Source organism: Hibiscus syriacus, unplaced genomic scaffold (assembly GCF_006381635.1).
Source record: "Hibiscus syriacus cultivar Baekdansim isolate YM2019G1 unplaced genomic scaffold, ASM638163v2 tig00110187_pilon, whole genome shotgun sequence".
Lineage (NCBI taxonomy): Eukaryota > Viridiplantae > Streptophyta > Magnoliopsida > Malvales > Malvaceae > Hibiscus > Hibiscus syriacus.
In genome coordinates, this window is record NW_024062618.1 from 31,677 (window position 1) to 92,311 (window position 60,635).

Below are 60,635 nucleotides of genomic sequence, written 5' to 3' on the forward strand. Positions count from 1 at the left end.
TATATATATATTAGTCCAAAGGGGGAATCATAACGAACTTTGCTATTGGCTATCACCCAAAAAAACTATTGAAACACTGTTGTATGATAATGGCTGTCCATGAAAGTGAAGCATGATAAATGACCGGTCCTTGGTACCCCAAGATTGCTTCTTCATGGTGGAGAATGCACTCCAATTAAACTAAAACCTAAAGTGCTAACTATGTTTTGTCCAACAATTTCCAACCCTAAATTTTATCCTGTGTTAGAGAGAGAGAGAGCCAAGAAATCAGTTTAAGGGAGCAAAGTGTAACTAATAATAAAAAATAATAGAGAAAAATTAAAGTAAACTAAAATTGGGAGGTCTTAATATGTATATATTCATATATATTTTGTAATAAAAAATTTGGAGAGACAGTGGCCCAGGACAAAGCATAACTTCATCCCTATATATATGATTCACTTATAAAATTTATTAATTTTATACATAATTATAATCATTACACGAATATAAATGGATGAAAATAAATTATTAAAATAAAAAAAATATCTATTTTCGATAAGAATTAAAATCAAAATTAGTAATATTAATATAAAAAAATTTAGTCTCAACCATTTATTTAAATTCATCTAGTTATTTTATTTCTATAATATGTATATATATATATATATATATATTTGTATAACCAATTCATAATGTATATATAATTGACCTTTCTATTTTTCTAAAAATATCTTAAACATTGTTATTTGAAGATATTTTTTATATATTGTTTATTTTATGATGCGTAGATTTTTTTCAAATGATAAATATATATTTTAATACATGGATTTAATTTTTAAGGTTCAATTTAATATATTTTCTTAGATTTTATTGTATAATTAATTGTATGTTAATTTTTTTAGATACTGTAGAAAGGTAATTTATACAATCTTTAATATATGGACACTTTACTTTATGATAGGCTAAATATATTTTAATATAATTGACCAATTCATAATGTATTTAAATTCATCATACAGTATATATAATTGACCTTTCTATTTTTAATACATGGACACTTTACTTTATGATAGGCTAAATATTGATTTTTTTTTGGTATAACAACCAGTATTCGATCTATTAATCGATTAATCCAAATTAGATATTGTAGAAATAAGGGCGATTCTCGCAATCCAATTTGCTCCGTTCGCAAAAGTCAGGATTCAAACTCCTGATCTTAAGGGATTTAATGTTTTATCTCACTAGACCAACTAATTGCTGGTAATACCGAAAATAATTTAAACAATAATCTTATTTATTAGATCGTGTGTGTCTATATATGATTTCATAAAGTGATTATAATATATAACTCGTTTTTCGATAAATCTTCTCCTAAAAGTTTTGACTCGTGTATAATTAGTTTTAAACAAAGAATTATGAGATGGTAAATATATAAACACGACACGAATACATAAATTATGGAGTAAAGAATTTTGTTTACCCTTGTGGATAGTGGACTTATTTAGATTGGATCCAACAACACTGCTCTATTATCTCCTTCAACCTTCAAAACTTTGCTCATTTTCCATTGAGCAGGTGAAGTTCTGGCCCAACAACTTCTTCATTTTGTTCGGATTGAAACCATCTGGGAGAAACTGACTAAAGTGTGTGTGCATGTCTGTATATTATATATATTTAAATTATTTTGGATCACGTGAGATATTACACATTGTTTTTTTAAGTGATGTATATGTCATGTCAGCAAGTATTAACTACCAATCAATTAATAAATTTTCTCCAATAGAAGTATTTTGATTAAAAATTAAAATATTGAGGGTTAGAATGCTCTAAGAAAAAAGAATATAAACTAAATAACTATTTATACAAATGTTTGAGATAATTTTATTATTATGTCTTATATTTTTTAAAAGGATTAAAAAATGAAAACTTATCACCGTTGATTAATTGCATAATTCAAATTTAGGAGGGTTTAAATGCAAATTTTACCATTAAACAAGGGGATGGACTTATAAAGAAAGGACAAACAAAAATCTCCATCACAAGTTAGATTTGTAGGTAACACCAGCGTCTGAGATCCACTTATCACCGTTGATGAGCTCTTTAACAGTAAATCTCTTAGCTTCTTTGTCACTAATTTTCCTCAAACCTTTACATTTAACTCTGTTTTTCGTCGAAGAACCGACGCCGATGTTCTTATATTCCGAGTAATATATGGTGTTCGGAGCACTGTTCCCCGTCCACGGCAGCCACCCCGCTGGATGCACGAGGCTCCCGATGTTCGACTGCATGAACACGGTGGTTGAGTAATCCTTCCAAGGCCGGCCGAGGAAAGTTCTCAACGAAGAACTCAAGTTCCCGTACGATGAAACGGTGCAATTGTGGATCGATATCCCGGTGTTCTGGTTCGGATCGACTTTTCCTTGTGCGGTGATGGTGTTCTGTTGGTTGGCCATCGGTTGTCGGGGGCGGATGTTGCAGTTTTGAAAGACGACGGCCGAGTTTCCGAAGATGAAATCAACGGTCCCGATGATGTCGCATTCGCGGTAGAATTGGCGGTTCGAGTGCGTGTAGAGGGTGTCTTGGAAACCGTCGAATCGGCATCGATAGAAGATCGATTGGTTGCGGTCCGGCGGTGTTGACGAACGCCAGGTCTCTAGCAACGAAGCCTTTCCTGTTGACGAAAACGGGTAAAGAAAACGAAAGAACACGAGAATTTTACGAGGTTCGGCAATGTGCTTACGTCCTCGGTGCCTAGGCGGCGCTAGAATTTTATTCAATAATATTTTAGGTCTAGGTTACATCTCTATTTATAATAGAAAACCCTGGTACATAATTACAAAATTAACCCTGTACCGTACCGCGGGGGCTACGCCCCCCGCACCCCCAACCCACATAATTTGTAACCCCACAACGAGACTTTCTTTGTAAGGACAGTTGATGTTCGCTTCGCTCACTCCGCTCCATCTCCTGTCCTCTTTACTGGTATATTTATGAGTCATACCTAACAAATCTCCACCTTGGCGAATATCCTGCCCCTTGGAAACTTCAATGTGGGTTGGGTTACCTTGCTTCTTTAACAACTCGAAACATTCAACAAGTCCAAGCAATGCTTGAACTTGTCTGTCGTAACTGGCTTGGTGAACATATCAACGGCATTCTCATCAGTATGTACCTTCTGAAACAAAACCTCTCCAGATGCAACCAACTCTCTGATCTTGTGGAACCTTACATCAATATGTTTAGTTCTAGCACGATACACCTGATTCTTAGCCAAGTGAATAGCACTTTGATTATCACAAAGCAACTGAACTCCACCTTGTTGAACACCCAACTCTTTCACTAAACCAGTAAGCCATAAAGCTTCTTTTGCAGCTTCAGCCGCTGCCATGTATTCAGCTTCAGTTGTAGATAGTGCCACGACAGATTGAACAGTAGACTTCCAGCAAATAGGCCCTCCACCAAGAGTAAACACATACCCTGTCGTAGATCTTCTATTATCCAAGTCACCTGCATAATCTAAATCCACATATCCTACAACCAAAGGATTATCCCGCTGACTCCCAAAAACAATTCCATGTCCCACAGTACCCTTTAAGTACCGAAAGATCCACTTGACTGCATCCCAATGTTGCTTACCAGGTTTAGACATGTACTTACAAACTTGACTAACAGCATGAGCTAAATCAGGACGAGTACATACCATCGCATACATCAAGCAGCCAACAGCATTAGAATACGGAACCTTTGCCATATTTTCAGCTTCCTTATCTGTCTTAGGGCACTGTTCTGATGAGAGCTTAAAGTGATTCGCCAATGGAGTGCTAACTGGTTTCGCGCTGCTCATCGCAAACCTTTCTAGCATTTTCTCAACATAACCCCGTTGAGATAGCCGCAGTTTCCTTGAGTCTCTGTCCCTGCAAATTTCCATTCCAAGAATTTTCGTTGCAGCACCTAAATCTTTCATATCAAATTCCTGACTCAATAAAGTTTTCAAACCGATAACATCATCCATGTTCTTCGCAGCAATCAACATATCATCAACATACAGTAATAGAAAAATAAAAGAACCATCATCAAGGCTCTTAACATAGACACAACAATCATACTCACATCGGTTGTAGCCAATCTTGATCATATAGGAGTCAAACCGTTTATACCACTGTCTCGGAGACTGTTTTAACCCGTACAAAGATTTCTTCAATCTGCAAACTAAATGCTCGTTTCCAGGTTGACTGAAACCTTCAGGTTGCCGCATGTAGATCTGCTCCTCTAAATCACCATGCAAAAAAGCAGTTTTAACATCCATCTGCTCTAAATGCAAATCCCAACTAGCCACCAATGCAAGTACTGCTCGGATTGAAGTGTGCCTGACCACAGGAGAAAAGATTTCTTCATAATCAACTCCTTTCTGCTGTGAAAAACCCTTCGCTACCAAACGAGCCTTGAACTTCTCCCCCTCTTTTTCTGTTACTGCTGGTTTCTTCTTATACACCCATTTGCAACCAATCGGCTTCTTACCCTCAGGAAGGGGAACTAACTCCCATGTGCGATTGTGATTCAAAGACTCCATCTCCTCAACCATGGCTGCCATCCACTTGTCGTTTTCCTGACTAGTAACGGCATCATGAAAAGTAACCGGATCATCACTGCTAACAATAAGTGCAAAAGATACCAAGTCTTCAAAACCCAATCTGTTCGGAGGCTTTATATTCGTCCGTCTCACCCTGTCTCTGGCGAGACTATAATCCTGCAAATCATCCGTAGTGAAACCACCAGAAGTCGGTTGAGAAGTTTCTGGTTTCTCAACTGGAAATTGCTCGAAATCCACCACTGTCGTGTCTTGCTTCTGCTGCAACATGGATTGTTCATCAAAAACGACATCTCTACTAATCACAACTTTCTTCGCAACTGGATCCCAGAACTTGAATCCTTTGACACCTTTCTTGTAACCCAGAAAAATGCACTCCTTCGATTTTGCATCAAGTTTGGATCTCTCATCAGCAGGTACATGCACATAAGCAGGACAACCAAAAATCCGTAAGTTATCAAAACTAACATCATGACCAGTCCATACCTCTTCTGCAACTTTCCCAGCCAGCGATGCCCTTGGCGATCTATTGATAAGGTAACACACCATGTTAACAGCCTCAGCCCAGAAGTGTTTGGGAAGCCCCGCATTCAACCGCAAACATCTTGCTCTTTCATTCAACGACCTGTTCATTCGTTCCGCAACACCATTCTGTTGTGGTGTCTTGCGCACTATAAAATGCCTCTGAATCCCATGCTCCTTACAGAATTGTAGGAACTGTGAATCTGTGTACTCCGTACCATTGTCAGACCGCAAACACTTGATTTTTCGTCCTGTTTGGTTTTCTACCTCAGCTTTCCACAGCTTGAACTTCTCAAAAACTTCAGATTTCTGTTTCAAAAAATACACCCAAACTTTCCGTGAAAAATCATCAATAAAAGTAACATAGTACCTAGATCCACCCAAAGACGATGTCGTGGAAGGCCCCCATACATCAGAATGCACATAATCAAGAATCCCTTGAGTTGTGTGCTTCGCAGTCTTGAAACGGACTTTAGTCTGTTTACCAAGAACACAATACTTGCAAAAATCGAGCTTACAGCTTTTGACACCATGCAACAAGTTTCTCTTGTGTAATTCTGCCATACCACGTTCACTAAGATGAGCAAGGCGCATATGCCACAATTTTGTCGTATCATCACATGACTCAACAGAGTGAACTCCACCTACAACGGTACTCCCTAACAATCTGTAGATATTCCCTGCAGTCATCTTGCCTTTCATCACAGTCAATGCTCCTTTAACAATCCGAATGGTTTCCCTATCCTCGTCAGCCTTAGGGATAAAACCATTCTTGTGCAAAGTGCCCAAGGAAATCAAATTCTTCTTCAAGTCTGGGATATGTCGAACACCACTCAACGTCCGAACGGAGCCATCGTGCATCTTAATTCTGACATCACCAATACCAACAATATTGCAACATCGATCATCACCCAAATAAACCGAACCAGAATTAACCGGCCTGTATGTCGAAAACCATTCCCTATTTGGCGTGATGTGATAAGAACATCCAGAATCAAGAATCCAAGCATCCGTCAATTGTGTCGTTGAAATAGAAAGCATATCACCCTCACTGCAATCAGAAGTATCATCCTCGACCACGTTCACAGACTTGGATGAGCCATCACGCTTCTCATCAGTCTGCTTTTTCAACTTCGGACAGTCTCGCTTCATATGTCCCGCCTCCTTGCACTTGTAACAGTGAATCGTCTTCTTATCCCTGGATTTGGATCTGGAATTCCGCTTCCCGGACCCTGCCTTCTCTGGCTTCCGTCCACGATCTCGATTACCCTTGACATATAAGCTATCGGCTTGAGAGCTTTCCCCTGCATTCTGCTTCCGCTGGTTGTGAGCCAACAAGGCTGCAGTAATCTCCTCAACGTTGATAGTCTCTTTCCCATATGTAAGAGTAGTCACCATGTGTTCGTAAGAGGAAGGCAACGAACACAACATAATCATCGCTCTGTCTTCATCCTCAATTTTCACATCAAGCCGAGCCAGATCAGAAACGATTTGATTGAATACATTCACGTGTTGCGCCAAATCGTGATCGTCCTGCATCTTCAGCCCATACAGCCGCTGCTTCAGATATAGTTTTGTCGTTAAGGATTTGGACATAAACTGACTTTCCAACTTCCTCCAAATTTCGTCTGGAGACGATAGATGCATGACGTGATACATGACCTCGTCCGCCAAGCATAAGCGTATGGTTCCTGCCGCTCGCTGTTGCAATTCTTCCCAATCTTCCTCATCCATCGACGCCGGCTTTGTAGGTCGCAAAGCCTTCAAGATCCCTTGCTGCGCCAATAGATCCTTCACCCTCGTTTGCCATAATCCGAAGTTACCCTGACCATCGAATTTCGCGACTTCGAATTTTGCTCCTGACATCTGATACCAATTGTTGACGAAAACGGGTAAAGAAAACGAAAGAACACGAGAATTTTACGAGGTTCGACAATATGCTTACGTCCTCGGTGCCTAGGCGGCGCTAGAATTTTATTCAATAATATTTTAGGTCTAGGTTACATCTCTATTTATAATAGAAAACCCTGGTACATAATTACAAAATTAACCCTGTACCGTACCGCGAGAGCTACGCCCCCGCACCCCCAACCCACATAATTTGTAACCCCCACAACGAGACTTTCTTTGTAAGGACAGTTGATGTTCGCTTCGCTCACTCCGCTCCATCTCATGTCCTCTTTACTGGTATATTTATGAGCCATACCTAACATTTCCCTAATACAGCTGCAGGGAAGGAGCAAGTTAGCACTTAATAGAGAGACGAGAACATTCGAATCGAGTTGATCGATCCATATTGGATTCAATTTTATAATAATAACATTTAACCATAATCTAATTTCAGTTTAAAAATAGTTTATGTGGCTCTAATTTAGTTCAAAAATTTAATTAAAATTATAATTCTAACTCGACCTAATTTAAGATATTTTTAAAATTTTTGTATAGTATTTTTAATTTAATATAAAAATAATTGACGAAAATATTTCATTATTTGATTTAATAACATAAAATTAAGAGCTATGATGTACTGACGTCTGACATTTTTTTAAGATTATTGGATGAGCGCGAATGGATGATTGAAATTATCTCATTATATTTTTTATTAGATATTTTCTATTTTTTACTGTTAATCTCAGCTGTTTATTTTTACTCGTCCAATGATCTTCGCGAAGTGTAAAACTAAATTTTTTTTTGCTCAAATCTTACCTCTAAAATTAAAATAGAATTTAATTTAATATCGTAATTCCTACCTTATACTCTAGTCTTTCTGTATAATAATATGTAAAATATAAGAAGGTACTCAAACAAACTTTTAAAAAACTAAATATCAATTTTATTTAAATAAAACATGATATTATAAGATCATATCAAACTAAGGGGCTGTTTGTTTACTTCAAAATGATTAAGTGCTGAATGATTCAAATGCTGAATAATTCAGGAACTCTGTATGAATTAGCTTTGAATGTGATATGTTGTTTTATTATGGCTCTAAATGATTCAGAATGTACTTTGATGTTGAATCATTCAATATTATTTTGTTAAATCAATCAGCACTGAATCATTCAGATGTGAGAAACAAACATGCTGAATGCTGAACGGTTTAACATTCATAGCCAAACAAACAACCCCTAAAACATAATGAGTACAAATTTTTTAACAACCTAAAGTTGAATTTGGTCATAGCTTTACTTATAAATTATTCGAATGAAGCGAATATATAGTTGAAGAATACTTACCAAATGTTGCAGTTGAGAATGTGGGAGTCCCATCAACAACATTAAGATTCCAAGTAACAATGGTTGAATTCATCCCATCATCAATCATAGTAACATTCCATTTGTTCTTCTCAAACCTAACGTTCTCTTTATAAACTACCTTCTTCACATATATCACTGTCCTCTTTTTCTTGCTTTTCTCCGGCACTGCTTTCATGGCTTCCGTTATCATTTTGTACTGACCCGATCCATCTTTCGCTACGATTATATCGGCTTTCTTCTTCAACTTATCCGAGCTTTCGGCCAACACCCTTTCAACGTGCAACGGCCATTGATGCTCCAAGATCATCAACCTTCGACGGTTTAGGTTAAACGCTGAAGTAACCTTCGAAATCCATGTGATAATGGCTAGACTGTTGCTTGTTAACTCGAAAGAGAGTTTTAGACGGTTATCGACGGATTCATCGTCGATCTCTTTGAACCCGTCGATGCATGTTTGCTGATACGTTCCTGCGGAACTCAGCCATGTTCGGAGATCGTCGACGGAGGTTTCTATAAAAGTCGCCATTGACGATGTCGATAATGAGTCGTTGAGATGATCGATGGCTAAACTTAACAGCTCACGAAAATTCTCCATGGCGGAAACCGTCATGTTGTCGCCTTTAGAAGCTCCGTTGTCGTCAGAGAAATATCGAGACGCTTTCTATATCTCGGAAACCGCAACTTCCATCGATAACCCAAAGATATCTTGGGGTTTAAGTTCGGTGGAGTTCGCCATTGGAGAAAGGCTGTTGTAACATGAATCTTTATACAAAGTGACATCGCAAACGGCTTTGATGGAGGTGGAGATGGGCGGAGATAGGCTGTTTCCGCCGTTTTTAGTGGTGGTAGTGTCTCCTTTAGAGTTTCGAGTGGTTCCCAGAACAGCTCCGACGATGATGGCGGTAAGAACTAGGAAAGAAACGAAAATAATGGCGATTCTTTTCCTGGTGTTTTTACGCTCAGCTTCGAGCATTGCTTTATCGAATTCATTGACTTTGCCATAAGATCGAAAAGTTGACATGATTGAAATTCAATTTTTCGATTTGAAATTAAAATTTTCTCGCTTTTGGAATTATGATTTAGAATATATATATATATATATATATATATATATATATATATGTGTGTGATTATTTAGGGAATGCCAAAGGAGTTGAATATGTTACAATTATGGTAACGTGCTGCCCACCTAAATATGTATATGTTATGCTACTCATGTTTGGTGACAATATAGTAGCTAAGTTCAGGGTACCAACTGTTGAAGGTCTATTTTTCTTCGACAAATTTGATGTGATAATATGTTGGAAAAATAATAGTTTGTATGGGGCTCTGCTGAAATTATTATTATTTAAGTAAGATGAAATGAACGATATGTTGATTTTTTGGTAAATTTTGAATATCACATTGATTTTGTATAAAGAGGAGGAAAAATTCTTTTGTTATAAATAGAGCACTCATCTTTAGTTTAGCATCCCACAAATATAAGTATTATTATATATTAAAGGCTATTTGTACTCTTTCTCTCTCTTTGTAATATTTCCTCTATTAGTGAAATATTATTTTAGTAATGTTCGAGGACGTAGGCATAATTTTGGCCTAACCTCGTTAAATTTTGATGTTCTTTTTTATGTCTATTTAATGGCTATTGTCGGGTATAGTTGTTGTTAATTATTGTCCTATTAAAATTACTTGTCTTGGTAATTTTGTCTAAGGAATGTGAGTTTTAAGAGGAACCATTGTGACCTCTCCACTTTTCCTGGGAATCTACCTTGGGGTGATTTTTAGTACAATCGTTTTCACACTAGTCACCTAGATAATAATTTTTAAGTTGAATTTGTTATAATTTATGGAAATTAACGAATTCCACAACACGATAGATGAGAGAAAATATTCGGATTATTTGGTATTTTTAAAAATGCTACAACAGCTTATCGTTTTGGTTGAGGGCGTTCATCTTGCCATGACACTTTCAGCCGATGTTGTTATTGTAGCGACTCCATGAATCTGGTTCGACAGTTTCACCCTCGTCGTATCGTACCGATTTACCCGTGGCTCGTTTCTATTTCATTGCTGCTCGTGATCTCCTGGATGCGCATCCCTTTGTCTGAGTTCATTTTGTTCGACGTACTGCCAACCAGAATTTCAAATCACGATCCGAAAACGTAATAGCACCCACGAAATAATGGTTTTGCCGTCGTTCGAGTTACGCACTATACTCGTAATAACGCCCACGACAACCACAATTACGATAAACTCGAAATGATCGAAAATGCCACCGCAATTTGAAACAATGCTGCCAACAATGTTGCCCATGTCCTCGGGCAGTGGTCGTCTTCTTTCAATCAATCTATCTACTTTGATTATGAATGTCCTGGTTTCTTAATTGTTATATATATATATATATAACTAATGACTCAGGATAAAAAAAAATTAACCAAAAATTCAATATTATAATTATGAAGTTTTTAGAATTCAACGATAAAAAATAATTGAAGTTAATGTAGTTTAACTTTTGGAAAAAGTATACAAATGATTCATTGACTATAATATATTATTTTGTTGAGTTCATCGATTATTAAAAGTTACAAAATGGTCAATTGACTATAAGATGTTGCTTTGTTGAGTCATTGACTATCAAAAGTTACAAAATGATTACTCAACTATTCATATGTTATGTTAATAAGTTTTCGTTAAATAATGGTCAATGATGTCTACTGGTTAGGATATGATAAAATCATATTTCAACGATGTCTATTGGTATCGTCGTTGCTTTCAAGTACTAGTTCGATGTCATACTGTTTCAAGCACTAGCTCAACGACATAATGTAAATAAAGAATTGATCCGCAAAATAAAGCTATAACAGATATGGGATCAAATTTGATCATATCTCAGTCAACATATTAACATCAAACTCATAAAACCGTCAAATTTTTAACGAAAAAATACGAGTTTCGAACATATGGTAGTCAGCTGACCATTTTGTAACTTTTAATAGTTGAGGGACTCAATAAAATAATATCATATAGTCGGAGATCATTTCATAACTTTTAATAATTGAAGGACTCAATAAAATAACATATATAATTGAGGTAACATTTATGTTCTTTACCCTTAACCTTTTTACGGTATTCAAAGTAAAAGGACCCCTCGAACCAATAATTTGGAGCCTCCATATGAAAGATTGTTATACACTTATTTACGTTCAACCGACATTAAATATTTAATTAATATCAAAAATTTTAGCTGACCCTTATTTCCATATGTAATGGAGTAAGGGGAGGTAAGATAGTAGGATGCCCTCAAAATACTAAGTTGAGAGCAGTTTTCGTAGGAAATCTCCGAATTATGAAATGCCCTCCGTGAGACTCGATCCTACGACTCCAAGGTTAAGAACCTTGTGCTCTACCAACTGAGCTGAATGATAATTTCTATTCAATTAATATCAATTTTCATTTAATTTTAGACCATAATTTTATCCTACATTGTTTTTATATTATGTAAAATGTACCATATATCATTAAATTATGTTCAAATAATTATTTTAACATTTATATTTTAAAAATTATAAAATAATCATTATTTTAACCAAACTGTTATAAAATACTTTGTAAGAGTAGATCAAACTTAATGATCATTTTATAACTATTTAAAAAATTTAAAATTATTTTATAACTTTTAAAAGTTACGTGACTAAAATGATAATTTGAGTATAGTTTAGTGACATCTAGTGTACTTTAACCTATTAAATATCGAATATTAGCTCTGTTGATAACTTAATTGTAACAATTTAACGATCATTGTATAAATTTGAAAAATGTGTTGACCATTTTACATCTTTTGAAAATTTAGTGATCAAAATGATACTTGAAACATAATTTAATTACCATAAGTGTGATGTACCCTATAAATATCCAGTATTTGCTCTGTTGTGAACCTATGGAGGCTGTGAATTTAAATGCGCTTTTAAGAGTTTTCAGAAGTTATAGTTAATTTAGGAATTATATATAAACAAAACACCCGTGCAGTGCAATTCTCTGCATGATCTTCTCTGTCATTTGACTCTCCAGATCTTTGTGTGTTTTCACTTCTCCGGTGCTTCTGCTCTCATTTCTTTTAGGTAGGGAGAGGAAGAGGGGAAGATTGTAGGAAATCATGGAAGGAATTTTTATTTGAAAGAAAATCATTAGTCTGGCTGCATTTTGCTCTTCCCTTCTCCCCACCCATTACACATTCTCGTTTGATCAGTCATTTCTGGCTCGTACATTGAGAACCCATTTGGCTTCCTCTCTTTTATTTTATGGGGTTTTAGGGTTTTAAGTGTTTCAAAATCTTAGTCTCAGAAAATTCAGAAGGAAACAAAGACATTTCAGGTAATTTATTGAAAGTCTTATGAGCACAATTTACGATTTCATTTTATTTTTATTAATGTTTGGGTATTTTGGAAATTGAACTAAAGATATGAGGAAAATGGAGAGAAAAAAGATGACATTTTCTTAAAGTTCTCGGTATTCTTTTCCCTAAGTTGTTGAAATTTGCTTTTTTTTTATTACAATTTTTGAGTTGAGTTTTTATTTGTTTTTTTTTTGGCTTGTTACTGGATATGTTACGGTGTTTCTTTCTTCATTCTATGGGGAACCAAGAAAAGGTTTGACTTCTCTTAAAAACCCATTTGCCGGGTTTCTTTGCTTTTTCAGGTTATTTCATTGAGGTAGACTAAGAGGAAGAAGAATTTGGAGGTATTGGCTTTTTACCCTTTTCCTTCTGCTCCTTGTTTAACCCTTTCTTCCTCATGTAATCTTTGGTGAGAAAGTTGATTTGAAACACAAAGAGATGTGCAAGGGATTTGAGCCATTTTTGTTTTGTTAGTCAACTTCCGTTTGGTTATTAGTTTTGCTTATGAGTCATGCATGTCTTTTATCTTGCTTTTTCTTTGTGTATCTTCCTACTGGAGTAGAGAGTGCTTTGTTGACCTTACTCGGTGCGAGTCTTTTCCTATTCCTGATATAATAGGGAAAAAATCTCCCTTAATCTCTTTGCTGCTTACTTTGCATTATGATTTTGTGAAGTTAGCTAGTTAAAATTTCTTGTTTTTGGCTATTGATTTTCATCATGTTGTCTCAGCCTACTATTTTGTTTAATGGAAAAACCAAATATATATTTTCGACATAAATGTAGCTACTGTTTTGCGGATATTCATGATTATGTTACTTGGGCTCAAGTGTGACTGTTGGTTACGTATATACTTATGTGCTTGGAGGGTCATACTCTTGTATCCTTGTCTGGAACTGTGTTAGACATGGCTGATGGAGACATGTATTTTAAGCAAAATAAAGAGATGGACCAAGATAAGTCCATGCTTCCTGGGTTTGAAAGAGTAATTTTTTGATCCCCTTAAAATTAAGATTGTCTATATAATTAGATGAATCATAGTCAGGTGGGCGAATGATCCTATTGCAGCCCCTATGATGTTTAGAAGTATGATTAAGCAGATTAAACATGTTGGAATGAGCTTAATTGGTTGAAAGATCCATTTCATCCCCAGGGATAAAAATCAGATCTTGATAAGTTAGCTGACGGAATCTACAAAGCAATGATTTGTTTTCTGTGTGCTGGAATTTATAGACTTCTCTTATAGACTTCTCTGTCACTTGTGTAATTATTCATGGAGAACTTGCAGACTCAAGTTTAGCACATTAGCTTTGCTCTGATCTATTGAGTTGATATAGTTGTTTGCGATTGAATAGGCTCAGGTCATGTTACTTCAGCTGTTTCTATTTTCCTTGAAGTACCGTGTATGAAACATATCAAGAAATGGGTATGGAGGAATGATCTTCAAAATACATGAGAAAACACAGGAAAAATTGAATGCGTCTCAAACGCATACACATACATATATCTGTCACTGAGTCTGAGTAACATAGGGCTTTAGCTGTACAACCCTAGACTGAGGTGGATTTGTAAAACAATTAATTTTGTCCTTATCATTAGTCCCTAAGATGATCATATGATACCATGTGGGTTCTGGCATTTGTAAAGCTTTTGAATGTAGTTATAGGGAGAAAGCTTCTGATGGTTTTAAACTTTTAATGTCATCAGCATTGGCTTTTTTGTCCATCTTGTGTATTTTTTTAAAGATATTTTTCTCCTTATCGTTATACTTCTTAGATTGTTTCTTTGCACAGTTTTGTCTTATAGTTTGAAGTGAGAGATATGGAGGAAAATTCTTCGTCAACTATTTTAGATGGTGAGATAACTGGTATAAAGTTCTGCTTGGCAACTCCTAAAGAAATTGTAAGTTGAATCTGTCCTTTTCATTTATTTGTTCATTAGCTTGTTTCCATATAGCAATACTCTTCCCCTTTGGTTTGTTGTCATTTTGTTGATCGTGTCACATGATTTTTGGACACTTCTTATTTTACTGTTCCCTTCCCCTCCTATTTGATTCCTTTTTTTTTTATAGGAATAGGAGGTCTCATTAAAAACCTCCCTCATAGTTGACTCTTGATAAGTGGTAACTAATTGAGGGAGGAAAAGAGTACCTCAATTTATTAATAGACCAGAATTACATAATATACACAATACATTCTAACCCTGAATAACATAAGATAGACATAACACTCTAACCCTCGATAATAAAACATAACATTAATACAAATAGCGATGGGAAACAAAGACCCCTCAGCCTAACCCATCCTCAGCTAGTTCATTAGACTCAACAGAAAGCCTGCAACACTCAACCGATCCCCTGCTTAGCTAACCTGTCAGCCTCCATATTGCAACTCCTAGGAACCCATCTAAGAACGACGCCCTTAGCAGTAACAAGAACTCCAATTTCCTCCACCAAATCACTGAAAAAAGTAGGAGCAGGTTGTAGCTTTAAAATCCATTCCACTGCACATTTGCTATCACTTTCCAAAATAAGTCTACCCTTGTTAGCCCAATTGGAAGAAAAGAAAAAGACCAATCCATTCTTAATAGCTTTTAGTTCAGTCACTATAGGGAGACCTGACCCTACTGCAGAAGAAAAATTAGCTAAAGAGCAACTAAAGGAGTCTCTCAAAACACCACCAATACCACCTTGCATCCCATCTCCAGTCACTGCCCCATTAACATTAAGTTTGAACATATCCGATGGTGGAGGAGTCCAGCCAATAACCTTTTTAGTATTCGAACTAGGGAGGAGTTTATCAGCCCGCGTAGGATCCCCTACTAGAAGGTCAGTCTGAATCCGAACCCCAGGGTATTTAGCTAAAAACCATTTCGTCAATCTAAATCTAGTGATAAAGAACAGAACATTAGAGTCACACTTGCCGTTTTCAAAAACAACCAAATTTCTTGCCTTTCAAATAGACCAGAAGATGACAGCTGGAATAAACCTCCAAATAAGTGAATTATGCCTTAGGTTCGACCACGAGCACATAATAGCATAAGGGTCTTGAGGCAACACCGAAGAGATATTCCATAACCTTAGGAATTTGCTCCACAAATCCGAGGCAACAGTGCACGATAGGAATAGGTGTGCAATAGACTCATCCTTAGAAAGACATAATGGACACAAAACCTCCGAAATCTGAATCCCTCTTTTCTTCAATTCCACTCTAACTGCTAATTTCTGATGACAGATCTGCCATAAAAAAGTTTGTACTCTAGGAGGTGCCAATCCATCCCAAACCCACTTCTTCCACTCATAACTCTCTTCCGACCCACCTTGTAACGACTGTCTACAGGATTTGACCGAAAACATGCCATCCCCCTTTCCTGACCATCCCATGAAGTCATCCACAGATCGTTCCAACGAAATTTTGTCGATCAATGACATTAAAGCGATCCACTGGTCCAATTCCCAATCACACAAATTTCTTCTAAGTTGAATGTTCCAAACCCAGACATCATCTTCATACTCCCCAAACTCAGAAACCATCCCCCATTTATTCGTCGACAAAGCAAATATTCTGGGGAAATGGTTTTTTAAAGGCAGATTAGTAATCCGAACATCACTCCAAAAAGCAATTGGCCGACCATTTCCCAGATTCATCTTTGAATTCTGTCTCAAACAATCACCAATCTGATCATTCTTAGCATAGTTACTGAGGATACCTCTCCATATCCAGGAGTCTAAAGGTAAAGCCGCATTTGAAATTGAAAGAGACATACTGCTAACGTTGTTTTTGCAGCAAATCATATTCTTCCACAGTATTAGCAAATTTCCAAACCCATTTCCCAAGTAGGACCCTATTAATCAACCTTAAGTCAAGAATTCCCAGACTACCCTCTTCGATTGGTTTACTAACCGATTTCCAATTCACCCAGTGAATTCGTTTTTTATCAAGATCTTCACCTCAAAGAAAGTTAGCCATCAACGAGTTCAACTTCTGAGTCACTTTTAGAGGGATCTTGAAAATAGATAGAAAAAAGATTGGCAAGGATGATAATACGGATTTAACCAAAACAAGTCTGCCCGTCAGCGACAACGATTTAGCTTTCCACCCAGCTAATCTCTTATTAAAATTCTGGACAACCGGTTCCCACATACCCTCTGATTTTTTCCTAGTTCCAATCGGTAAACCAAGATAAGACATTGGAAAAGACCCCACTCCACAGCTCGCTTTCATAGCCCAATCTTTAACCCTGTCAGCTTCCATATTAACCCCAAATAATGAACACTTAGACAAGTTTAAGTGTAACCCAGACATAGCACCGAAAACCCTCAATACTCTCCTAATATTTAGAATTTGCATTGAAGAATCTCTGCAAAAAAGGATTAAATCATCTGCAAATTGTAGGTGTGACAACTAAAAGGAATTACCAACCCTACCAATGCTGAACCCTTGAAACAGACCTATATCAGCAGCCTTAATCAACATAAGATTTAATAATTCCCCCACTAAATTGAACAGGAGAGGGGAAAGACTGCACCCTTGTCTCAACCCTTTGCTAATATTGAATTCCTCAGTAGGTGAACGGTTAACTAACACCGAAATAGAGGCAGAAGAAACACAACATTTAATCCATGAGATCCATTTTTCCCCAAAACCCATAACCTTCATAATTCTGAATAAGATAGGCCACTCAACCGAATCATAAACCCTACGGAAATCAGCTTTAAAGACAACTCCTTTTCTCCCTAGTTTTCTCCAATATTCAATGCCTTCATTTGCCAACAGAGCACAATCTAGCAATTGTCTACCCGGAATAAATGCGAACTGTGAAGGGCTTACTAAACCATTAATAACAGAGACAAGCCTTTTGGAGAGTACTTTAGAAATAATCTTGTAAAGACTGCCAACAAGACTAATAGGTCTGAAATCCTCAATTCCTTGAGGATTAACCTTCTTGGGAATTAAAGTAATAAATGAATGATTCACTCATTTTTCCCATTTTTTCCCCCTCTGAAAATCTTGAACAAACTGCATGATCTGGTCCTTCAATATAGTCCAGAATTTTTTAAAAAAACCCATTGTAAACCCATCTGGACCAGGTGCCTTAGCACTATCCAACTTAAAGACAGCATCCCACACTTCCTGTTCAGAAAAATCAGCCTGTAACCCAGTCTTTTGTTCCTCTGTCAATTTTGCGAAATTCAGATTACATTCATCCACCTCCAGAGATGTTTTCTCATTGTAATTGACTTTAAAAAAATCAAAGATAGCTGATCTAATCAGAGATATCTATCCCAACCACTTTCAAAGACGAAATAGCATTCGTTCTATTCCTATTAAGAGCACATATGTGATAGAATCTGGTATTTCTATCCCCTTTCTTAATCCATTTAAGACATGATTTTTGGAACCAAATACTCTCCTCCTTCCTATGCAAACTCCACAAATCATTCCTCCAAGATAATAGTTGACCCCATTCTTGTGCAGAAATTCCCCTACCCTAAGACTTTAATTCCAAGTCATTTATCCTGTTTTCCAGCTCTGATATCTGTTCTGAAATTCCCATATTGTTACTGTTTGGCCACATTTTAATCGCTTTCTTTGTTCCCTGAAGAATACTCAGCATACCCCTTCGGGCATTCTCCCTCTTTAGATCATACACATCATTTTGAACCACTCCATTAAACCCATCCTCCTCTAGTAAGTAGTTAAAAAACCGGAAAGGTTTGGGGCCCCAATTTTTGAGATCTTCTTCAAGTAGTATAGGATTATGATCAAATAAGGATTTTGGCAACACTTTCTAGATAACTTTTGGAAATACCTGAAAAAACGCACCACTTAATAGAAACCGATCTAATCTAATCCACGTGGGAGCTTCTCTATTATTGCACCAAGTAAATCTCCCTCCAACTAAAGGTAGATCCATAAGGTTTAAATTTAGGACAAAGTTGGAGAATAACTCCACTGAATGCCAATTCTGAGCAACTCCAATCTTCTTCTCGGGATCTAGATAAGCGTTGAAATCCCCCCCTAGGCATACAGGCAAATCAAGCTGTTGTATAAAACACATCAGCTCTCTTAAAAATTCCTCTTTATCAGCCTCAACCGACAGTCCGTACACATTAATAACAACACAATCAAAGTTGAGACTCTTAACCCTTCCTGATAACGCAATGAATTTATTGTGTTTAAAATCCCTGCTTACTTCAAACATATTTTCATTCCACAGACATATTAAGCCCCCTGCATAACCAGTAGCCGGCTGAAAACTAAAACCTTCCAAGAAGTTACCCCCTAACTTCCTTAACAATCCCTTTTGGCATTTATTCAACTTAGTTTCTTGAAGAAACATAATCATCGGTTTGATTTTTGAAACTAATCTTGCAACTGCTCTGGATTTTTCCTTTCTACCAAACCCCCTAACGTTCCATGAAATCAATTTGATTTGTGACATAATTAACAATAGCACCAAACCTTTACCGTCCTGTAAAAATCAGTCAAGAGCTTCTAAGAGGCCCTTTTAGCTCCATCATCAAGATCTCCTCTTCCAACACATGATTACCCCCTTTGAAAGAGATCCCCAACATATCACACACATCCCTAGTAGCAGCAGCTTCCAATCTTGCTTCGACAGATTTGTGTGAGAACACAGAATTAACACTGTTTTGATCCATATTTTCCCTGTCCAAACCTCTATCAAGTCTTTCATAAATTCGATCATGGAAACAAAATGAAACTTCACCCTCCGAACAATAACTATCAGACCAAGTTGGAGCAATCCTTAACTTCTTATTCTTAAGAAAACCTCTTTTTAAACCATAAGAAATAGACTCCTTATTAATACTCCGCCCCTGAGTACCAGCCAATAAATTTGGAATTTCAACCCTTTCCACCTCTGTTCCTTCTGCTCTACCAACTTCCTTCTCCCGAATTACTCTTTCATCTACCATATCCTCATTTGTAAACTTAGTCTGTAGACTGACGTTAATTCCACCAAAAAGCAAATTTGAGTTGAATTCAGGCGAAGCTATATCCTGATCCTGCCTATTTGAGTCGTCCATCACCTTTTTCTGTGAGTCTCCTAGTTCCTCCACCCGGGATTCTATAAGTCTACCACAACCCAGTCGATTTAAAATGACAACTGGCCCAGCAGTTGATAGTCTAATGGGCTCACTCAAGTCCTCTGATTGGGCTTTATCACTTTCATTGGAAAAATTACTCCTAATCCCAATACCCTGATAATTCCCTCTCAAATTCAAATCCTCTGCTGGACAGTCTGACATCTTTAGTCCACTATGTTGACCTTCTCCCTCCTGCCATATTAAATTCTGACCCCCTTTGCCGCCTGATACAGCTGTACTTACATCCCCTACTAACCATCTGTCAACACTATCCCTAGTATCCTCAGCTGGCAAGTCTGGTCTACCAACCCCATCAGAGCACATGTCTTCTTCCTCCTCTGAAACTTCATCATCTCTGAACATATCCTCGCCGGCCACCGTTGCGTTTCCTACTGAGAAACTTTCCTGTTTTATATAGACCGACCCCACATTAATTTTGACCTTAAAAGATCTCCCATACGAGCCCAAAATAACAGACTCTTGTACATCAAAGGGACTGGCCACCCTCAGCAAGGCCCTTGCCACCGCCATGTCCTCTCTTTTCATCGTCGAATCGTTGATACAGACTAACTTCCCCCACCTTGAGACAAGTTTCTCTATAGAAAAAACATTCCAGCATAATAAGGGGATTCCAACTAACTCAACCGAACAAAACGCCATCGGTACCCCATCATCATTCAAAAGAGAATCAATCCAATCAAACCAGAAGGATAATTCCTCTACTCTGCTCGACCACGCCTCTTTAAAATCTTCCACCGAATCAAAGGTTAATATGCAAGAGTTCCACGCATAACCCCACTTAGCTCCCTTAACCTTGATCCCATCACTTGCCAATCCCTTCAACATTAACTCCAAATCAGAGTGTGGTTTGATAATCCCAATCAATGATCTCTTCACCCAATCCCATTCATCTGAGGGAATATGCATCTCCCAAAGATTTCTCATTCCAGCATCTTTACCAGGGTGACCCACCCTAATATTTTCCTCCACCGGACCTTTCCTCGTCCCATCGGACGAGACTAAAGCATCCTTATATGACCTTTCATCCCTCAAACGACTGAAAGACTGAGATCCAACTCTACTCCTCCAGTTCGCTCCCTTACTCAACTTATCATCATCTTTTCTGGAATTTCTTCCAACTACTAGCATTTGCCTCTGCCTCCGATATTTAGCTACACATACCGAAACTTTCTTCCTATCAATCCAAATACCATTAACATTCTCAATCGCCTTCTTCATTCCATCCTCCTTCTCAAACTGAACGAACGCAAACGTATGATCTCTATAATTTGGCTTGTTAGAACTATTCGGGATGTAAACTCTCATAACACTACCCTGTTGACTAAAAATTTCCTTTAATGTTCTCCAAGTGACTCTCTTCCTAAGATTATCTACAAGCACCGTCCAATCCTCGCTGGAGGACGGACCTCCTAAGACGCTCTCTCTCACCATATTTGACCCTAGTTTCTGGTGATTTCAAAAATATTGAAAATGCTCTATAAGCTTTTTGATTCTTCACTACCTGACCTCCACCCCATACGCAAAAATAATCCTCCTATTTGATTCCTAAAAAAGGCTTGGAACTTGTTAAATCACTCGATTTAACAACATCATTTTCTATGCAAATTAATTTTGATGCATTAGGGCCTCAAATTATTATTGTTAATTTGAACCTTTTTTTTCATTGTCTTTTATTATGCAATAGTTCTTTCTTTGATGCTAATTGACTTTTTCCATCTCCCAAAATTTATTCACAGCTAACATCATCAATAAGTGGCTTTCCTATTAACCATGTCAGTCAGCTCTCAAATTCGTACCTTGGTTTGCCTCTTGAATTTGGAAAATGTAGTGCATGTGGTACAGCTGAACCTGGACAGTGTGAAGGTGCTTACTTCTATCCTAGTCAATAAAAGTTGAAAACAATACAAATATGTATATATATAATGAAGGACGAAAATGTCACTGAGAATATCTTGGAAATGACTAACTTTTCATTTATTGTTGCTTTCAGGTCATTTTGGATATATTGAATTACCAATACCAATATATCATCCTAGCCATATCAATGAATTAAAGCGACTGTTGAGTTTGCTTTGCTTGAAGTGCCTACAATTGAAGAACAAGGTACTAGCTTATCAACTATTGCATTATCTATTATAAATGATCTTGTTTGAAATCGCCTTGTACAAGAAAGCAACTCTGATCCCTCAGACATTTTTTTCATTAGTTGAGGAAGATTTTCTTTCTAGCTAGGTGCAGGCTTGCTTCATGGTTTCTAGCTAAGGAAACTCATATTACTATTTCCAAGGATGATCTTATTGCCGACCCGTCCTTAGTGGATTCCTACTCGTCCCATTCTAATCGGATTTCAACCGTGTTTCCTTGGTCCCCTCCTCCAAAAGGTTTTATTAAACTTAATGTGGATGCGGCTACCTCGAGTGATTGGAAGAGGAGTGGCTTAGGTGGTATTTTGAAAGACATGTCTGGTTCGATCCTTGGCTCCTTCAAAGAGCCTGCTGGTCCGGGGCCCCCAACTTTAATGGAATTGAAGGCTATCCTAAAGGGCTTAAATTTTTATGAATCTATGTGTCATAGGTTTAAAGATAGATTGATTATTGAGAGTGATAGTAAGGTAGCAGTTGGCCGGGTTAAGGATGTGGTCTCGTCCTGTTGTTTATGTTCAAATTGTTAAAGACATTATTCAAAAGCTTAGTGTTTTTGAAGGTTTTATTAGTTGGGTTAGTAGGACAGCCAATATAGAGGCGGATGTCCTAGCTAAGGCTGGTATTGGTTGAATTATGTTCTGTTAAGGGCTGTTTCTTTCTGGTTTTGTATCTCTTGAGGGAGATTAGTTTGTATTACTTTGTCATATCTGAGTTTAATGAATCCTAGGGCACTCTTTTCCTCCTTGTGCGGATTAAGGAACTATTTTTAAGTTCCGTTAATCACGAAGGGGGTTTTATTGAGGCCTTCTATTCCTATAAAAAAAACGAAGATGTATGGTGCTGTCACAGGTTGTGCAGCATTTTAGGTTGAAATGTAAATCAATTTTCCATGCTCCATTAGGACATTGACATAAATCGTGGGATGCTGGGGTATAAGCCTCATAGGATGTTTACTTCTTGTATCTATAAATTTTTAGAAAATTATAAATTGAGAAGCTCATCAAAAAGATAAATATCACAATAAACAATGGTTTGACTATGAGAATATCATAATTATTTTATTTTTACCTTGCCAATTGTAGTGGCTAACTTGTGTAGGGTTAAAACAGGTTAAAATCATACCAGCAGTTAAAGTGATTAGAGGTTTCTCTATTTCCTCTCACCGCCCCAGGATAAATTTGCCATCCCATTTTTCTTTCCGTTTCAAGTTACTTTTTCTCCCTCTTTTCTACTAATTTTGTCTCTAGAACTAAGATCAGCAATTCAGCTTATGCCATCCTGTTATTTGCACAAAACATGAATTAAAGTTTAAATATATAAACGATGTCTCTGTAAGAAAGTGTTTAATCTTGTGGAAATTTCTAGAAATGCTTCGATTTATCCTGTGGAGAATTTGAAACTCTGAGCTCAATGCCCTGCTGTTTTTATATGATTATGTTCCTTAATTTTTATTAAACATTATTTGTGAAAGTTTGGATTCTTAATTCTTTACTTTAAACTATTTAGCATGCTGCTAAATCTGCTCATGTATTTTATTTGCTTGGTAGTTATTAGACTTTTGCATATCAGTTTCAGATTAAAAGTGGCAGTGTCGCTGAAAGATTGCTATCATCATGTTGTGAGGTGAGTTTGAAATGCCAAACATTCTTTGATTGTTTGATTTGCAGTACCCATGTTTACTATTTGCAGTTTATCATTTTTGAATTTTGATGATGTTTACTATTTTGCTTGTGACTGCATGCACGCAAACAGTTCCTATCCCCATATTAACTGTTTGGTCATGATGCGGGATGGGAGTGTTTCTAGAGCCTACTGTTTCAGATGAAAGAGAGGCAAAATAGTGGGAATATGATAATCAATTTTAATTTAAGGGTAACTTTTGAAGATATTTACATGGAGTAACAATTGAAATTGTGTAAATTACACATAATGGGATGTCTAGTATAATATCTGATTGGCCGATTCGTAATCTTGTGACTTGTATTCAAGGAGAATTATTTCTCAATGTTAGCTGGAAATGGACTAATTTGTTTGTACTTGTTCTCTTTAATTTATGTTGGAGGTGTGTTATTCTTTTGTTTTCTCATCATGTACTCTTTTGATTTACAAGTATACTCCACAAGTTTCAATCAGAGAAGTTAAAACGACAGATGGTGCTTGTTATTTGGAGTTGAAGCAGCCATCTAAACAATCAAAAACTAACTGGAATTTTTTAGAGAGATATGGTTTCCGCTACGGTGACAGTCATACTCGACCTCTTCTGCCTTGTGAGGTTTGTCTTCAAGTTCTCTCACCTTTTGGTGTTTGACCTTAGCTTTAATGTTGTTCATGTTTGTAGAGATTTGATGCGAGTCATTGTGTGCCATTGACTTTATACTTCTCTTATTTTCCCAATTTTTTCATGATTTGTTGTTTTACTTTGAGCTTTACGTTGTGGCTTCTGTTTTTAATTTTTTTATCATACTGCAACAGAGCATGTAATTAAGCACCTGGACATGCATTTACTTGTATTAGTATCATTAAGTTCAGTTTAGTGGTAGTCTGTTAAAGTAGACAGTAGCATATTCAAGTCTGACTGATTTTTTGTTCATATTTCTTTGATTTCAAGAATCAACAACTTGGTTTTTAGTTATATATTATCTCTTAAATATACCCAAATGCATCTGTTTAAATAATAACTTTTAGTTCCTGATACATCCTGATGTGAGAGTTGATTTGTTGGACGGATTCTAAATTTTACTGAATCTTGAATGATTATCATCAGGATAGCATTAAGTTTCCTGAACTGTTTTATAGTCTGTCTTGTGAATAGCTTTTTGATATTGGGTCTTTAGTGAAATATCAATGGTTTCAGGGTTAAGTTCTATTTATTTGAAAATGCTAATAGGTTATGGAAATACTCAAGAGAATTCCTGCACAGACAAGACGAAAGCTTTCTGGGAAAGGGTTCTTCCCACAAGAGGGATATATCTTGCAGTATTTGCCAGTTCCTCCAAATTGTTTATCTATCCCAGACATTTCGGATGGTGTGAGTGTTATGTCGTCGGTAAGTGTATTATGAACCAAAGAGGTTGCTTATCTTGATGTTTTATGTTGGATGATGTTAGTGTTATCTTTTCCATGGTTGAACATCATTTCCTTTTTTTTTTTGCTAGGATCTTTCTACATCAGTGCTGAGAAAGGTTCTGAAACAAGTTGAGATAATAAAAAGCTCGAGGTCTGGTACCCCAAATTTTGAATCTCACGAAGTAGAAGCTAATGATTTGCAATCAGCAGTTGAGCAATATCTTCAAGTTAGGGGTACTGTTAAGGCATCGCGCAACATAGATGCGCGATATGGGGTTAACAAAGATGCCAGTGATTCTTCAACAAAAGCATGGCTTGAGAAGATGAGGACTTTATTCATCAGAAAGGGTTCAGGATTCTCTTCACGTAGTGTGATTACTGGGGATGTATACAAAAAAGTGAACGAAATTGGTATTCCATCCGAAATTGCTCAGAGAATTACTTATGAGGAGAGGGTCAACATACACAACATGAGATATTTGCAAAATCTGGTAGATAACAACTTGTGTTTGACCTACAAAGATGGCTCCTCTACATATTCACTGAGGGAGGGTTCAAAGGGGCATACCTTTTTGAGACCTGGTCAGGTGGTACATCGTCGGATTATGGATGGGGACATTGTTTTCATAAATAGGCCACCAACCACACACAAGCATTCATTGCAGGCACTTTCAGTATATATCCATGATGATCATACAGTGAAGATAAATCCCCTAATTTGTGGGCCACTAAGTGCTGATTTTGATGGAGATTGTATTCACTTGTTCTACCCGCAGTCTTTATCAGCAAAAGCAGAAGTTTATGAGCTCTTTTCGGTGGAGAAGCAGTTGCTTAGCTCTCATAGTGGCAACCTAAATTTGCAGTTGGCTACTGATTCATTGTTGTCACTGAGAGTTATGCTTCAGACATCTTTGTTTAGAAAAGCAGATGCTCAACAATTGTCCATGTTTCTCTCTTCAGCTTTGCCACAACCTGCTTTTTTGAAGGGTAATCACGTTGGTCCCTGTTGGACAGCTTTTCAGATTCTACAGACTGCTTTTCCTGCCTGCCTAGATTGCTCCAATGATAGATACTTAATTGGAAAAAGCGATATATTGAAAGTTGATTTCAGTAAGGACTTAATGCAGTCTGTCATCAATGAGGTCGTTGCATCTATTTTCTATGAGAAGGGTCCAAAGGAGGCTCTTAACTTCTTTGATTCTTTACAGCCTTTATTGACGGAGAATATCTTTGTGGAAGGCTTCACTGTTAGTCTTGAAGATTTTTCTGTCTCCAGGGAAGTTATAGAAAACATTCAGAAGGATATCCAGGCCATTTCTCCTTTGCTTTATCAGTTAAGGTCAACATATAATGAATTGGTCAAGTTGCAAATTGAGAACCACATCAAAATAGCTAAAGCACCAATAGCTGATTTCATACTAAAATCAGCCTTGGGTAATTTAATTGATTCTAAGAGTGATTCTGCTGTCAATAAGGTTGTTCAGCAGATTGGATTCTTGGGAATGCAACTTTCAGATAAAGGAAAATTCTACTCAAAGACTTTGGTTGAAGATGTGGCATACCAATTCCAATTCATATATCCTTCAGATGCAGTCGATTATCCTTCTGCTGAGTTTGGACTGATTAAAAGTTGCTTTTTCCGTGGGCTTGATCCGTATGAGGGCATGGTTCATTCGATATCTACTAGAGAAGTAATGGTTCGCTCCACCAGAGGGTTGACTGAACCAGGGACCTTGTTTAAGAATTTGATGGCCATCCTTCGTGATGTTGTTATTTGTTATGATGGCACAGTTAGAAATGTCAGTAGCAATTCAATAATACAATTTCAATATGGACTAAGTGCTAGAACTAGACCTCAATTCCCTGCTGGTGAGCCTGTGGGTGTCTTAGCTGCTACTGCGATGTCGAATCCAGCATATAAAGCAGTCCTCGATTCATCTCCTAGTAGCAATTCTTCTTGGGAACTGATGAAGGTATTCTTTGTTAGTTCATTATGTCTTGTGTAGGATGAAATGATTATGTGGTGCTTAAGCATGTCTGTTTTGTATGTAACTTACCATTACTTGTGATTTTTCTGATTTTCAGGAAATATTGCTGTGCAAAGTCAGTTTCAAAAATGACCCGATTGACCGCCGTGTAATTCTGTATTTGAATGATTGTGATTGTGGGAGAAAGTATTGCCAAGAAAATGCAGCATATCTCGTTAAGAATCATTTGAGAAGAGTCAAACTCAAAGATATTGCTGTAGAGTTCATCGTTGAGTATGTTTAATCTCATAATCACTCAGTTTCTGGGGTTTCATTTTCCTTTTTACCCCAATATATTGTTTGTTAAAAGGAGAATATATATATATATATATAGGGTTACTGTTTTGCTTAACTAATGCAGTAAGTCCTAACCTTAGCCCATTTCACACAGATACAAGCAGCAGCAAACTGTAGCAGACATAGAAGCAGGCCTTGTTGGGCATATCCTCCTCAATAAGGTTACTATATTTGGCCTAAAATTATTGTATCTTTTAGGATATATTTAAGAATTTAAATTGTGTCTGTGTTGCTTCTTTTAAGATATCTCATTTTAGAAGTGGTGATAAAACAGGCTCTCTTGAAGGAGTTAAGTATTAGTATGCAAGAGGTTCATATGAAGTGCCAAGAAACTTTTAACACATTTCGCAAGAAGAAAAAGACTGCTGATTTTTTTAGGAGGACAGATTTGTTTGTCAGGTTAGTTTTCTTCAATGGAACTTGTTATGGCAGGCTAAATGTGTTCTCTTTATTCTACTCTCCGTTAGGTGTTACTGTTAGAATGCTAAAATAGATGCAAAGTTCTTATCATCTCATCAATGATCACGTGTATGTAAAATAGATGCAAAGTTCTTCTACGTTACTGACCTCATGCCAAAAGGACTAAGTGCCAACTGTCAACAATCCAAATCTTTCTGAGTAACCGATCTCATGTCAAAATCGGACTAAGTACCAATTATTGACAATAACCTATTAGTTAAAGTGTTTCGAGAAAATATTCCAATTTTACCGCCGGTGCACTTTCTCTGTCCTTTAGGGTCTTAAAATTGCTTATGCGTTTCATTATGCTGTGAATTGAAAACCTCTTAACACTTGGGCTTTAACTCAATTGTTAATGGTGGACGTGAGACATTGCTAGAAATCCTAGGTTTTAGCTGTTGTGCTCTCCCTTTTAGCAAAAACATAAATGAAACCTCATGCTTTATCTGGCTGTTAGCCAATCAAGAGTTAGTAGAGTTTGATTTTCTTGGACTGTTGGTCATTTGCACTAGAACCCTTATGTTGTGTGATCTGTCTGTGTTATGTTATTTATTTGGTTGGAATGTGATGTGGTATTGGTAAAAGTTTTGCCTGATAAGAATCATTGTTGATGTTGGTCTTTTCTTTGGAAGGACCAAGTTGCCACCTGAAAAGATTTGGGAGGCAGTTTGATGTTTGCGTTTAGAATGCATTTTCAATTTTTATCTATTTAATTTTATCTGATGTCTGTTCATCATGGCTTCCTCTTTGTTTGCATTTCTTATCATCTAGAATCTCTATTATATCTTGATCCACCACACTTCTCAGTCGTAACATGTTTCATTTCTCCTCTCTTTAAAACTTTTTTGGCAGTGAATGTTGTTCCATCCAGCAATCTTGTGCGGACAAAGGACTTGACATGCCATGCTTGATGTTCTCTTTCCGAAATACAAGCGATGATAATCTTGATAGTGCTATACAAATCATGGCTGATATCATCTACCCTGTTCTTCTACAAGCAGTGATCAAGGGTATTGCCCTATTCTTTGTGATTTTTGGTATATGGCTTCTCTTTTGGTGAAACATTATGTTTTGAATTCTACATTTTGGTTTTAGTATACTTCAAGGGAGCTGTGATGATCCATTAGCTTTCTCTTTCAATTTTTTTATTATGTAATTATGTTAGCAAGTTAAGGTTGTTAAGGGCTGCAGATATAATCTCCTCCTATTTCTAGTCATATTTTTTTATTATTTTAATTTTTGTGAGTTTAATGCACATGGAAGCAGTGATGAGGTTCAAGAAAGGGTTGGCCACAAAACTCATTTAGATATCCACAAAATTATTGTTATTTGAATAATTATTTTCAACTTTTGTACAGTTCTCAAGTTGTTAAATTTTCCAAATCTTATAATAGTTGGTCTTGAATACTTTCTCTCTCGATTATATTTTACTTGTAATCTTAGAAACTGGTTATGACAGTTGCTTTTGGCAGTGTTTGCAATTTGATATTTACTGTTTCAATATCTTTAATGGACAGGTGACCCCCGTATCTGTTCAGCAAATATTATCTGGGTTAACCCGGATACGACAACTTGGATAAGAATTCCAAGCAAGACTCAGAAGGGTGAATTGGCCTTGGAAGTTGTTTTGGAGAAATCTGCTGTGAAGCAGAACGGTGATGCCTGGAGGACTGTCATTGACTGTTGTCTTCCAGTGCTAAACATAATTGACACCCAGAGGTCTATACCTTATGCTATAAAGCAAGTTGAACAACTGCTTGGAATTTCTTGTGCGTTTGAACAAGCAGTGCAGGTTTGTTTCAACCAAACATTAAGTGTAGAGCTGGGTTTTGATGGTTGTTTAGATGTGCATACTTTTCATATTTGTCTTGCATTTTTTGCATGTGGCATCTACTATAACATAACTTTTGCTTACCGTTAATGGATGAATATAGTGGCACGTATTTACTACTATCATAACAAATGATCTTAAAGCTTCATTTTTTCAGTCTATAGACCTTTGTGTCACTGAAAGTGCTCACTTTTTTGTGACAAATTTACAGCGTCTCTCCACTTCTGTGTCAATGGTGACGAGAGGTGTTCTAAGGGAACACCTCATGCTCTTAGCTAACAGCATGACATGTTGTGGAAACTTGATTGGCTTCAACTCTGGTGGTTACAAAGCACTAGTTCGCTCGTTGAATATTCAAGTTCCATTTACCGAGGCAACGCTGTTTGTAAGTATTTTGTTATCCTTTCTAAGTTGAGAAGTACCAGAATTTCCCTTCTTGGATAAACCGTTGTTCCTTTTGAATTAATCAATTCTTTATGGTTGCACAGACACCAAGAAAGTGCTTTGAAAGAGCTGCAGAGAAGTGCCATGATGATTCCTTGTCTAGCATAGTTGCATCCTGTTCTTGGGGTAAACGTGTGGCTGTTGGAACAGGTTCACGGTTTGACCTCCTGTGGAATCAGGAGGTATGTCATATTTGAAGTTAATTCTTTTTAATGATATTCCCCATTCTTATCCTCTATTGTTGCTTGGACTTGGTATTTTTGATGGAATTTCAGTGTCAAAAGGAATATGGGTGTGGGATGGGATCTGTGTAGGACCAGCTGGAGATGTCTGAATCCACCAAATTACGCTAACTTGTTGCCCTAACTTGAATTAGCTTCAGTTCCATACCCTTTTAGGTTTCAGTTGCTATAGATCTTCATGCCAAATAATAAGCTGACAATTTATACTCAGTTATGGTTATAAGATAAGAAGGTTGATAATCTAATGTCATCTTTGTTTTTTTGGTTCCTCTCTTTTCCTCCATCTTGGGTTGCCAACATCTTTGTCCTTTTCATTTGTCCCATTTTGGTTCATTTATTAGTATTTTAATATTTTTACTTGAAAAAAAAGGATTTTAATATTTTATTTTGGTTAAAGAATCCCCATAACTTTTTCCTCCTTTTGGACCCTTTATACCTGTATTCACATGTGTTCTATTTCATGTAGTTAGCATGTCATCCACTTAGATGCCTACCTGCAACCGACGCTTGCAATCGAGTCCAAACAACAAAAGTCCTATTGGCTTTCATCGATTTCTAGTATAGCATTTTCTCATTATTGCTTTTATTTATCAGTTTGGATCTGATCAAATTAGTGGGATGGATGTCTACAACTTTCTGCACATGGTTAGTGGTTCTGGTGGAAGCCATTCTAATACTGATTGCCTAGGAGAAGAAGTTGATGATCTAATGGACATAGATGAAGTGGACGAGTGGTGTCTGTCTCCAGACCATACAGCTGGTTTAGATAAGCCGGTGTTTGAGGACGCAGCTGATTTTGAGAATACTTTTGATGGCCAGCCAGCTAGTTCAAGTTGGGACAAAGTTGCGTCTTCAGACAAGGTGCCAGATGTTGGTTGGGATGCTTCTGCGTGGAACAAAAATGCTGAAAATGGTGACAAATTTGCAGCAGCTGCGACCAGTCCGAAGAAGCAAAACGAGTGGTCTGGTTGGGGGGCGAGCAAATCTAAATCGCAAGATGTTGTTCCTCCAAAAGTGGATGTTGGTTGGGATGCTTCGTCTGCATTGAATAAAAATGCAGAGGACGGTGACAATTTTGCAGCAGCTGCATCCAGCTCGAAGAAGCAAAATGAGTGGTCTGACTGGGGCACGAGCAAATCTAAATCACAAGGTGGCTCCACAAAAATGGATGGAACTTCTGTGAAAGAGCAAACTGAATTGTCTGGTTGGGGAAGGAAAAAGTTTGATATACAAGATGCCCTTCCTGTGGAAGAGAAGACCTTCAAGTCTAATGGTTGGGATTCTGGCTCTAGCTGGGGAACGATGGGAAAAGAATCTGAAAAACTTGAATCTAGTGATGCACCACAATGGTCTGGTTGGGGGACAAAAGATTCCATCCATATGAAAACCTTGGACGATTCTCCCAAATCTAGTGGCTGGGATACTGTTTCTTCTTGGGGGAAGAAGATCACAGGAAATGATAACCAGCCAAACCAAGGGAGAGAAAAAAGCGGATGGGATAATAAAACAAGTCAAGTAAAGCCAGGGCAGTCAACATCTGGTTGGAATAACAAAGCAACAGAAGTAAAGGTAGTTCAATTGACATCTGGCTGGGATGAAAAAACTACTCCGGAAAAGGCAGTTCAGTCCACGTCTGGTTGGGTTTCTTCAGCTGCTGCAGGCTGGAATAGGGATGAGTCACCTACAAAAGGCTGGAATAAGAATAATTCTTCAGACCAACAAAAGTCGTATACAATGAATAGTTCCTGGGACCATCAAAAGTCACCTGCAACTAATAGTTATTGGGACCAACAGAAGTCACCTGCGACGAATAGTTCTTGGGACCAACAAAAGTCACCTGCAACTAATAGTTCTTGGGACCAACAGAAGTCACCTGTGACAAATAGTTCTTGGAACCAGCAAAAGTCACCTACGGTGAATAGTTCATGGGACCAACAAAAGTCACCTACAGCGATGAGTTCTTGGGATCAACAAAAGTCACAAGAAAGTTTGCAAGGTTGGGACACCCTTAATGACTTAAACCAGCCTGCAAGTTCTAGTGGCTGGGACATGCCAAATGATGAGGATAACACTGAAAGTGAAAAGCAGCATCAGTGGGGACAGACTAGGGGCTCACGTCGTTGGGCTTCAGATGCTAGTAAGAACCGTCCAGTGAAGTCAGCTCGACCAATGAATGATGATTCCGGTATGGCTGCAATGTATACTGCTACAAGGCAAAGACTAGACATGTTTACTTCCGAGGAGCAAGATATTCTCTCGGCTGTTGAGCCACTCATGCAGTCAGTCAGAAAAATAATGCACCAGACTGGGTAAACTTTCTCCGACTTCTCTCTTGAAATTTTTTGACAATATAGGTTTTTAGTTGCATCACAAAGTGGAATGGAATTTCTTTATGTTAGTTAACATGGATATGCATGGCTGAGGAAATTTTGGGAAATTAGATAATAGATACCCTTACATTTGATATTCAATTTGTATGATCTTCGGTCTCTAATCATCTAACAATCAGGAAACAATTTATTTGTATTAATAATTGCACCCTTCTAGTTGACATGATCATGATTCTGGAAAATCTGGTTAATTAAATACTCTATTCACTATTCAGCTTTGAATATATAAGAGATTTGCATTAACATTCTTTTCTACCATAGTTCATGTCGGAATTTTTATGATTCTTTTAAGCAATAGTATTTGCTCAAGTTTTATTAGATAAAGTGTTAAAAAGCAGACACTCCAAATGACTTAGCCTACATTTATCCTCGGTGTCTAATTATTGTACTTGATCTTTTTTCTACTTACCCATCTCCTGGCTGTGGAGCCAATGGTTTCTGCTCCTCTCTGCTTGTTTTCATCTTATCCCAGGTGTTTTCTTAATAGAAAATTCATGTGTGAAGGTACAATGATGGGGATCCACTGTCCGCTGAGGATCAGTCGTTTGTTCTTGATAATGTTTTCGCTCACCATCCAGACAGAGCTGTAAAAATGGGTTCTGGTGTTGACTATGTTATGGTATGCTTGGTTATCAACTTTTTCCCTAGTTTGCTTTTGTTTAAATTATGTTCCTATCGTTTGTTATACATGGAAGAGTTTTAAGCCATTTCCCTCAAAATTTGTGATTTGTGAGCTTTTGATCTATTAAAGTGGACAATGGCATCCATTTAAACACATTCTATGCTTTATGCTTCAACTCACGAGACACTCACTATTGACCCCTAGTACAAGCTTGTATTTCTTTTCATGTTTTTCATGTTAACTCTCATGCCAATGTTTCTAATTCACTAATGATGAGGAATAGTTGTCCAAGGTGTGAACACCGAGATTTCATCTATTTGAAGCTTAACTTCTTTGTTTAGTGATGGCACTGAATTCTCAGGCCTTCTGAAGTACTCTGGTCATATCCGATGAAGGCATCTTTAGCTTATGGTGACGTTTTCTTGTCCTTTATTCACCTAAAGCACTAATGCTCCCATGATATGCCTTTTCTTTTGGACTGTGCATTATGTGTGCATGAATTAACGCTTGCTGGTATTTGATACACTTCAGTGACATCTAGATCCTATGCTATATGGTCAAGTAAATCGTCCATGCCATCAACCTGAAACCAATTATTAATAGGTGGAGAGGCCTAACTTGAATATAAGAACACGGAAACTCCGAGACTTAATAGAGAATTTTCTCTTGATGCTTGATTTTGGAATAGGTTACTATGAATGATGGTTTTCTTTTTTGTAATATATTTGTTGCTCTTAAATATGTTGGTTTACAATGTTATACTGATTTTGGTATATTTGTGATATTCGTTTACTATGATGGTTTTCTTGAATTATTAATCAACTATTTGTGTATTTCACTTGATATGGAACAGGTAAACAAACACAGCAATTTCACAGATACCAGGTGCTTCTTTGTTGTCACAACCGACGGTCATAAGCAAGATTTCTCGTATCTCAAATGCCTGGAAAACATGATCAAGGTGAAATATCCTGATTTGGCAGAAGCTTTTAATCCAAAATATTTCCGAAAATCTCGTTTTGGAGGGAATCGTGAGCGAAGTGTTGCTCCGGAGAATTCTCAAGGGAACCGTGAGCGAAGCATTGGTCCGAAGAATTCTCAAGTGAACCGTGAGCGAAGTGTTGCTCCGGAGAATTCTCAAGGGAACCGTGAGCAACACTGGAACCATGAGCAAAGCGTTGCTCCAGAGAATTCTCAAGGGAACGGTGAGCAAAGCGCTGCTCGGGAGGATACAGAGGGGGGAGATTAGGCAGTACGCATCTGTCTGACCGAGTGTTAACATCATTCAGAAAAGGGTTTAGGTAGACATTTTGCTCTTTCCTGGTACATTAATCTTTTGACTTGTACATATAAAAGCAGATGTTAAGTGTGTTTATTCCCCTAAAAAAAGGTACTAAACTTCCATAGATCCTTGTATGAACTTCCCTTTTTTAACCCCAAACATGACCAGTTAATGTATTCTAGTTATAGTGGTTAACTTATGTCGATTAGACTATTCGATTTCTCGAAGTATTCGTGTCCTATACTTTTATTCGACATATCCAGACATGATCATTGATATATAATTCTTTAAGGATTTTCTTTATTGGTCTTAGACCTCTTGGTATAAGGTCGAGATTATTTTAGAGTCGGGTTGGGCCGAGTTTATTTCCTCCATTTACGAAATTCGAAACTAACTAGCACAAACTTTCTTACTAAACTATGCGTAATGGGTGGTATTGTTTGTAAAATGAAATCATAACATTAGTAGCGTTATTAAGGGATTATTCTTTTTATTTTGGAAAAATAAAAGTGAAACAAAACACAAATAGAAAGCAATATTATTTCATGAATATGATTTACTTTTAAATTAAGAATTATTAATAAAAGTATATTTTATACTTTAAATGAAAAATTGATAGTCTGATAGTTGTCCACTGTCCATGCAAGCAACAATTAACAAACGTGTCAAGATGCATTGTTATACATAATAGTTTTTTTTATTAATCTGATGTGAATATAAGGTTGTATCCGTTTAAAGATTTTTAATTATTTGATTTTTTGTATATACGATGTTCAAACTCAAAACCTCAAGAGATAATAATAGTCTCTTTAATTATTGAGATCGTTTTGTTCATATTCACTTGTTATAAATTAAATGGTTAAAATTTAAATTTCAAATTATTAAGTTTACCAGTCTTATTTTATAACTTAATTTTATTTAAAAAATTGAGTAGAATTAAGTTGTTAGAATTTCTGTTAAAATTTAATCATAAATATTTATAATGTAATTATACTGTTTGATTTCAATCCATATGGTTTTATAATTATAGTATATGAATATATTATATAGAGTTAATATATTCGATTCGAACTATCAATTTATTAACTATTGAAGATTTTAAATTATTTAAAATTTATTTTATAATTCAATTCTAATTTAAGATTTTCCATTCTAGTTGAATTTATGAAAATACCAACTAAATCAAATCAAGTTGAATTTTTTAACATCAAATAAAGTTAAAAAAGTCGTAGTGTTTGCTCACCGCTGATGGCACCTGCACGCCAAAACTTAAATGATAACACTAAACTGAGCAGAAAGAGGTGAAAAACAAAGAAGAAGAAACATGAATCTTTCCATTGTCATTTCAGCTTCGATTGCCATTTTCCTTTCCATCGTCTTCTTCCCTCTGCTAAACTCCAATTGTAACTAAAACCCCAACCTTTTCCCCTTCTTTTTTCGGATTCTTCTCATTTCCACGTTCTTTTTACAATTCATCAACTTGGGTACTCCTTAATGTCCTACTGCTTAACCTTTTTTTCTTCTTTTTTTCCCCGCAGATTGGTTGAAATGGAGAGCTTCACTGATTCCATCGACTAAACTAGGTGCTGATTTGATAGTTAAAAATGGGGTCATTTTCACCAGTGCCCCTTCTTTTCCTTTCGCTGATTCCATGGCCATTCGTGACGGTATAATCCTTCGTGTTGGCAACTATTCCTCTCTTCAGGTTGTTTATCTTTCTTTTTCCTTTTTCCCATTTAAACCCCATTTTTGTATTTGTATTTTGGATGTGGTTTTTTCTTGGCTACTGCGATTATGCTTTCTTCTTTAACAAAATGTGAATTCATAGTGTTATTCTTTGCCACTATAGTGTCTTGAATTCTATTAATGGAGTTTTATTTTATTTCATATATTAAGCTTTGAGTGCAGGATTTGTCAGGATACGGTACTACAGAGCTGAATCTTGAAGGAAAGATCGTGGTGCCCGGATTTATTGATTCTCACGTGCACTTGATTTCTGCAGGGCTTCAGGTTTTAAAATTTCACCTACTGATTTTCTTTTCTTCGTGCCATTTATTTTTCAAAAGTCTTCACCTTCACCGAGCTGATGTTGTGCACAGTAGAGATTTTTCTTGTCTGTTTTTGTTAAATCTGGGTTGTACTTGTAAATGAACCACGGACACTTGGTACGGGGGAGTGTCCAAGGCTTGGCCATGTGCTCAACACGGGCGCTGCTCAGACACGACATATGTGAGGACCGTCGAAAAAAAACCGGGCAGGAAAAGTAGTCAACGCACTCCTAGACATGCCTGAACATGCAATGAATAATTATAGAATCAACCGAGTAATTAGGATGCAATTACTCATTTGACACAAAACCATGTGGAAAATATAGTGAACTTTTTCCCTTTATTGTAGATTAAGGATGCGATTAGAAGTTTTGTGACTTGGAGGATTATACCATGGACTGGAGTTTTTGAGGAGGCAAAGTAGGGGATTCTCAATTGATGGCAACACTTTAATTTGGAGTTTAAATTTTAAATTTTGGTTCTTGAGAAGCCCTTTATGTTGGTTTTCTGTCTCAGTGAATTTTTTCTATCTTGTGATGTTTGTGGGTATTCTAGAGCTTTTTATGGCTTTTCATATCTTTTTCATCATCTCTATGTTCTCCTATTGTGCTCTTCTATTAGAATTTTTGCTTAGAAAAGCTCACTGTTATAGTGTTTCTTAACGAGTTTATTTTATGTATCAAATGATTGTGGGTGAATTCCTTATTCCTATAGCCAGCATGCAAGCCCGTGCATCACTTTTTTGTACCCAGTTGCTGCTAGATAGAACAAATGTCCTGAAGAGAAACTTTGCTCAATCCTCATACATGGTAGGGCATGGCAACATGACATCATAGGTGTCATCGTCATTAGCATGTTGGTGTTAAAACTATGGCAGACTAAGAGTTCAGTATTCTTACATAGCATTCCCCTTTAAGTTTCTTTATGAATGCCCATCTTTTTCAGACATTAACCATAGATAAAAGAAAAGGGATCTCATACGATGTCCCTTTAATTGTCAAACATATCAATCCTCTGGATGGATTCCCTAAACATGCCTAGATTTTTTTAGGGGTTGTTTTTTTGCTTTTAACGTCCTAGTGTATCTGCTTTTGTTTCCTGTGGTTGTAGTTGATACATGATTATGCAAAATTGAGATTTTCTTGTGTAGGACAGATGGCACGTGTACAGCTCGAAGGTGTAAATCAGAAAGAAGAAGTCGTGAGAAGAGTGAAAGAAGCAGCACTAAGTATCTTCTTTCTCTTTAATTTATGTTTTTTGATGTTTCATCCTCTTTATTGTTTCTGGGTAACTGAAAAATATTTGTTTTTTGTTCCATTTAATCTGCATTAATATCAAAAGTATGTACTTAACCAAATTTCTGAAAAGTTATTATGTTTATGATTTACTTAGTTTATAGGTGCATAGGATTAGGTGTTGTCCCTATTAGTTCATTGCTATCCATAACCAAATAGGGCTATGACCTCCAAAGATCAGATGTGAATCTAGGGGGGCTGGCGGGGACAAGGTCCCTCCTAAATTGGCAAAATTATGCACAAAGTCCCTTTACAAGTTATAAACTTAGAAGTTAGTAATGGTAAAATTACATTTTAGTCCCCCTTAAAATGATTAAATTATGATTTAGTTCTAAAAATTGTAAAGTTTGAAGCCAATACAATGGTAACATTAAATTTTGACTACCATAAAAACTTATATAACTGAAGTCCCCCCCCCCCAACTTAAAAAAAAATATGTCTTCTCCCCTGCCAAAGATCCCCCAATTTATATGGAAAAACTTATAAAAATCTGACCATACCGGTGTAATTATATAATTGAATAAAGTTACTTCCGTGTTTTTGCTTCTTACATGCTTTTGTCAATCTCGTATTACTTTCTCACTTGCCTTGTTCTTGTGAATAATTGTAGATGCCAAAAGGGGTTCGTGGATTCTGGGTGGTGGATGGAACAATGATCTTTGGGGAGGGGAACTGCCAGTGGCATCTTGGATAGATGAGGTCACAGCTGATAATCCTGTAAGAAGCTGGAGTTTGATTGAGAATATCTATTCATGTTGACATGCAGGCACTTTATATATCGAGCATGGTAATGATATCTTATTTTGCAGGTTTGGCTAACAAGGATGGATGGTCATATGGGCTTGGCTAACTCGGCGGCACTAAAGTTGGCTGGAGTCACTAATTTATCAAAAGATCCGAATGGTGGCACAATAATGAGAGCTACTAACGGAGGTATGCGTATTAGTCTATTTAGTTTCTTCTGGTTTTAGGGTTGATATTGCTTGGTGGAACAAACAACCGCTTCCCTCTTGATAGCTAAATAAAAATTTAAAATATAGTCTAAATCTATATTGCTCTTACTCTTCATTTTTCTCTAAATAAATGTGTCCGACGTATAGCAAGATATTGGTATAGGAATATTACCCTCTAAGGACCCTCTAAAATACATGGAAAAATTTCAACAAAAATTAAACATACCTGTGTCTGACATATACCCTTATCCGGCACTCATATAGGTTTAATGCCCATTTCTTATATCTGATATTGAAAATAAGGTTTGGCTCTTTCCCTCAACAAATTTCGTTCTGCTTCTTCATGTATGAATGAAATTTAGATAAACACTGTTTCAAAGAAATCTACTGTTTTTGCATGCATACTTTTAGTAAAATAAATCCTAGTATGTTGTACAATTTCAGGGAATATTACGCTTACAGGTGCCCCATATGTGCTTGTTGTTTGATAGTGTGTGCAATTTCCAGCTATGAATTTCCTAGGTTCTTTTTTTATGTAACCTACATATTCTGACTCAATTTTTCTTGAAATATCTTTGTCTGACTCTCATGTTTGGTGCATATCTAGACATGGATATGGTTATAGATCCTCCAAATACGCTAAAAAACTTGGAGAAAAAAAATGAACATACGCATATCTAAGTAACATGTGTAACTAAGCTAATAATTTATAAACTTATTGCTTATGTTAAATTTTCTTCATGACTACGCAGAACCTACTGGTCTGCTGGTTGATGCTGCAACGGAACTTATTCTTTCCTGGATTCCGGAAGTCTCTGTTGATGAAAGGAGGGAAGCGATGCTTAGAGCTAGCAGTTTTGCCTTAATGAGGGGTGTCACAGCAGTTGTTGATTTTGGGAGATATTTTCCTGGAGCACCAGTTGAGCATTCGTGGCAGGACTTTTCAGGTTTCACTTAAAATAGTTTTCTGGGTCAATGAAGATATCAAATAAATGAACCTATTAATTATATTCTATGTTGCTCTGACTCTTCGTTTTGCTTGAAGTACCCATGTTTGACACCCATACCTAGGACTTATCCAGACATGGATATCTGAGATAAAAAAAAACTTCTGATACATGGGAATCTTCGTTTGTACAGATGTGTATCAATGGGCTGATTCTTCAGGGAAGATGAAAATAAGAGTGTGCTTATTTTTTCCAATGGAGACCTGGTCTAGGTTATATGTATGACCTCTTATCTGTTTCTCTCTTCAACATGTAACACAGATATTTTACTTTCATTTCTAATTGTGTTGAATGACTTCTATGTTACGTATACATATACATATTTTTGCTTGCCTTATTTTTGTCCTCCATTTCATGTCTTGGTGTTCTGTTTTACTTCATGCTCAGATTTTCTTCTTTCTCCTTTTCGGTTTATTTATAATGTTTCTTTTTCATACCAGAGTGTAATTCATAGGGCAGGCCATGCTTTGAGTGATTGGATTTACTTTGGTGGAGTTAAAGCTTTTGCTGATGGCTCTCTCGGTTCGAATAGTGCTCTCTTCCATGAGGTGAGAACCATACAACTTGTGTGTATTTGTCTAGCACGAAATGTATTTGGTGGTGATGGTAATACCTAATGCTTTTATGTTATTTCTTTTATTGTAGCCATATTTTGATGACCCTCACAATTTTGGTTTACAAGTTGTGGAATCCGAAAGTCTTTTGAACATGACAATGGCTTCCGACATGTCTGGGCTTCAGGTTACCAATGACTAATAGCATTCTTTCTTAATCGAAACTCTTTATCTGTTATAGAAGCTTACTTCGTGTTTAATTTATTTCAGGTTGCTATCCATGCTATAGGTGATAGAGCAAATGACTTGGTCCTTGATATGTATGAATCTGTTATCTCCAAAAATGGAAAAAGAGATCGGAGATTTAGGGTAATGGTCAAAATCTCGGAATTTCTTCCTTGTACAAGCATGTTCCATGCTCACAATTTCAGCTTGACCGGGTTTTCTCCTTTTTGATTATGATTTCAGATTGAGCATGCCCAGCATTTAGCCCCGGGCACAGCGGCTCGATTTGGCCAACAAGGGATTGTTGCTTCAGTACAGGTTTTAATTCTTTTCGGCGCTCTGTTATATTTTCATGATTCATACTAAGACACTGCTAATAAAATGTGAATGCATATTTTTTCGTATTTTTAACTCCAGGGGTGAATTCATGTTTGAACCATGAATTCGGAATTCCATCTTCTCTTTTGCATTCTGTTCTATCGTTTAGTAAAAACTTGAAATTATTGTTGCATCCATGTGAGGGTGATCTTAAATACTTAGATACTCTTATCTAATTCTACTGGAAATGATTTCAGTTTGATGATACTTGGATGTTATTATTGCCAACAGCCTGATCACTTGCTCGATGATGCTGATGCCGCGATCAGAAAGCTTGGGGTGGATAGGGCTCAAAAGGGGTCTTATCTTTTCCGGTCACTTCTATCAAGCAATGCATTGTTGCCTCTCGGTTCTGACTGGCCTGTGAGCATCATCTTCCGGTTAATATTTGTTTCTCGTTTCTACCTATGTTACTTGGACTCTTCATTTCCGTGAAGTTTGTGTTTAACATCTATGTCTGAAACATATTCATACATGTGTATAGCGGACTAGATTCACTAAATATATGGAAAACCCTCAAAACAATTAAGCAGACCCATGTCGGACACATATATCGACACTCATCCCAACTCTGGGTAACATAGGTTTCTACGTCTTCTCAGGACCTCATTTATTGTTGTTACTCCAGGTTACAAGTGCTTATCCTTTGCGTGCGATAAGAACAGCAATGAAAAGAATTCCTCCTGGCTGGGAAAATGCTTGGATTCCGTCCGAGTGCCTGTCGCTGAACGACGCATTAATTGGGTAAGCAACATTAGAACTACATTTTCTCCGAGTCTTCGACGTGTACTTATTTGTTCTCAATATAAATACTTGCTGCGCGCTGCTTTACCATAATTTCTAGAAAGTAACCAAATTCTTATCAACGTCGAAATGGACACATTCCTTGATAAAAAAAAATCATTCGAACTTTCAAATCGAACTGTTAAAAACTTAAAATCATTGTTCTTGATTGGCATTCCTATGTTTCTTTTTGGATTTTGCATCTGTTCTTCATCGAAGCATGCTTACTTTATCATGATTTACTTTTGTCTGCACTGGCTTTAAATTTCTATACCTGGAATTGGTGTCGGATATATATGGATATATGATAGACAAAAGTATGCTCAAGTTTTTCCTATATTTGAGGATCATATCTCCATATCCATGTCCGAAATGCACTGGACACCGACGCTGGTGTCAGACATGGGTGCTTTAGAGAAAATGAAGTCCCTCGGTCATCACTCCAATGCTTTTATCTGATGTTTTCCTGGTTTCATCATAACAGGCACACGATTTCAGCTGCTCGGGCATGCTTTCTTGAGAACAAAATAGGATCTCTATTGACCGGAAAATTGGCTGATTTCGTCGTACTATCAACCGATTCGTGGGATGAGTTTGCTACCGAGGGATCTGCATCGGTTAATGCAACATATGTTGGTGGTGTCCAAGCCTATCCATGAAGGCTTTTGATCATATTGTGGACGCAACAAATAAATGCTTAATACCTAAAATGTCCCCTACACTTTAGTGAAATTCTTTGATCATTTTATTTTATTTTTATCATTTTGGTCCTTAACTTATATTTCATCTATCAAATTAGTTTCTTTGACGTTTTCGTTAAAAAGTATCATGAGGCCCTATCAAGTTGTCATATGTAATAGAGATTAGAAAATTCTTAGAATGATAAAAAAAATCAGAAAATTACCAAAAAATAAATAGTCAGAATTTATGTTTTTAAATGTAATTATGTTTAATTTTTTTTTAAAAATTAAAACCCATAAAAATATTACAAATCAGGAAAAAAGTTTAAAAATAAAACTCTAAAAATAGTTTATTTTAATTTTTTTTAATTTTAAAGGGATCTAAGAAAAAATTAAATTAGTATAGTGATAGAAGATGATGATACGAATTGTGTTCATTATTTTTTCACATCAGCTTCTCCTACAAGCCTGCATGCATTGATTCGTGTCATTGATCATCTTTACCGTAAAATTTGGATGATAGATTGCTTTCTAATCAAGTATAAAGTTAATGCATAAGTCGATTTCATAATCAAATGTGATTTTTTTCTCGGATAAATCTCTCGTTATTTTAGAGTCACCCATTATTCAGCTAATTGACATTATGTGTTGAGATATTATTGGTCCTCCGTATTAATGTATTGGACTTTGATTCTCTAACTTTAGTTTCAATTTCATTCAAGGAAAAAACACTGAGGAATGATAATTTCAACTATTATTAAAATCTTAAATTTGATAAGGAAGATAGTGAGATAAAAAAAATGTTACGTTAAACAAAAACAAACAAAAAATATTTTGATTTCAAGTCAATATATATATATTAAACGACTATTAATGATTAATACATTGACAACATACCAAATTGAAAAAAATTATCGTTAAAATTAAATTTTTTAATAGTTCAGTGCCCAAAATGAAACAGTCACTATAATTCAACTACTAATGTATAGTTTAACCTATATAAAAATGTCTGTGAGATATTTTGCAGATTCTACAATTGATTAAGTAAAAATAAATAAATTTAATCATTTATCACTTAGACACTCCTGGTTATCGTCGCCATTAACGAAGCAGCAATGAGTTCATCTTCTTCACTAACGTCGCCTACGATTCTCAATCCTTTTCCTCCTAAATTCTCCAAAATCTATTCAATCCCTGCCCTGCCCACTTCGTTATCCTCGCCGTGTAATCGCCGTGGTCGATCCTTTCCTCGCGCTGCTGCTTCCACCGATTTCAACTTTTCCTTGCACGATGCTCTTGAATCTTCTGGAATCGATACCTCTCACGCTAGAGTACTAGTGCTCCATCCTTTCTACTTTAAAGAGAACTATTATATGCTTTTCAGAATGTAGTTGGAGAAATGTTCGAATTAGTTTAATCTAATAGAATTTGAGTAATTTTCCATGGAACTTTCTTTTTAAAATTCTATTGATTGTTTCTAATCAATGTTAATCGAACTTTATTCATCTTTTATGTGATTGTTTTGGTTTTTTTAATCATCTGTCAAGAATTGATGAAGTTATGGCTGTCTCTCAATTTGATTAGAACTGGAAACTCTCAATTTGAATGTTATAGTTTTGATTATTGCGGAGGATAGAGTTTGGGATTTATGTTTTTGTATCCCACTTTTTCATTTCAATAGAGTCACACGTGTACGAGAATGAACAACATGATAGGTTAAGCTCAATGATATGTTTTAATGATATATCAAGTTTGATATAGTTTGTTGTTTAACGTTTGTATCTAAAATTTTTAGTCCTAAATGATCTTTGAGCAGGAGGCCAGGAAGGGTTTCGTTTCACAAATTAAAGAATTATCCAATATCGAGAGGGAAACAAGTATTAGTATAAATAGAGGCGTTGATCTTGGGAAAACTGCTCTTTACATAGCAGCAGAGGATGATTCTCTCATTTCGCATTCTTCCGTTCCTTTGCCCGTGGATGCTTTTCTTGAAAGATTGGATGATCTTTCCATGGGCTACTGCTCTCACTACAACTCATCATGCAGGTCGTCACGGGAGAATTTTTTGGAGAGCATAGAAAAATATTTGTATGTCAGAAAGGTATTTGTGAGAGATTTTTAATTTGCTCATAACATAATGTCTTACCACTAAACATAGTTAATGCCATTTTCAAGTCTATTGAGCATATAAAAAAGTTATTTATTTCTCAAATGTTAATGTGATCATATGTTTTTTTAACTGGTTAATCCATTAACTTCTTCGTAGGGCTTTCGGAGATCTATGGCCAAGAACCAAGCAGAGCCACGAGCCCTTTATCTTCACTCGGTATGAAAGACAGTCTTTCTATCTTATCATTTTGTATTTACTTCTGAATGACATACCATTTTATGGAGATTTTGTTAGTTAATCCTTACGGTTTGAGCAGGTTTTGACGCATCGTTCAGGTTCTGCTTTAATGCTTTCACTCATACACTGTGAGATCCTGAAAATGTTTCGCATGTGGGGCCTTTTGGATTTTGATGTAGAGATTTTCTTTCCTCGTGATCATGATGGTCTTCCGAGAGCCTATGATAAGCAAAAGAGCAAAGAATCTGATCAGCCCCACATAATGACTGTACAAATGCTATTGGAAGAGGTGATGTTTATACTCTTGCCCCTTTGATTTCTTACATATTATACATTAAATCTTATCTAAGTCAAGTTAAAGAAAAACTGACACTTGATGTTTACAATAAGTTATGACTGTTTCTCTGTTTTTCGTTAATTTCTCTTTTGTTAATTTACTCTCATACCGGGACAAGTGGAACATGAGTTGAAAACAAGAAACTGATCACCTAAAATGATTGCTAACTGTTTGATTCCAACTACATTTATGTGATGCCATAACTGTTGTAAGTTTTGCTAGGTTGCTTTGACTTTTCATGTTCCATACAATATCCGTGTCCAACACTTGTATCCAACACATTTGGATATGGAAATGACATATGAGGATATGTTTCCCCAAATATATTAAAAAACTTGGAAAAAAGAAACTTAGTATAACTATCTCAGACTTAAACCTGTATCTGACACTTACCCTGAGTCCAGGTAATGTAAGTTTGGTTTAACCTTTGTTATGTTCTATTGTTCTTTACAAGAATTATATTGCATCTTCTCTGTGTGTGTGTGTGTGTGTGTGTGTGTGTGTGTGTTTTCCGTTTTTCGGTTTTTTTATCAAATACTTTCATGATTGCAGATTTTGAGTAATTTGAAGGTTGCTTTCTGGCCATTTCAACACGATCGTGCTGATAGTTTATTTTTAAGGGCAGCAGATGCAGCCAACTGTGTAGACAGCTTTAATGGCAGTCAAGAGAGGTATTTATTTAATGTTGTTTTATCTGTACTTTTGAAATCTTCGGTTATATTTTCAAATTCGGTTTCTTGTAGTGCCTATCAGCTTGCATCCGCAAAGGCTGCTCAGCATAGGCTAGAGCGGGGCGTTTGGACCAGCGTACGTTTTGGGGATATGAGACGTGCTTTGTCTGGTAAGTATCTAGAAGACGTTGCATGAGTTAATTTCCTTCTGCCTAGTAATATACATTAAAACATGATAGTCTAGAGGTGGGAAAAGCTAACCTGATTTTGATAAACCTAACTCAAAACTAACAACTGAACGATCTGGCATAGCCTGAACCTGGTCAAGCCGAAAATCCGAGAAGTACATTCTCTAGGAAGGAAACAAAAGCGTAATTGAAACTTTTGTTAAAATCAGGGACTTGCTCTCTGATGGTTCTGTTTGTTACATATCTATTAGCTTGAATTTTGTTGGGTTGTATAATGTTGCCCCTCCTTTAGCTATTCATTTATACGAAAAAGGAGCATATACGAACAGAAAAAACTTGATGCAACCAATCTACGAGAATATAATAAGGTTGAACATATTTGTGCCCGACACATACCCGTATCCAACAAACACCCGGTTTTGTGTAATATAGTTTGTCAGCTCAATTTTCCGCGTAGCCATTTCTTAGTCCTCTCCTATCCTTTCAGATTTCTTTGCTCCAACCTGCTTTAGGCAAAATTTATTTGTTTGTCTTTATTCATTCGGAATCTGATATTGAGGTTATCATACTTATATTTTATTAGTACTTACTCCTCGTTGCAGCATGTGAACGGCTTATTCTTCTAAAAAACAATCCGAAGGAAATGAGAGATTACAGCATTCTCCTCTACCATTGTGGATTATATGATCAATCTCTGAAATACCTCAAGTTGTACCAAGAGGCAAAGGTAAGTTTCAAAGTGTGATGTAAATATCCGTCTAAAATTCGAATTTTTACAGACTGTGATAAAGAAGTTTAATAAACTATTGCAGAGCTCTTCCTCGCAAAGACAGTCAACAAACTCAATTAGCATCCTGGAAGAAGAAGCTGTTCAGAAATTGCTTGTGCGTCTGAATCTCATCACAACGGAGGAAGGTTGGTCCCAACCGTTTTATGTCCGGAATTTTCTTGGCAACAACTCCGAGCCATGGTAACGCCTTAATACTTATTTTTCCGTCAGTGTCCGAAAGTTTAACTTATATCTTGTCCGAGTTGAATAAGGGACAGTATGTTCACGTATCCAGAAAGGGTGTTATAGCCTATCACAAGGCTAAGATCAAGGATTTAAATAACGGCTATAGTAATGTGACATTATCGACTCTCTCGGTCGTCAATAGTCACTGCAATAGACTGCAACAACATTTGTTATGTCTATATGATGAATCCAGTATTACAGAATTAACATACATATGCCATTGGCATTTGACTTTATGATGTCTGTACAGCACCCAGAATTTTTGTTCTGATTGATCTTTGTAAATTACATTATCATTTGATCTTGTTTACAATTGTTAAGAAAAGCCAACTCTATATGGTAATTTATGTACTCTTTGGTATTTATTTATAAATTTTGCCATCTCCTATTAGTTTAATCGGTTTGTTAATCAAATTAGAAAAGTTATTCAGCTTTTCAAATTGATTCTGATAAATTTTTCAGTTTTTTAAGTTCGAGGAGTTGAATTTTTACGATTTAAATTTTGGAAAATTTGATAAAACAAATATATTTTATTTAATTGGATTCAAATTTTATCAAGTCTTGAAAAAAAAAATTAAGTTTGAATGATAATCAGCTCAACTAATATTTTTTTCTGGATAAGTGTAAATTTTATATATCCAAAAAAGAACGGTATAAAGCATAAAATAATCAAATGAAAAAAATGAGAAAATAACTTCAGTCACCGAAAATGTCTTAAAATATACGATTTTAACTAACTTTTTTTGAATTTGCGAAAATGACAAACAAATTCGCAACGCTAACTCCAATTTCGCAAATCAGTTTTCAAATTCGCAACACAAATATTTAAATCGCATTGTGATTTTCCGAATTCACGTTGCGATTTTCCAAATTCGCAACGCGAATCTGTAAATCGCAACGCGAATATGCAAATCGCAACACAGAAGCCAAATTCGTAACACTGAATTTCAAATTCGCAACTTGATTTTCGAATTCGCAACAAGAATTTTAATTTCGCAACATGTTTTATTTTCGCAACACAAATGTTTTGGGCATATAACTACGCAGCAGCAACGACTCATAACCTAAATCCCTAAATCGCAACTCATTCCATCTCCATCTATCACTCTCTCCGGCGACATCCGTTCCTATATCCAACGACATCATTCCCCATCTCTAATTTTTTTTTTACATAATTTTATTTCTATATAATTTTTCAATGATTTCTCTCCCAAATTATCAACTTAATAAAGGTATGTTCTTCTCTAAGTTAATGATGATGTGTAGTTTATAGCTCGTTTGTTTAGTAAATTAATTTACAATTTGTAGAATGAAATCATCTAATGTTGATCATGTTTAGATAAATTTGTGTTTTGGAGAATGTTCATGGTGTTTTACAATATATGTCTTTACCCATGAATCTTCAACTAAAACTGTCATTAAAAAAGTTAACTTATGAAACTCTAATGTTATGTGTTGCAAAGAAATTGAATTTAGAGCCTCTAAGTGGATTTAAGCTATCTTATCAGAGAAAATGTAAAGTTTATTTGTTAACCGACAATGAAGATGTTGACGATTCATTGCTTACATTAGTGTTTCGCAATAAGATGATGTTACATTGTATGTTGTTGAACCTAGAAGTAGTGAAGTTGGGTCAGTAGCGGGTAGTAATCAACTAAGTTCTTCAACCCCAGTTTATGGTGCTCACAATGTACAACGTTGTTATCAACCTCAAAATTTAATGGTTCTACCACAATTTCATCACCAAGAAAACTTTGTTTCACCACATTTCTAATATCAAACACAATCTCAAAACACACAACCTTTTCCTAATCCAAATCTCAATCAACTTTCAGCACCAAATTCTGGTTTTCGTATTGACCAGTTAGACGATTATGAGCCAACAAAAAAAATTGTGAGTACTAGTCAGTATTCAAAATTTGATCTTGGTCAATACCTGGACTTTGATCTTGGTCAATACTCAGGTTTTGATGATGTTTCAGAAGAAGAAATATACCCTGCGTGTAATGATTTTGATATTGGTCAATACCCGAATTTTGATGATGAAACAGTCGCTGCCGAGGAAGATGTTGATAATAATGAGGAGGAAGTTACGACTGTGAATGAACATGTTGAACATCCATTATATAATTCATATAACCCTGAAGAAAAAGAAAAAGAAGAAGTCCCCGAAGAAAAGAAAAAAAGAAAATGCCACAGGAGTATGACTGGAATATGCCAGAATTATTTCAGATATCGAAAGAAGAGTTGGTAAAGATAGCAGTTCATTGTTACACAAAAGTTATTCGTATCAAGAAAGATGATTGTTTTGATACAAAGGAAGACTTGAAGATAGCTTTGTATACGAAATGTGTGGAAGATGGCTATCAACTAAAAGTTAACAAATCAAGCAAAGATCGTTTCGAAACAAAGTGTATGATTGACAAAAACTGTACGTGGCGTATGATTGCAAAGAGGATAAAAGATTGCGAAATGTTTCAAGTTAGGACTTTTATTGATAAACATACATGTTCAAGAACTCAAGTTTTTCCTCACCATAGACAGACAAACAAAAAGGTGTTGGGTGGTTTTCTGGCTGAGTTAATGTTTTTGAATGACAGTGTATATCGGGGACATGAAATTATGACTGGCATGAATGCTCGATTCAAGATTAGTATCTCATATTCTCAAGCTTTGAGATCCAAATGTTATGCCTTGGAATTGTTGAGGGGGTCTCCAGAAGCATCGTTTGCCCAACTGCCGGCTTATTGTCACAATTTAAAGTTGAAAAATCATGGGTCGGTAACTCATATCAAAACAGATAGAGATGGATGCTTTGAGTTTCTGTTATTGTCATTGGTGCCGCGGTTAGTAAATCAATATAATTTTGTTGACTTATTTTTGTTAGTTACATATATTTCATATTTAAATGATTATATTTCCTGTGTATATTATTTTGTAGATTCGTTCGTTTATTACTTGCATGCGCCCAGTTATTATAGTTGATGGAACACATTTGAAAGGTTGATACCTTGGAGTAAACTTATTAGCAGTAGCCATGGATGCTAACAATGGGATACTGCCAATAGCTTACGGGGTTGGCAAATCTGAACCTCTGATTTATGGACATAGTTTATGGGGCATCTTAGGGATTGTATAGGTCCTATTAGCAATCTGACAATCATATCCAATAGAGCAAACTCAATTGACAACGCTGTTAGAAGGTGTTTCTCATATGCTTTTCATGGACTTTGTGGTGTTCATTTGTATAGAAATCTAAAAACAAGGTCTGCTGGTATAAAAAATCACAAATGGACATACTGGAAGGCTGTAAAAGCTTATTCGGGAAGTGGATTTTAATAAGCATATAAATTGTTTAAGACGTGATTTTTCTCAATGTGCTCAAACACTATAAGATGTCGAGTTTGAAAGATGGTCAAGAGTACATCAACTTGGAGCAAGATATGGTTTCATGACGTCTTATAGTGCAGAATCAATCAACGCTCTAAGTCGTCATTCCCGAAAATTACCCATTACTATGTTAATAGAGTTTTTTCGAGCCTCTATTCAACAATAGTACTACAAGCAAAGAAACCATACATGTATTATTTCTTTAAATTCGTAACTTATCATAATTATATATTTTACTAAGTATTATTTATTTAAATTTACAGGAACATTGGAACATCGTGTTACATCATGGACTGAAAAAAAAAGATAACGAAACGTGTTGTGAAGTCAACGTCATGGAGAGTTGAACCATGTTCAAACACTTTGTTTGAAGTATTGGATAATAACTTAAATGGGCTTGTCGATCTAAATGCAAAGACGTGTAGTTGTATGAAATTGTAAACATCTGGTTATCCGTGTGACCATGTTATAAAAGTTGTTCTTCATCTAAACCAAGATGATTCAAGTGCATACGCTATGGATTGCTACACTACAGAAGTATATCGATAGACTTATGCTGAGATTGTCTACCCTATTCCACATCATTCTGAGTGGGACATACCAGATGACTTACAAATAGCTTTGCCACCAGTCATGGACAACAGACGACCTGGCCGACCAAAAAATCACGATCGTATACCGTCTAAGGGTGAAGAGAATAGGATATTGGCATGTAGTCGGTGCAAGGAAAGTGGTCATACAAGGTTGACATGTGGATCACCAGTGCCATCACAATCATATTTTCCTCTACCAAAATATGGATCCTCGTCAAAATCCAAACTCATATGGTGCCAAGGAAAAGGAAATCAAAATTGCAATCAAAATCAAAATTCCAATCACAACCGGCTTCACCTTTTAAGACTTATTAACTTAGGTGATTTTTAAATGCAAACGTTGTATTATGTGTATTTTATGTGTGAATGCATACATTTTCAGTTAGACATTCATTAGTAACTTGATTTTGAACATTACTATGATATGTTCAGTTGTTATCACTTATCGGATTGTTGTTTGTTTTGAAGGTGTTTTCTTTGAATTCGCAACGCGAAAGTCAAATTCACATTGTGATTGTTGCGAAAGTCAAATTCGCGTTACGATTGTTGCAAAAATCAAATTCGAAACGCGAAAGTAAAATTCGCAACGCGCATTTGACTTTTGCGCTGCGAATTTGACTTTCGCAACCATCGCAACGCGAATTTGACTTTCGCGATACAAATTTGACTTTCGCGTTGCGAAAGTATATCTTCAACATGTCTTTTTTGCCTTCAACATAATGCAGATTGAAATTTTCTTAAACAACAAATCAAATTTTACAAATCAATTAAACAAGCAAAAAACAATTCTTATTTACGCATCTAAAAAAAACAAATCAACAGCTGGTTATTTATGCACAAATACATCAATTTCACGCAGCTCACTTCAGGATTAACCTGCAGAAACCAAACATTTGCTCAAACAACACTTTCTACACATGTAAAACCAACAAACAACAAATTATCTAGGTACTTAACCAAACATTTTCAAACCAACAAAGAGTATATATGTTAACAACACTTGCTCAAACTTACCAATTTGTGCTGTTTATGCACACTTTCAGCACGCGAATGCAGGTAGGCAACGTCTCGCATATATCGCTCTAGCTATAAAATGCCAAAACCATAACCCTACATCACCTCTATCTCTATCTGTGGGAGGTAGAAACTGTTTACTTCCTAACGTCAAACGTTCCAAGCACATGCATACGAGAGGACCACAATCCCTTCTGGCTCCCTCCGTTTGTTGTGGCGCTGTCTCGTCTCTGATCATTATAACTTTGAACTTTTTTGGCTTATTGTTTCCAGAATTAGTCCAATAATCAATCGCATCCAAGTATTTAGCCAAATGAGCGCTCCATCCCTTACAAATAATATCTCTTAGATCAGACAATAGTATGTAATTCAACATGCTGTCATATACTATCGTCTTCAGGGATGGGAGCTAAAGCTCATCGAGAAGCCAATGACGACGTTCCATAACAGGGATAAACACATGCAAGAAAAAATGACGAGAACCCCGTCGTGCAAGAAAAACCCGACGTAAATCATCTACCTTCTCGGGCCGCTAAAAATAAATTAATACATAAATCAGTAAATAAACAAATAAATAATGCCGAAAAAAATGTTATTTGCATTTTTAGTATAGTATTAAACAAATTTACCTCATTGCGTAGAGTATGAACCTTATTCTGTAACGATGCAACAATCTCACGTAGAGCGACTACCTCATCACGTAAAGTAGATACCTCACCACGTAAAACACCATTGTCATCACGTAAAACTTCTACCTCACCACGTAAAGACCGTACCTCATTACGCCATGCACCATTGTCATTACGTAAAGTACCAACCTCCTCACGCAAAGCACTGACCTCATCAAGTAACTCCCCTAACTCATCCTGTGGAGGTGGAGAATAGGGAGATAAATGTCATGGCATCTTTGTCGGTTGCCTATCATGAGGTGATGGTGGAGAAGAGGCTCGATGATGTGATAGAATAGGTGATGGCTCTCGTTGTGGAGGTGTATAATCGGCTCGATCATGTGATGGCTCTGGGTGTCGAGCTGTAAAATCGGCTCAATCAGGTGATGGCTCTCGAAGTGGGGGGTGCTCATCATCCGTGCCATCAAAAAAATGCTTACTAGATTGCCACCAATCAGTGGCAAGCTCAGCCTCTGTGGGTGTTAGCCTCTGTAATGGATAGTTGGCCTCCTAACAATATAAAAGCTCAAACAAAGTTAAACGTCTACTAGTAATAATTTGTTTATATATGGTAGTATTTATGTTAACTTACATCATTCATCGTCGTATATGGTAGTAACTCTTCCTAATCCAACAGCCAGATCCTCCTCCAGGAAATAGCCCTAGGAATATCATTTGAATTTTTGATTGCATATGTCTGCATGCTGGGAAAAGCCTCAAATATCCAAATCTACAAACAATATAATACACAAACATTAGTAATTGTTAAATAATTAATTATAATTTTGGAAACATTATATAGAAATTCTTACCTTAAAGGCCCAAATAAAGCATGCCAAAGTGTATTTGGAACCATGACCACACAAACTTTTTCGGTCCTCAAAGGCAGACGATAACTTTTTCCAGGTAGCTTTCCATAGATATGAACCCCACGGAAACACGTTCCATGCATTTAGGTCCTCTACCAATAATATTAGGTCCTCAGAAATAGGTTGTCTGACCTCTTTGCCTGAAAAGTCGGTATGCAAAAGTAATAAAAGGCATACTCGGACAACATTGAGGTCATCCATCCGAGTAAAACCATCTTTAACAAGTAATCTTTTCAAGTCGTCGACGTGTAAACTGGGCTTCGCCTTTGCCAACTCAGGAAAAACCCGAGATAACCATGATGGGCGGGCGATATGACTAGTGTACCGACCTACTTCATCGGGTCCGATGCGTAGACCAGTGATTAAGCAAAACTCCTCCCGCCCAAAAAAAATATACGCCGGTGGAAAATGAAACCATATCTCTTCATCATCACGTTGTATCCTCTCGGGTAGATCGTTAGTCATGGTCTGAAGAAACAAATGGGTCAACATAGCATCTCCACCCGGATGTTATACTTTCAGCCATAGCCCGAAGCAAATATCCTCAAACAATTTTCTTTGTACAGGTGTAAGTGTCGACGCAATTGTAGTGGCTAGGCTTAATTTATTCCTTATAGTCAATGAAGCTGAAAAAAATTCTAACAAAAACAAATAAACATATCAAGTTAGATATACCAAAAACTACAAATTATACACTATAAACAGACATGATATTAAACAGTGAAAACAAAGCCAAATATGTTTCAAACTAGCACGGTATTCACCCAAGTCATTATTCTATCATAGTTCACAAAATATATCAGATAACATTCCAGAAGTAAGCACTTATATAAATATTTAAAAGGACAACATATAAGTTTAGTGCAGGTTCAAGGACAACATAAAGAGTAGTAGTTTATTCTTGAAACTTAAATTCACAACACTGTAAAGTTAATATTTGTCTTTGTTTTGTCTTTTGGTTGAAGTAATGCAATTCATTCAAATTTCAATTTGTAGAAGAAAAGTAGTTTCTAAAACTTAAAATTGCAACGCGAAAATGAAAATCACAAGGCGAAACTAAAATCGCGTTGCTATTTTCATTTTCGCGTTGCGATTTTCATTTTCGTGTTGCGAATTTAAGTTTCAAAAACTATTATTCTACAAATTAAAACTTGAATGAATTGCATTACTTCAACCAAAAGACAAAACAAAGACAAATACTAACTTCACATGGTTAAAGACTAAATAGTTTAGCAGTATTGGCAGCAACCGAATGAATTTACTAAGCAATCTAAGTGAAATGGTTAATCTATTATTGAAATTACTAGTAAATTTATCATCAATTTAAATATGAAAAATCTAATAATAATATAAAAATTTTAAAATAAAAATAATTAAAAAAAATAATCCTCGGTGGTTGATTTTCTATTTGTGACCGTGAATGGTTGTGAGGGTGGCTATGAGAGATGGAGATAAACGGATTTCGCCGGAGATGGGAACGGATGTCGTCGTAGACAGTGAGAGATTGAGATGGGACTGAGTTGTGATTTAGGGTTTTAGGTTATGATTTGCGATTATATTGTTTACATTTGTGTTGTGAAATTAATATTGTGTTTCGAATTCGAAAATAAAATTCGCGTTACGAAAATAAACGCGCTTTGCGAATTTGACTTATGTGTTGCGAATTTGATTTCTGTGTTGCGAATTACAAATTCGGAGCGATTTATAGATTCGCGTTGCGAGTTGTAAAAATCACAATGCGATTTACATATTCGCGTTGCGAATTTAGAAACTTAGTTGCGAAATTGGAGTTTGCGTTATAAATTTATTGGTCATTTTTGTAAATCTGAAAAAAAATTTCGCGGTCCATTCCCATTCACCGGAGCTAGATAGATTGAGCAGGTCTAATTTTCCCCCAGCCAGACCTGTCACCTTCAGTCGAACAACCTCCTTCAAGCGACACAACACCTCCGCCTCAGACATCTATAACCCCCGGAAAATTCTGCGATTCCTTTCTCTCCATATTAACATAATACAAAGGCTTTCCCCTAACTAATATTAATACTTATAAATTTTGAATATTTTGTCAATTATAAATATTTTTAAATGTTTTTCATAACATTTTTAATAATTTTTATATTTTTTTTCGAAATCTTTCTTTTAAAAATTTACAAATACCATGTGATAGCACTGTATTATATCACATGACACCAAGTATTCTAAATAAAAAAAATCATTAATACTGAACAATCGAATAGTCAAAATACTTAACTAGTATATTATTTAATTCAAATTAGTTGAAACTATTTTGAAGACTTTTTTGTACCTTCTGCCTCAAAAAAACTCATAATAAGGTGGGTAATATATTTAATTTTGATGCTAATGAGGAAAATTTTGTAAAGGAAAATGAATATTGTAAAGCAATTTCCTTTATCCTCCAATGGATTTACTCCGGTATTCATGGAATTCCATTTCATTTTCTATTATTTTATGATCCATCTTTTCATTTCCAACATTTTCTTTTTCAATTAAATTTAAACCCCACCATTGACATTGACTAGCCTCTCCTTCAATTGAAAATTTAAAACCCCAGTTTCAGGCTGGCACAGAGACTTCAATCAATCTCTCCCCATACTGCTGTAAGTTTCTCTCTCTAAACAACATGTGGTATAATTAAAAACTCGGGTTTTTTTTTAAGTTTTTTTCCATGTTTTATGGCTTATGCCATGCAAATGACATTAAAGTATGAACATGGGGTTTTCGAGCTAATAAGCTTTAAAATACTGCATATTCACTCCCCACGTTCTTATCTTGAATCTGGGTTTTTCTTATTTACTCCGTTTGTGTGTTGAAACCCATTGTTTTGCTGTCAGAGTTTTGACTTTTTCTCTATTCTTAATCAGAATTCTTCAAAAATTCGTTGTTTTTTTTGGAGTCGTGTTTAGTAAACCCTTGAAATTGTAATCACTAGTGGCAAGCCTTTGTTTATTTTAATTAACTTGTTTTCTAACAAAGTTGCCTGCAAGCGGGCTGTTTCAGCTCAATTTTGCCTGTTTTGTCCTGCTTTGGCTTTCTGGTTTGCTTCTTGTTTGATCCTGGTATGTCTCTCAAGGTTGCTTGATCTCGATTTTACATTGTATGTTTTGATTTCTTTTTTCAAGTTCGATCCTTGTAAAAACAGTGATTAATTTTGCCAATTGATTGGTTGTTTTGACTGATATTGATGAATTTGAATGATTTCTGTTTGGTTGTATGGAAATATTGATCCCCTTTTGGTCTTCTTTCGATGTATATATCAACTACTCTCGAATCTGAATCCGAGTAATGTAGCTTTGAAATGTATCTTGAATTTTCATATGCTGTGAGCCTTCGCTTTAGTATTGCATATCAGTAATTGATATCAAAGTAGTGCTTCATATTCTGAATAATGAAAACTTCTTGCTTGATTTCGATTAGTTAACTTGGTTCAATTCTTGATTGGTGTCTAACTGGTTTGCAGTAATTCTTCTGAAGCCGGTTTTCGAGCTTGCCTTGTCCTGTAAGTCAACCAGAACTTCAATCATTAACCGGTTTGGACTTATTGCGCCATAGAGCTTGTTTTAAAGCGGTTTGGTTACAACTATCGATGATACTGCAAAAGAACATGGGAGGTCCTTCACCGCTCCTTCTTATTGCATTAGTTCTCGGGTTTTCCTTCACCACTTACAATCTGGTAACAATGGTAATGCACAATAAATCTCTTTCGAAACCGATTGTTGACGACTCCAATGGTGGGATGTTTTTTGATCCAGTCATTGAGATGCCCGAAAGTGTAAAGAAATCGAAGAATGCCAAACTGCCTTTTCATGTTGCCTTAACAGCTACTGATGCTCCATACAGCAAGTGGCAGTGTCGGATCATGTACTATTGGTATAAGAAGCAGAAGGACTTGCCTGGATCGGAAATGGGAGGGTTCACCCGTATTTTACACTCGGGGAGTCCTGACAACTTGATGGATGAGATTCCTACCGTTGTAGTTGATCCTCTTCCGGCAGGGCTCGATCGGGTATGCTTTTCACATCACTATATTCTTGGTTGGGGCTAGTCGTTTCTTCTTTTATGTGTGTTTAAATGCATAGAATAGTCTTGGACTTTAGTTTTATTAGTTCGAGTCATCGATCTAGACAAAGTGAACTATTCGAACGGTTGAATTTCGAATTCTTGTTTACTAATTTTGGATATTCCATTGATCATCGTCTCACTTCTCAGGGATACATTGTCTTAAATCGGCCATGGGCTTTTGTGCAGTGGCTTGAAAAGGCTGCAATTGAAGAAGAGTGAGTGCTTTTACATATCATGATTTTGTTATCAGTTTCATGGCACCTTAATCCGTTTTTAGTTTTGTTTATCGGATTCGAGTGTGAGTGCATTTCTTTCTCTAAGTTTTCCCATGTACTTGGTGCTCCTTGGAAGTTAATATCTCCGTATCTATGTGTCGGACATCAGCACTTTGAGAAAAACGAAAGTCGGAGCAATATTGGTATTTAAAGCATGCTGACCATTTTTCTTGATGCAGCTATATATTGATGGCGGAGCCTGACCACATATTTGTCACTCCCCTACCTAATCTGGCACATGGAGGATACCCGGCTGCGTTCCCCTTTTTCTACATTAAGCCGGATCAGAACGAAAAATTGTTAAGAAAGTTTTTCCCGGAGGAGATGGGACCAGTGACAAATATAGATCCGATCGGCAATTCGCCTGTCATTATCAAGAAGGTAAAAATCTCCTATTAACTGATATATAGATTACGCCTGATTCAAATATTGGTTAAGACGGATCAGACTATTTTAAGGTTTCTGGCTTCGGACTTTCTGTTAAGTTAAAACCGTATGATTCTATATACAGGATTTATTGGAACAGATTGCTCCTACTTGGATGAATGTTTCTTTAAAAATGAAGGATGATCCAGAGACTGATAAAGCTTTTGGATGGGTGCTAGAAATGTAAGTATCGGCTATCTTTCTCAGACTCAGGCTAGAGTGTCAGATATGGGGATGTGTCCGACACGGTATGCTCAACTTTCGGTACTGACATGTTTTACGAACCAAAGGTATGCTTATGCTGTGGCATCGGCTTTGCATGGCGTGCAACACATTCTCCGGAAAGACTTCATGCTTCAGGTTTGGCACCTTATTTTTCCAAATGTTTTCACTTTTTGGTATAGTTTTCATCGATAAGCATCACGGTGTTTTGTTATCTGTTCGTATTCCAGCCACCATGGGATCTGGAAATAGGGAAAAGGTTCATAATTCACTACACCTATGGATGTGACTACAATATGAAGGTAAACCGTTTTTGCGTGTTTAATTATTCGTTCTTGCTATTCCGAATATTATTACAGACTTCATCTGTTTTACAACTTGTCATTTAATATTCAGGGTGAGTTAACGTATGGTAAAATTGGGGAGTGGCGATTTGACAAACGATCACATCTACGAGGACCACCACCACGAAATCTCCCCTTGCCTCCTCCGGGGGTCCCGGAAAGTGTGGTATGTATTTATGAAAAGCAATATATAGAAATGTTACGGACCAATATTGCGATTTAGGGTGCTATACTGCTATCCTTTACCAATACCTTCATGGATTGTGTTTTTCTGCTATGTTTGAGACAACGGTGTTTGTTTTCTTGACGACTATGGTTCTTAAATCCGAGACAACTCATTTGGCATTCTTTTTAAGCTTAACTTGGCCTAGCTAAATTGAAGACCAGTCTAGTCGATATGTAGTAAATTCGAGTTGAACTCCGGCCTCTTAAACAAAGGAAAACAATTAGATAGTTCAAAACAAATTCCGGGTTAGGGTAGCTTGATTATACAATTTGAGGTGATTCTTGTTGAATATGTTGTTCATTTTGGTTGACAACTGATGCATGCTTGTTCGCTATTTTGTTTTCCCTAAGTCCGGTTTAGCCCTTTTCTTTTGCATGTATTCATGCAATTCTTAGTTCGAATGTGATCAGGTTTCATGTATTCGAATTGTCGTGTCTGCAGGTGACCCTTGTGAAGATGGTGAACGAAGCAACGGCTAACATTCCGAACTGGGACGCGGAATAATCATCCTGTAATACAGCCAATGGAAGTTTTATTTGCAGTTAAAGGAATTTTTTATCGAATCGATATTGAAGCTCTAGAAAATCGGTTTATGAATACCTTAGCTCAAATTGAAACTTGAGATTTCAGAATGAAATCTTACATTCGAATAACTCCAGCTCGAACTTTAAAATATATGGAATAACTTATTGGTCACACAGTTTTGGTCTAATTATGTTCTTAGTCCTTAGACTCTTCAGACTTTTGAAATTTAATCTCTTTGCTTTTAATCTATGGTATTTAGCCCCTCTGGTTGGATTTCGAATTGAAGTCTAATTTATAATACTGTTAGCTAATGCCTTTTAAATTTGAAACGTATTATCAATTGGACATTAGTTTTTATTTCAGGCATTTAAAAAATAAAATGTTGCACAATCAAATTAATGAAAAACCATTAACATGATCATTACTCGAACTCTAATGTTCAAATCCAAGTGGAGGATTAACTTTTTGTAAATAAAAATAATGGGATTAAATGTTAAAAGTCTAAAGAGTATGGGGATTGAAGGGATAATTATTATTTTCACTTTAGAAACAAGAAATTATCATGTTAAGTGAATTAGTCCAAATGATAGTATTATTGTTATTTGACTTCAATTAAATTTGAATCTATTATTAATAGGACTTCAGGACTTCAATTTTCAGTAAAATATTAAAATTTTAGAAATAAAAGGATTAAATTACCAATGGAATGGGGATTGACAAGTACAAGGTCATGCTCACGTCTGTCCAATTTGATGCGAAATTAGGCCAATCACTACGAAATTCGTCCCACTCACATCCCAATTATGAAGAGTACATGGATTGAAGGATACTTGCACCTTTATTTTTT

The 60,635-nt window shown here is 36.3% G+C and overlaps 4 protein-coding genes and 1 pseudogene across 6 annotated transcripts; 4 read left to right on the forward strand and 1 right to left on the reverse strand.

Moving 5' to 3' along the window:
• Positions 1 to 2,018: 2,018 nt before the first annotated feature.
• On the reverse strand, positions 2,019 to 9,370 carry LOC120217800 (annotated as a pseudogene).
• A 3,024-nt stretch (positions 9,371 to 12,394) lies between these two features.
• LOC120217479 (DNA-directed RNA polymerase V subunit 1-like) lies at positions 12,395 to 34,902 on the forward strand. The gene is made up of 20 exons (XM_039214563.1): positions 12,395 to 12,720; positions 13,045 to 13,086; positions 14,533 to 14,641; positions 21,608 to 21,734; positions 21,862 to 21,974; positions 23,585 to 23,638; positions 24,126 to 24,287; positions 24,903 to 25,061; positions 25,171 to 27,054; positions 27,167 to 27,342; positions 27,500 to 27,566; positions 27,680 to 27,804; positions 28,717 to 28,874; positions 29,382 to 29,656; positions 29,907 to 30,080; positions 30,184 to 30,321; positions 30,976 to 31,531; positions 31,568 to 32,690; positions 33,276 to 33,390; positions 34,247 to 34,902. The coding sequence occupies exons 3-20, from the start codon at positions 14,561 to 14,563 to the stop codon at positions 34,640 to 34,642; spliced, it is 5,883 nt and encodes a 1,960-aa protein (XP_039070494.1). The 5' UTR covers positions 12,395 to 12,720; positions 13,045 to 13,086; positions 14,533 to 14,560; the 3' UTR covers positions 34,643 to 34,902.
• Positions 34,903 to 35,939: 1,037 nt separating this feature from the next.
• On the forward strand, positions 35,940 to 42,630 carry LOC120217480 (protein LONG AFTER FAR-RED 3). Of its 2 annotated transcripts, XM_039214564.1 has the most exons (15): positions 35,940 to 36,078; positions 36,214 to 36,380; positions 36,584 to 36,685; positions 37,879 to 37,951; positions 38,629 to 38,735; positions 38,828 to 38,951; positions 39,724 to 39,918; positions 40,112 to 40,197; positions 40,419 to 40,526; positions 40,624 to 40,719; positions 40,803 to 40,901; positions 41,001 to 41,075; positions 41,367 to 41,498; positions 41,764 to 41,879; positions 42,403 to 42,630. In XM_039214564.1, exons 1-15 carry the CDS (start codon positions 36,000 to 36,002, stop codon positions 42,575 to 42,577), a joined length of 1,734 nt encoding a protein of 577 aa, XP_039070495.1. In that variant the 5' UTR covers positions 35,940 to 35,999; the 3' UTR covers positions 42,578 to 42,630. The 2 variants fall into 2 exon arrangements, with proteins under 2 accessions (XP_039070495.1, XP_039070496.1); XM_039214565.1 differs by lacking the exons at positions 35,940 to 36,078; positions 36,214 to 36,380 and having other exon boundaries at positions 37,874 to 37,951.
• A 1,033-nt stretch (positions 42,631 to 43,663) lies between these two features.
• Positions 43,664 to 47,477, forward strand: LOC120217481. Of its 2 annotated transcripts, none has more exons than XM_039214566.1 (8): positions 43,664 to 43,929; positions 44,415 to 44,699; positions 44,865 to 44,924; positions 45,025 to 45,234; positions 45,835 to 45,953; positions 46,026 to 46,123; positions 46,744 to 46,868; positions 46,954 to 47,477. In XM_039214566.1, the coding sequence occupies exons 1-8, from the start codon at positions 43,714 to 43,716 to the stop codon at positions 47,113 to 47,115; spliced, it is 1,275 nt and encodes a 424-aa protein (XP_039070497.1). In that variant the 5' UTR covers positions 43,664 to 43,713; the 3' UTR covers positions 47,116 to 47,477. The 2 variants fall into 2 exon arrangements, with proteins under 2 accessions (XP_039070497.1, XP_039070498.1); XM_039214567.1 differs by having other exon boundaries at positions 46,969 to 47,477.
• A 9,691-nt stretch (positions 47,478 to 57,168) lies between these two features.
• LOC120217483 (hydroxyproline O-arabinosyltransferase RDN2-like) lies at positions 57,169 to 59,910 on the forward strand. Its single transcript, XM_039214568.1, has 8 exons — positions 57,169 to 57,714; positions 57,918 to 57,985; positions 58,225 to 58,426; positions 58,557 to 58,654; positions 58,762 to 58,831; positions 58,924 to 58,995; positions 59,090 to 59,203; positions 59,705 to 59,910. Exons 1-8 carry the CDS (start codon positions 57,295 to 57,297, stop codon positions 59,765 to 59,767), a joined length of 1,107 nt encoding a protein of 368 aa, XP_039070499.1. The 5' UTR covers positions 57,169 to 57,294; the 3' UTR covers positions 59,768 to 59,910.
• Positions 59,911 to 60,635: the final 725 nt, after the last annotated feature.

Excerpts from the sequence above, each read along its gene's own strand:
- LOC120217479 (XM_039214563.1), top strand. The coding sequence starts at position 14,561 with ATGGAGGAAAATTCTTCGTCAACTATTTTAGATGGTGAGATAACTGGT. Across the intron at positions 31,532-31,567 it reads GAGCAAATCTAAATCACAAG|AGCAAACTGAATTGTCTGGT; the intron begins GTGGCTCCACAA and ends CTTCTGTGAAAG. Across the intron at positions 33,391-34,246 it reads CTGGTGTTGACTATGTTATG|GTAAACAAACACAGCAATTT; the intron begins GTATGCTTGGTT and ends GATATGGAACAG.
- LOC120217480 (XM_039214564.1), top strand. The coding sequence starts at position 36,000 with ATGAATCTTTCCATTGTCATTTCAGCTTCGATTGCCATTTTCCTTTCC. Across the intron at positions 36,381-36,583 it reads GCAACTATTCCTCTCTTCAG|GATTTGTCAGGATACGGTAC; the intron begins GTTGTTTATCTT and ends CTTTGAGTGCAG. Across the intron at positions 38,736-38,827 it reads AGGTCACAGCTGATAATCCT|GTTTGGCTAACAAGGATGGA; the intron begins GTAAGAAGCTGG and ends CTTATTTTGCAG.
- LOC120217481 (XM_039214566.1), top strand. The coding sequence starts at position 43,714 with ATGAGTTCATCTTCTTCACTAACGTCGCCTACGATTCTCAATCCTTTT. Across the intron at positions 44,700-44,864 it reads AATATTTGTATGTCAGAAAG|GGCTTTCGGAGATCTATGGC; the intron begins GTATTTGTGAGA and ends ACTTCTTCGTAG. Across the intron at positions 45,235-45,834 it reads TACAAATGCTATTGGAAGAG|ATTTTGAGTAATTTGAAGGT; the intron begins GTGATGTTTATA and ends TCATGATTGCAG.
- LOC120217483 (XM_039214568.1), top strand. The coding sequence starts at position 57,295 with ATGATACTGCAAAAGAACATGGGAGGTCCTTCACCGCTCCTTCTTATT. Across the intron at positions 58,427-58,556 it reads CGCCTGTCATTATCAAGAAG|GATTTATTGGAACAGATTGC; the intron begins GTAAAAATCTCC and ends TTCTATATACAG. Across the intron at positions 58,832-58,923 it reads GGAAAGACTTCATGCTTCAG|CCACCATGGGATCTGGAAAT; the intron begins GTTTGGCACCTT and ends TTCGTATTCCAG.